General features: G+C 41.1%; 1 protein-coding gene across 5 annotated transcripts; it reads left to right on the top strand.

Annotated features, from left to right (window-relative positions):
- Positions 1-1,302: 1,302 nt before the first annotated feature.
- Positions 1,303-32,640, top strand: usp19 (ubiquitin specific peptidase 19). 5 transcript variants are annotated; one of them, XM_075476026.1, is made up of 26 exons: positions 1,303-1,641; positions 4,187-4,545; positions 8,461-8,589; positions 8,678-8,814; positions 8,996-9,541; positions 11,938-12,307; positions 13,162-13,318; positions 13,407-13,478; positions 14,283-14,398; positions 16,377-16,612; positions 18,700-18,892; positions 19,490-19,623; positions 19,760-19,918; positions 21,632-21,742; positions 21,828-21,938; positions 22,088-22,189; positions 22,306-22,446; positions 23,271-23,389; positions 23,495-23,638; positions 24,421-24,812; positions 24,908-25,018; positions 26,535-26,751; positions 26,842-26,994; positions 27,604-27,770; positions 27,859-28,034; positions 32,067-32,640. In XM_075476026.1, the coding sequence occupies exons 2-26, from the start codon at positions 4,344-4,346 to the stop codon at positions 32,205-32,207; spliced, it is 4,536 nt and encodes a 1,511-aa protein (XP_075332141.1). In that variant the 5' UTR covers positions 1,303-1,641; positions 4,187-4,343; the 3' UTR covers positions 32,208-32,640. The 5 variants fall into 5 exon arrangements, with proteins under 5 accessions (XP_075332141.1, XP_075332140.1, XP_075332138.1 ...); XM_075476025.1 differs by having other exon boundaries at positions 16,371-16,612; XM_075476023.1 differs by lacking the exon at positions 32,067-32,640 and adding an exon at positions 29,668-30,246.
- The last annotated feature ends 25,892 nt before the right edge of the window (positions 32,641-58,532 follow it).

Here is a 58,532-nt window from a genome sequence, read left to right as displayed (position 1 = left end):
ATATATATATATATTAGAAAAGGGTGCTTGAATAGTGTCTTGAACCCTTGATGTGCTTTGACACCCTTTAAGAGTCTGGAGGTTTTATAACTGTGTGTTACAAAAAACATTATTTCCAGTAATGACAGAGCACTGGGAACTACAGCTGAATGACACCAGTGCAGAAGCGAATGCAAAAGTGTCGAACATGCATCAGAATTCAGGCAGGTTTGTGGATTTTAATCCAATATATGTTGCTCTGGCTGGGTGGTTTTTAGCTAATCAAGAAAAAGTTATCTTTTTATATACATTTTTTGACACATTTTAAGTTTAGAGTTATTCCTTTAAATGCATCAAATAGAAACGCGACAGGTCTGCATCATTTTACCCAAGGACAAAGCCCTTTTCTTAAAATAGTAGAGGTCCCTGCGAGTGTAATGGATCTGCCTGCCCATCCCTGCGAGAATACTGGTTCACATAAAGAGTTGACATATGAGCACTGCCGAATGTGAGCTCAAGAGGGATTTGGGGATGCCAGGGCGTTATTTCCCGCGGCTCATTCTGGACACCACTGGGTTCCTTTGCTCCAATGCTATCCTGCCACACGTTTTCTGTGTTTGTCAGTGTGCAATTACTTAAATAAACTCACATTTATTTATGTATGCAACCCAAATAGTCTTATCATCACCTGGAGAGTGGATCGGATTGAACGGACGGACGCATTTGTAGGATGTGGTCTGAACATTTTGGACAAACAAAGGAGCAACTTTCATATTTTAAGGAATTTTTCCTTATGCTGGGAAAATGTTTTATTTTGTTTCTATAGCTTCCCCAGAAAGGATGCTAAATGTTTTTTTTATAATAAACTTGCTTATTCTTTTTCTAAATTTTCTATTCATAAATGCCATATTTTCCCCATTTTATTAAAGATATAGAACTATATTTTAAATCAATAACAGACTCTACTAATGAAAAGGCTCTAAAGACAATTTCTATATGTACATCTTTGCATGTTTTCATCTAACACCCATGGTTGTTTGTTTGTTTACATAACTGTCATGTTATATTGTATACTTCATTCGTTTGTTTGTTGTATACTTATTTCTGTTAAAATAAAGTATTAAAATAAATAAAAATAAAAAATAAAATAAAAAAAACAAAGGAACCACTTTCAGAACTTGCTATTTTTTTTTTAATAACAATATATACCAAATGCATACTCCATCCAAGGCTGTGCTGAAACACAGCACGGAGAGAAATTTGAGTGGGAAAAAAAAAAAAAAAAAGTCCCAGATCATGTGAACGCGTCAGCCAGGAAGTAGCTTAGACGCGCACTCATTTCAGCTCTGGCCGGGCAGCCGTTTATTTTATTCCCAACAAAGTAGGCTCACCCCGCGGAGGCCGAATGACATTAGCGGACTAAACAGGCGCACACTTGATGCATTCTGCTTGAGGACTGGAAATATCTTGCTCATTTACAGAAATGGGTCCTGGTTAGATGTAATTTAATCTAAAAAATACCGTGTACAACGGGGGGGTTTTGAGTCCGGGTTGGAGCACTGCGGCCCGCGGCCGTGAAGGATCACAGTAGCACCCGGACGAAGCACAAGGAGTCGAACGCTATTGTGTTTTCAGACGGGATTATCGCATCACTAAACTTCCGTAAGTCTCCTGTCTTTGTGTCACGATGGTTTTGGGGTTTTTTTTAACAGACGGGCGTTGGTTCCCACGACATGTCACGTTGTGTTTTTTTTTTTTTAGTATAAACACGGCGCCATATCGAACTGTTTCGTTTCAGCTGCAGTTAGCATGTGGCTAATGACATTAGCTGCTCGGAGACAGTGGGGAGCGTTTGATTGGACGACCTGTCCGACGCTCTGCCGGAAGATACAAGCGGAGATCATCTTTAGCGACAATATACATCAACCCATGGCCATTAACTTGCATTATTTTGGAACGATGCGGTAGTAAACGGAGAGCCTAGTGCTTGTTGGAAAGACCTTGACAGTTGATTCAACCGTTAAAGGTTGTGTAGCACGTTGAGTTTAAACCCCGTTTAAAGTGGTAACATTAAACAGATGTACAACAAAACAATCGAACCTCTTCAGTCGCTTGGCTCTCCAGTTGCTAAGCTAGCTCCTCAGAGGAGAGGAAGCCTCGTTAAGCTAGCTAAGCTAGCGGAATAAACACTGCCTACGTCTTATTAAGCAGTTACTGATTAGCTAGTAAAATGGGTCATTTGGCTGTTGTTTATTGTTTGCCAATTGACTGTCCGGACTAGCAAGCTTGGTGTTGCCATGTTAAGAAAATTAAACCAGGCTAATTTTTTTTGTAAGACATAATTTATATATTTTTTTAATAAACTTTATTTATCTTCACAATATCACAGTAACAGTAGTCATGAAATAAATAGTGTACAGTAATGAACAAAGGACATAAAATGAAAGAAAAACATAGTTAAAAAATACGATAGAAAACTGTTTGAACAGAAGAGAGAAAAAAGGAAAAAAAATAATAATTACACAAGTAAATGCGAGTTACAAAAATAAGTTATAGTCTTTCCAAATACTTATTGTTTTTATAGCCTTTTTGTTCATTTAATTCGAGATTGAGTCAAGATACAATTTTACATCTATTACGAAGAGGTCAAAAAGTGGTTTCCTGTGCATTATTTTACTTTTATGAATATGAAATTTAGCAAGCAACAATATTAGATTGATAGGGTATGTGGGAGAGGAATATTTCGCCTTGAAATCTGTGATACCAAACAAAAAAATTTCAAAGAAAAGAAGGAAATCGATATAGTTGGATATCAGAGCAACAATGTCTTTCCAGAACTTCTTCGAGCATCTACAGTTCCTTTGTAAGACATAATGGCCACGTTCCCCTTCAACACAGCATTGTCATTTGATACCTGCTCCTAATTGGCTTAAAGCAGTTAAAGGGATACAAGGTAGTTTAGCGGCAGTATAGCGATCTCTATTGGTCAAACTGAAATTCTACACTGTCGTAAAAATGCCCACCTGTACACACCCACTAACTAACCATGTGGCGAATGCTGCCGTTGTGTTATTCAGTCAGTGCAGTTAGGTCATCTGATTCACAAGTGTAGACTGCCCACGTAAGATACTATAATCAGAGATTTTCTGTAGAGAGAACTCAAGATAATATGCTATAATCCTGTTGCTGGAGGAAGTGGCCGGGGACAGCTCGTCTGGGTTTCTCTGCTCAGGCTGCTGCCCCCGCGACCCGATCCCCGGACAAGCGGCAGATAATGGATGTATGGATGTATGGATGGACTGTTGCTGATCTTGAATGGGATTCTTCCCTCATCATGGTGTATTCGTGGAGGGATTCCTTTGTATTAGCAGACACTTACAAAAGTTACATCTTAGACAGATGCGCGCAGGCACTACCAACATACACGCCGCAATAAACGCAGACTAGCTCTACACTATTCCGATTATAATCACAAATTAATCAATTTTCATTTGTAGATAGCAATTCTTGTTCGGATCAAAACGCTATTCTTATTCTAATCAGGTCAGTCCGTGTATTTCCTGAAGCTAGGCTACGTCTCGAACTCAGGAGGAATTACAGCACCGTCATCACCTGTCTCTTTACAATCTAAAACGCAGGTCACTATGGTAGATGAACAAGATCACGCTTGGAGAAATTTCACAAAGATGGGAAGTACCAACATCGAACGTTTCATATTCAGTCTGTGAAAGGCAGAATATGAAACGCTTGGTGTTGGCTCTTCAACGCAAGTGAACACATAGCTACAACTACAGCTAGCATACAGTACCTAGCCAAGTGCCGTAAACACAAACGACTCTTCTCGCGCATCACAACACTTCAGAAGCGGGTCGCTCCTGCCGAAGTTACATATGGGATTTTCAGCATACAGACCCCTGTTGGGAGCGAGACAGGCTTCATTCGCTTACCTTTGACTTGTTTAACCTTTGTTAAACTCCTGAAGGCTATAATTTTAGGTGAAAATGCTACCTAGTGCCCCTTCAACCTTCCCATTTGTTTGTGTGCATTAGCCTTTAAACTAGGGAAGGTAGATTACAGACTTTAAAGTTGTTTAACTTTGCATTCTGCTGGAGCCTGTGCTGATGACACGTTGCTGCCATATCATTTATTTACATTAATGTTAGATTGACCTCTTGGTTGTTAAATCTATCTCTGCCATCTGCTTTAGGTCCCCCATCCCTTGCTGATTCTGTTGTGGGAGAGTTCAGACCAGTATCATCGCCAAGATAGCTGGGCCAGGCAGGAAGAGGCACACCTCAGATCCAGACCCCAGCAGCGGTAGTGATTCCAGCGACGGGCGGCCTGTTAGTGCCAAGTGCCTGAAGATGGCCAGCAGCGGAGGTAGTGAGTCGGTGGGCCGTCGTGGTGGGGCTCAGCAGAGAGGAGCCAGTGGCAGGGAGAACGGCTCAGAACTGGCCTCCAGTACCAGTAAGAAGAAGCAGAAGGACAGGGCCAACCAGGAGAGCAGAGAGGCCAAGAGAGCAGCTGTCGCAGCAGTGGATGGAGTTCTTGCAGAGGTCAAGAAAGGTAAGATCACATAAAATGTTGAAACTTTTAAATTATTAGTTGATTTGTTTTGTTTTTTTTTACTTAAACTGATAAATTATAAGGGTGTAACGGTATGAAAATTGAACCTCACGGTTATAGTGACCAAAATGATCACGGCTTTCGGTATTATCGCGGTATTTTTAAAAGTTTGTTCAATCTGTTCAGAAAGCACTGATAGGCCTACACAAGCTGGAAAAAAGTGCAACAGTGTTTATTATATTGCAAAATTTTATCAAAAACATCGGCTTTTGAACCATTTCCGAATCTGATATGACTGTGTTCTGCTCCGAGTGGAGTCCTCCGCTATCATGCGTTTTGGCCGCGGCAAGTCTGCACAGTTTCAGACTGCGAATGTTGTTGTGTTTATTTTAAAACGAAATGCAGTGTTACAGAGCGAAATACAGTCTAACGGGTTGAAATACAATCTTACAGGGCAAAACACAGGTAAATTTGGGCGATTTTGAATTATTTTTCCATCTGAAAGTTACAATTCCGTTTCAAAGGGTACATTCCGCGATTTCCATCCGTTTTCCGTTATCTAGGAAAATCGTTGGCTCTACGCATGCAAATAGATACTGTAGCCTACAACTGTATGATAAACGCAACTTAACTGTGCACCCGTCTAGCTCTGAAATGCACGTTGTAGGCTGCCCAGTGAGCATGCGCGACAAATTAAGAACTCAGATGAGGCCGGGAAGGATTAAACTCACGGTTTTCATATTGTGTTATTAACCGTGATATTAATGATATTTGAAATGAACGCGGTAATTGTTATCGTCAACACTTTTTATCGTGGTTTACCGTCATACCGGTAACCGTTACATCCCTAATAAATGATAAGAATAACACATTGTGATCACACACTTTTGTGTTATTAGCGCCTGTAAAACCGACATCTAACCGACTAAAATCATATGTGGGAGTAAGAATGTACTTTGTCTCTAGCTTTAGCAGCACTTCACAGCACTTTAGTGACTACTTTCTCAAAGATCCAGCAACCTTTTGACCAAACTTTAAATAGTTTCCATGAAAAACAGTCTCCAACACTCCCTTTTAATGCGACAGGCTCTGAGGAGAAAGAGTGTTGATTATAGTTTACAGTCATGGTTACAATGCTGCCACAGCTAAGATGTTGGACAGCTGGTCCAGAAATGTTGATCATCAGTCTCGTAGCTTGAAGAGAACCAGAGCACAGCAGCTGCCTTCAGCATCAGTGAGTATGTGAGAGGAAAAATATTCTACCATTTAACCCATTAAGATCCAAAGCGTCATTTTAAAAAGCTGAGCAGCATCTGGAAACATCAGAACAGAAGAAACTATAGATGTGAATTGAAAATGACCTGAGAAACCTTTGGCTTTTCTTTTGAGTTACTCAATTTGCACTAATATTATATTTCAATACCGTTTACATCAAAATGTAAAAGCTTGTAATGCTGGCGTCACCTGCTCGCCCATCCCAAAAAAAATTTAAAATGGTAGAGATGGTGAGATGGGTGTGTGTGTGTGTGTACCGCTGTTTAAATGGCGTCTCCGTCTCCTTGGGGCATTGTTGACGTGTCCTAGCGTATAAATTAGGGCTGGGCGAGTTAACTCGTTATTATCTCGTTAACTCTTTAATTATTTAACGTCAATAAATATTTTAACGCGCATTAACGCAGGTTTTATTATTTATTTTATTATTGTAAAAGTCTGTTGCTGTCTGCTGTGGAACAGGAAAAGAAAGTAATCGGCGGATCCACCAAACATGGAGAAGGGTACGGAACTTTTACTCGGCCATTTTCATTTTAAAGTTCTTCCAGACGTCGGAGTCAACAGAACCAAAGTCATCTGTAAACACTGCCAAGTTGAATTGTCTTCTCAGCGTAGTAGTTCCAGTCTAAAATATCACTTAAAGGCAAAACACACAACTGATAGCAGCAAGTCATTCAAGGAAACAGACAGTGGAGCGAGGCTTCTACATAAAAACTACAGAAAGATGCTGATGTTAAAAGTGTGTTTGCACAACAAATGTTATGGCACTTTCATTCATATGGCAGCACATTTAAAATAAAACTAAATGCTAAAGGCTATACACTACTTTTGGATTCATTTTTGGATTTTGCGTACAAATGTGATTAATCAGGGAAATCATGTGATTAATTAGATTAAACATTTTAATCGTTGCCCAGCCCTAGTATGAATGATGTGTTATGGTTTCCACCATTCTTAGAAAAGCACCGACTTTCCCAGTATCATTTCCCCAATATTTACACCCTCGATTCCTCCTCCTGCTCCTTTATTTGTCTGTGTGTAGAGGCGAGTTGACAGGAATTTTTTTAACATTGAACGCTCTCATTTTAAACAGATGCCAACTAAACATGATGTGTGACAGCTGCATCATCACACAAGGCCACGCCCCCTTCAGGTGTCTCTTGAGGCAACCTCCTAAATGTTTTGCAGGGTGACAGAATAAACAAAGAGGCTAAAATATGACAAAATGCAACATACTTTTTCCTTTTATTGTTTTTCTTTCTCTCTCTGCTGCTTCTCTTTCTGCTGCTCGTTCATTTTGCCGCTTACCGAACAGACGGCAGCTGAGTAGTTTGCCGTCACCACATCTAGTCCTTTCTCCATATTAGCTGCCGCTAAATTTGACGTGATCCCATATTGGGACCGTTACGGTCATGCAGACAGGAGGTGTTCCACTCTGCGTGGGACCGTCTTTTTTTAGAAAGCCATTTAAGTTTGACCAAAAGGTGGTATTTTTAAATTGCTGAAAGGAAAGAAAGAAAAATAAATAAATCAAAGTTGCTTAATGTAGTTGGAAACCGTGTTTGATCTGGTGTGTGTGCTTAAAGAGCCGGTGGTTGTAACACGGCGTGAGGTGGGGGGCTAAAACGAAGCGCCGCATGCTCTGCAATGGTAGATTTTATAGATAGATAGATAGATAGGTAGATAGATAGATAGATACTTTATTAATCCCAATTTGGGAAATTGTTTTGTTGCAGCAGCATACAGTAAAGATATGGAAAAAAAACAATTAAAGTAGTAAAAACAAGCGAATAAAATAAAATAAATAAAAATAGTGCTCGGGTATTAAGCTTGTGTGGGAAGTCCTGTTGTTTTAGCCACTGTGGTGTGGCTCCACTGGGAGCGCGACGGTCACCATCTGGGAGGGATTGAGTGTTGCTCCTGACCTTTCAAGGGTGGTTAAGTCAGAGGGAGAGATAGGAAGGAGTAAGTGTGGGAAAGTTGAAGCCCTCCAGTTGTTGTTGAAGGCTGGAGGATCCATACATGCCCTCTTTATCTTGTCAGAGGAGTCGCTACTTGTCGCGCGGCTTTAAATGTCAATTTTATTCTGAATCGCTGCCACGTGTCCTAGATCACTATGAAAAATGGTAGGTGTTTTTAATTATTTTTGGAAATGTTTGGGCTCTTGAATGCTTTCCAAAGAAATAAGCTGATAATTTGTTTACATGCAGTTGTTGGCTTGGAGTTTTATGGTGTTCAGATCATTTTAGATGTCCTGCCTTCAGTCGCTGCTCCCTGTCTGCCTCGGCGGGCCCGGGCACATGAGTGCACTGGTATGGTCCATCTGAATTTTTAAGCAGGTGTATTTCAGTCTGTCTGTGTGACTACACTGTTAAAGGGCAGAAGCAATGAGACGGTATGTTCTGCTGATGACTGCTTTTGAGTCCGTTTGGTAAACTCTCGTTTTGATCTTTAGATTTTCTTTTCTTTCTTTTTTTCGTAATTCATTGACCCTGTGTCCCGTTTTTGCCGGGTGGTTTCTCCCTTATTTGATCTTGAAAGTATCAGCACCACCATTACTCGGGTTTCTGAAGAAGAGGATGATTTTTAAAGTTCCTCTAACGCTTTAACGTCGGTGCTGCTCCTGCTGTTTTATTTCCTCAGATGTGTTTGTGGACTGGAAGCAGAATGTTAATGAAGTGACTGTCAGGCTGCGCTGTGGGGAGGGCGTGCAGAGGATAGAGGATATCAACACCACGTTCACAGATACACACTGCACTGTGTCCTTCCCAGGTAAGAGGATCAATAAATCAAAGTCAGAACTAGAATAATCTCACAAAAACCAGACTGAAAAGTTTGTGAACCTGTCTTCGTTTCTCAGATGGGCGGCAGTGGAACTGCCAGTTGCAGGAGGAAATTGAAGCCTCATGTAGCAAAGTCCAATACAAGGAAAAGGGTGGTTTCCTGCACCTTATCATGCATAAGAAGATTCCCTTTCACATTTGGCCTTCCCTGAAGGTGAGTCTGTTTTCTCTCCTCGCCTGAATGCGTCTGTGTTCAGACTTTCCGCGGATAATTGACTGAATAATTGCTAAGGATTTAGGGCGTTGTGCGGGGATGTCACAAACTGTTTGTCCTCTGAAGAGTAGGCATGTCAGAAAAGGTTGACTAAACGTCTGTTTGTTCCCGTCTGCTTCAGTCAAACAAGAAGGAGAAGGAGGCGGCACCCAGAGAGACCAAATGTGACACGAAAGCTGTTACACTGGAGTCGTCAGAGAAACCCAAACCATCAACACCGCAGCCACAATGTCATCCCAAGCCTCCCTCTTCTCCGACACACAGCGAGCCGAGACGCAGCAGCGGCAAAGCCGAGCGGGGTGTCAAGCGCTGCTTGAAAAATAAACCCTGCGATAAGGCCGCTACGGACTCTGTAGGGGGGAAAAGCGCAGCTGGAGATGGCTCAAACGCCCCCAGCAAACCTGTTACTGTCACCAAAGGTGAGCAGCAGCAGCCTCAGGAACCCAGTGCAAAGCGCACAACTGTACGGCTGCCCAAAACGACAAAAGAGGCTGAGAGGGACCCGCCCTCTGTTAAGTCTACGGCAGAAAATGGTAAAGCCCTACATGCACACCAGCCCGCCTGTCGGAGTCCTCCGACACAACGCAGGGAGGCAGACAACCGAGCAGAAGGACAGGACAGCGGCCAGGAAGTCGGACTGGACGTGGCTGCTGCCAGCAGAGTTCAGGTGGGATCCGTGCACTGTGTGGGTTTAAAGTAGAGTCATTTGTTGTTTCAGTAATGTACACAAATACTGAAGCAAAGCATCTGAGTGAGCCCATGTTAGTTTGCAGTTGCAGAGCAAAGTCAACAACCATAAAACTTAGGTTAAACACCATATGTCCCAATGTGCTGCTGAGCAGCATATGTGTGCATCTCCCTTTCAGACAGAAACGGCATCAACCTGCTTTCACCTTTCAGGCCTGTCATCATTATTAGACAGGATGGCAATTCTTATTTTGTTTGTTTTTGTTCTTTATTAAAAAGCATAAAGATTAAGTCAGTAAATTACACTAAAAGCTGAAAGTTTAAACTCTCAATTTCGATGCAGAAAAGTTTGTGACTGTACTCAACGGGCCACAGCCTTAAAATCAAAAGTTGTTGGTCAGAGAAATGAACTTGTGGTGTGAGGAGAACCAGTGCAGGAAAACTGAGCACAGTGGCTTCATACATTATAGCTAACATTTACTAATGATTACTAACATTATTTTCATAGTGCTGTAAAGTTTGCCATCACACAACGGAATAGAACATAATAAAGTTGGTAGTTTACTAATGAATCATTAAATAAGACCCAAAAAACAACCTAACACCAGAGGATCAGCTGATATTATTATTATATTATATTATATTATTATTATAGCTGATATAGTTCCTCTGCACACTGTATAACAGCGATGCCGGAGAGGGAGAGCAAATGGAGAACGACATGAGAAATGAAGTATGAAATTAGGACAGCGGACTTGTAGAGCTCAGTTCTTGCATGTGTTGGACGGTTTGCGTGCACTCCGTCACCTTCGGTCTCTCGTACCCCAGCGTCCTGGCAGCCTGATGCCAGTGGAAACCTAAACTCCAGGGGGTTGCACGGAGTGAACAGCTGTCAGCTATTAATCTTACACCATTCTGACGTCCCATTTGGAACCCCCCCGTCAAATAATCATGTGCTTATCCTTTATTATTGGTGTTCTATTCAGCTCAACAAAATGCATCCTGGCAGAAACTTTGGCTGTTTTCCAAACCGCCCATGACACACCAGGTGATCCGTAGTATCGACTGCACACTGCGTACTACCGAACTAAAGTTATCTGATGTATTGTTAGCCATTCAGCTGAAATACAACAACAATAATAACAACGATACTGACTGTAATGAATGATTAAATTTGAAATGTTCTTCTTTTCTGGCATGACCTGCTGTGCAGTAATTTCCTGCCCGGACAAAATTGGAGCAGGAAACACAAAATAAGCATTATATTAATGTGGGAGCGCAGTGCATTGTGGGATATAGTGTCCGACGTAGACTGGTCAGATGCATGCTGGAGAATTTATTCCAAATCAGTGCAGCATCTAGTACTTTTCACATACTGCAGACTCTGCAGCAACAACAACAATTCAATTCAGTTTTATTTATATAGCGCCAAATTACAACAAATGTCATCTCAAGGCACTTAAATAGTATAGTCCAATTCAAGCCAATTGGAATTCAATTCATTGTAATCATAATTATTTTAAGAATAAGGTTGGTAGGGCTAGCATAGTACGCAGCCTTTAAATCGCTGTGAAAACGATGTTAGCAGCCGTCAGCTAACGTTGGGAACACTGGTGGGCTGAGCAGTTGTTTAAGCTCTTATTATAAGCTATTATTCAGCAATAAAGTAGTGGTTTAACATTCAGTCTGTTCAAATGAATTAAAATAACTGGGTTAAAGTTGGGTTTCTCTAGCAAGCTTTATTAATTAATTGTCAAGGAAACGGGACATTTAGTTACTGTAATCTGGTTTTGAGATTAAATGTTGACCAGCCACACAGTAAACTCTTTCAAAAATGGCGGTGTTGTTGTTCTGAGAGGAAGGGGCTAAACTGGAAAAGTGATTCCGGAAATGATGTTGTTAGCCGACCAATCACAACCCTTGCAGTCTCCGCGAGTCTCCGTCTCTTCGACGGATTGATAGATAGGAATGTTGGCCGACGCACGCAAGCGACGGAGAGAGCGTCTCCGGGAGGGTTTCCGTAGCCTTTCCCGGACGACTATAAATCAGGCTTAATTCTTTAAAACAGCTGGTGTGTAATTCAGTCGTTTTGTGGTTCGTTCAGACGGCAGATGGCCAGATAAAAATGAACCAGCTGGGAAAGAGACAACTGTGTGCGATGTCTGTTGTACATCGAACTGTCTTCACAGCTTTTAGTGTCACCTAAGTCCGAACTGCAGATGCTTTGTATCTCTCTGAAGTGTTGAGTCGCATTGTGTTTTACAAAGTCTTGGTTCAAACTAGAGTAAAGTTACCTGTTTTCATGATAACGGAGGAATGAGGGAGCAAGGTCCAATCCATCTTTTCAGCATATTGTTTTTCTCCTTTCTTACTCAGTCGGTAGAGACGAGAAACCATTCCTCAGACACGCCCGGAGCGACGGCACATGTCGGCGACGACCAGCCGGCCGTTCCTGTCAGCACCACTCACTGCTTCAACAGCGAGGTGGACTCGACTTCCCCCCAAAGGCCGAGGGACAGCACAGACTCGGAGCCGGAGAGAAAACCTGCTGAGCACGACTCGGGGCAGGAAACTCTGACCCACCTCCAGCTTGGCTCAACAGAGACGCCGTCGGTGCCGGCTGCTGGCGTGGCTGCCAGACAAGGCCAATCCCCGGGTCTGAGTCAGAAGCAGAACAGCTGCGATGGAGAAGAGAAGCGGGACCAGTCAAAGGAAGAGCCGCCCCTGGAAATGAAGCAACAGGACGGTTAGTTTAGAGGGTTTTGGGGGATGATTGACATGTTTTTACTAACATTTTTGACATTTACCATTAAATGTTCTGCCAAGTCTTTGATTTTATTTTGAGAACTCCATGTCGGCCCTCATTTTAATTGAAAAGCGGTCATCCCAGTAACAGATTAGCACGTTTCAGATCCTTTTTTTCCCCTCCCTGTTCTGTTTGTAGCCCCAGACAGACACAGAATCTATGCAAGGCAAGGCATCTTTATTTATATAGCGCATTTCATACACAGGCAACTCAGTGTGCTTTACATAAAGACGAGGCATTTAAAAGAACAGAAAAACAAGCAATTTAAAGAGAAAAAAAATAGAATAAAAATTAAAACACAGTTAAAAGCAATCAAAGAAGAGGGGGAGAAAGAAAAATATAAACTCAACCATAAGCACACAGAAAGAGAAATGTTTTTACAGTTGGGGCTGATTTCAGTTCTGCTGGTAGTTTGTTCCAGTTGTGTGCAGCATAACAGCTAAAAGCTGCTTCCCAGGGTCCAGTTTGAACTCTGGGCTCCACTATCTGACCTGAGTCAGCAGATCTCAGAGCTCTACTGGGTTTATACTCTACCAGCATGTCATTCATGTGTTCTGTACCTAAACCATAGCAGAACTTTAAAATCTATTCCATATCTGACCGGGAGCCGATGTAAAGACTTTAGAACTGGGGTGATGTGATGGGATCTCTTTGTTCTGGTTAAAACTCGGGCAAAATGTACACAAAATACCGCGTGCACTTAACTCAGACCGGTTGGTTTGACAGCAGCTCAGCAGCGATAGTTTACTCACCATCTAACTGGACTTGTTGACTGTGTCTTTAACTCCTCGCAGCCCCAGAGCCGATGGTCAACCTGCAGCTTGTGAAGAACGACTCGTATGAGAAGGGCACAGATCTGATGGTGGTGAATGTTTATATGAAGGGAATCTGCAGGGACACGGCCAGGGTCATCTTCAGAGAGCAGGACTTCACGCTCATCTTCCAGACCAGGTGGGGAAATCGTTCACGAAATGTTGTTGTAACATCTTCCAAAATTTAAGGACAAGTTGATTAATGATCCCGTTTTATTTTCCTACAGCGACACAAACTTTCTTCGGCTTCATTCGGACTGTGGACCAAACACAGTTTTCAAGTGGCAAGTCAAACTCAGGTAACTAAAACATCTTCTTTAAACGAGCTGCCGGAGGGAGCAGAGTTGACATTTGCTCCAGGCAACGATTTGTGTTGGTGTCAAACTACTTGGAGCCATTATTTGGAGCTAATGAGTCGTGAAGAAACTGTCAAACACATTAAATCACATTACCTGTCATTTCATTTTTTTTTTTGTTTGTTTAATATTTTTATTGGGAGGTAAGGCACATTGGAATATAAATTAAAAGCCACATTTACATTGAGCATTGTATCGCCACTGTCAGTTTGAGCAAACATATTGATACAGTCAAAAATAATGTGCATCTTGATGAGTTAAAAAAACAAAAACGTGCACTTCCTCTAGTGTTTTTGGTTGTTTTTTTACAACAATTACAGAACAATACACAATTGTGAGGGGATACTTAACTAACAGTTAAGGGCATCTATATATAGCAGTTGAATAAGTAGAATACGTGTAATATGTACACGTGTGTGTAAGCTGCTCAGTATAAATAAAAAGGAGGACAAAAGACAGAAAAGGAAAAAGAGAAGGAGAGAGTGAGTGGGGGTCCATCAATCAGGGGGCAGAAGTACCTGTCATTTCAAAGGCTAATATGATCATTTCCTGGCAGAAAATGGAAGACCTAATGATGGCTCTACTTCTGTTTATTTGACATCCTTCATGTCACAAATGTCCCTAAAACATCAGTTGTTTAACATCCTCAAACACGGTGGTGGGAATAATGAGAGCAGTTCCCCCCTCACTGCGCCACACTTTGTCCTTGAATCTGACCTGAATGCATTTCTGCCTCCTGCGTTTCAGGAACCTGATCCAGCCTGAGCAGTGCAGCTACTCCTTCACCCCATCCCGCCTGGACATCACCCTGAAGAAGAGGCACAGCCAGCGCTGGGGGGGTCTGGAGGCCCCAGCCACACAAGGTCTGCTGCCAGGCTTCCACCTGGTGGAATTTTGATTTTCTAACATGTACTCGTCAGTAGGGCCGGCACGGTATATGTATTCGTACCGAACCGTCACGGTTCGGTACGAATACATATACCGTGCGTTATAAGAACGCAGTTATCAGAACTGTCCCATTCGAATTTCGTTCTGATAACTGTCCTTCCCCAGCGGAGCTGTTTCAGTCTGCATTCGCACATGAGTGCCGCGCGCGTCAGTGACGTGTTAGCCGTTAGCCGTTTAGCGCCACATTCAACAACTAAACAGAACAAAACAATACCCGAAAGAAGAAAAAACACCACAAAGAAGCTAATATGGAGAGCGGGGAGGCCACTGTGTTCATGGTCTGCATGATGGTGATATTAATCATGGACGATCACATCAGGTGTCTAACATCGAGGCTGGAAGAGCACACAGAGAGAGTCAGGATCAAGCGCAGGCGATACTTCTTCGTTTCATGAAGGAATGAGAGCAGAGCGCTGCAGACAAAGGAGACAACGTGTAAGTTTAACTTATTAAACACGCGCCGGTTCTGTCTGTGTGGTATAAGTAAACATCTAGCATGACATGGGTCGTAGCTACCGACCACCACACACCTCCGTCAGATGTGTTGCTATAGAACCATGAAAAGACCCGACCAATTACGTCTCCCAAATGTATTACAGCAACCCCTGGATACGAATACATGCAGAGCAAAAAAAATTACCGAAGCAATTGGAATTTACATCGCATCTGCTATGCGCCCATATTCCACTGTAGAAGAGGCAGGATTCAGATATCTATTACATGTGCTCGAACCTCGCTACACGCCTCATTCGGCACTGTACCGAAAATGTACCGAACCGTAGGGTACGTACCGAACCGTGAGTTTTTTGTACCGTTCCACCCCTACTCGTCAGTCACAAACCTAAGCTTTCACGCTCGGATAAATCATGGATTCATTGTTTAAGTGATTCATCGAGGGAGGAGAAAACGTGTTGAAGGCTGTTATGTTCCTACAATGTTTGTTATTGTATGAAATTATTGAGTGAAGTTCCTTAATCAGAACAACGGTAATAAATTAATACATCTCTTTGTCATTAATTAGATATCGGTGACTGTCTGTGTAGCCTTAAGGTTTTGTGAGAATATTTATAGAATTTAAGATGATTCTTTAAATTAATGCAATTTGATTGAGTCAGAATGTCAACAATCAAGAACTCATTCCATTTAACAGCAGTTAAAGTGTAACAACTTGTTTTTAATGTTTTTCTGGTAGAAAATGACAATTATTGTGTTTTCCAAAAACTTCTTCAGAACTGTTGTTTAGCCCCGTCCTGTGTGTTACTCAGTGGGGTCACACGGCACTGAAAGGATCAGACTATTGGCTAAATTACAATCAGAACGAGTTATTAAGTTCATGTAGACACCTTAATCTACAAGAAATTGGATCGGATCGGATTAAGACCCCGAGATTACTCGGTTTTGTGGACGGTTCATGCTCGAGATTTTTTCCCGGGGTCGTGAGTCAAAGGAGACGATATTCCTGTTGTTGTCGCCGTCAGAAAGAAACAAACAACGCGATGGAGAATGCTCCGTTGGGCATCGAGTTTGTGCAACAAGCAGCTCATCACAGAGCAAATGTAGAGGGACGTAGCTTCATCTTGCTCTGCGTTCTCCATCTTTCTCCAATGCCTGAGTTTGTTGTTGTTGTTGTTGGTGGTGAAGAGGTCAACAGGAAGTGGCTCTATTAGCAACAGTTGGAATGGGTACAGCGCCACCTATCATACCGGGGTATGACACGCTTTGTGCCTCTGATCCCATTCATTCACCGCCATATATCCAAGGAGAATTACCCTTGCTCAACTCATTCTCATTGTAATTTAGCCAATAATCTGATCCTTTCAGTGCCATGTGACCCCACTGACTGCAGAGCTTCAGCTTCTAACCACAAGCTCCGTTGTCCTGTTTAAGGTGCAGTGGGCGGTGCTAAAGTTGCTGTGCCCTCCAGCCCTACCTGCATGGAGAAGAGCCAGCCAGGCAGCAGCCAGCACAGCCTCCCAACTAAGGAGGAGCCTCCCCGGGTGGGGGAGGACACACCCAAAGCCCCCAAGGCCTCGCCCCGAGGAGTGGAGGACGGCGGTCTGGATACTGTTGCTCCTCGCACCGTCTCTGAGCACGTTGCCATCACCAAGCCAGAGCCCACCGTTACCACAGTGAGTGGAGAAACGAGTACCCACGCAAACTTTAGGGACTCGAGCACCATTGTTTAAGCAGGATCTCTTTGGCCACATCATGTTACCCATCTGCTTTGCTGAAAGATGAGGGCAGAGGAGATATTAACAAACGTGTGGATAGCCACTCGGGATGTAAACAGTTAATCGACTATCGATTAATTGTCGATAAGAATTTTCTCGACTAAATTAAATTAATTGTCAACTAATTGAACATTGTAATCTAAGACCGTTTCCCACAGGACGTACTTGAACGTGACCCGAAATTCTCGCGAGCCGCGAGAGCTCGACCTGACACAAACTTGAGGCGACAAACAGAAACATTAGGCGGTCAAAACGGAGTGTGGGAGCATTTTAGAATAATGCTGTATTCATTATAATGGATGTCTATGGGAACCGTTTCTGTAATCTCCCATTGCAGAAAAACTAAAAAGCTGTAAAAACTGATGTTGTAGCTCATCAATGACATATCCCAGACCTAATAATCCCCCATAGAATATTTCACTTTGCACTGCATACATTGAAAATTTAGCAGTTTTTGTGTGTGTTTTTAAACAGAAATTGGTTTTTACCTCATATACACTGGTATTTAAAGGGTTCATTTTTTTAAAATAATTGAAAACTTGGTGGTTATGACCAGAACTGAAGGGGAAGAAAAGATTTCTGGGGAAAAAAGTGGAAAAAAATATTAACATATGGTATTTGGGGGATCATTTTAGAAGGGGACAAAAATGTCCCTTTTCAGAAATTAAGGAGTTTTTTTTTTTTTTTTTAAATAAGGCATAACAAAAATATTAAAAATGACTAGAAAATCAATGTTGTTGCTAATCATTGACATATCCCAGACCATAATTATCCCTACTCAATAATTCCACTTTGCATTCCATATTTTGAAAATACTGGCACCTAAAGGCTTAAAATTTGGGCTAAAAAGTTCAAATTGACATCTAAAGGGTTAATTTTTTGAAAATAATTGAAAACTTGGTAGTTATGATCAGAACTGAAGTGGAATAAAATATTTATGGAAAAAAAAGTGGGAAAAAATATTAATATATGATGTTTTTAGGTCGTTTTAAAAGGGACAAAAATGTGCCTTTTCAGAAATTAAGGAGTTTTTTTTTTTTTTCTTTACACAATGAAAAATTGCATTTTGTATGATGTGTGTTTGAAATTCGAAAACAATAGTCAAAAATGCACAACTGGACCAAATATGATGAGTATCACTATCTACAGTGTGAAATTAGAGGAGAAAGTACACCCCAAGTGGACAAAAATGTCCCCTAAAAATGTCACCGTCCTCAGGGATGATTTAAGTTGTGTTCAGAATATATTTGAAGTTTCCTGGGCTAGTAATCTTACTGTTACCTTTCTCAGACCAAGGGGGATTATAAATGCTGCTGCTAATGTTTTAAGTTTTACATATGTAGTTTACCAGATTATTATATGTGGGCTACCCATATTGTTTAGATTTCTATTTAAAATTGATTTTATTTTCTTAATGTTTCACATTCAACAGGTGAGCCAGTGCAATTATTTTTTATGTATTTTAATTTAATGTGCATAATTTATTTTGTTAAAACTACATAAATGCCATTATCTGCACAGTATCCTAACTGATACAACAAAACATCAATTGTGCAATATAACATGCATTTTTATTCAGTAAATAAACTATATTTTGCTTTTTATGTTAAAGACACTGTTGATACCGTGAGAAATTTACATTCTCAGGAAAAAAGCCGCTTATCAGTTAATCGTTAATCGATCGATAAAGTCAATCAACTAATGATTAATGAGTTAATCGATAATTTGCATTCCTAATAGCCACAGAATGGAATCAGAATCAGAAAAGGTTTTATTGCCAAGCAATTTTTACATCACTAGGAATTTGGCCTGGTCTGTTTGGTGCCATAAAAACAAAAAATATAATAATAATAAAATAAAGTAATAAATAAAAAATTAAAAAAAATATATATATGTACAAAGTATTTGTAAGTTGAGTGTAAATGAGAAAAACTGATGTGAAAAAAGGTAAATTGGTGTGTGTGTGCCTGTGTTTCCTGCCTCAGCCGAAGCCTACCTGCATGGTGCAGCCTATGACGCACGCTCCTCCTGCCAGTAATGAGCGCCATGAGGAAGAGGAGGAGAAGAAGGTGTGCCTGCCTGGTTTTACAGGGCTGGTCAACCTTGGCAACACCTGCTTTATGAACAGTGTCATTCAGTCCCTGTCCAACACCAGAGAACTCAGGGATTACTTTCATGGTAACGTGGGAATTTATCTACTTTGTTTATCCCGTTGAACACAGACAGAAAAGTGTATTATTTCAGGACTCAGAGGACAGATGGCTCGATTTATCTCTCACACCGCTGCCAAAAAATGCTAATCTGCCTCAAAGCTACGAAACGCAGCATGTTTTATTTTAGTTTTTGCTCGGGTTCAAGCATGAATTGGGTCCACAGGGGCAGGTTTAATGAGGACTCTGTAAATTTAACAGGCTTTATCTGCATAATCCAGATGTAATGTGGTTTAAACTCTAAACTCAGAGTTTAAAACCCTGAAATGATTGCAGCTAAATGTGGGTCACTGTGTTCTTGGAGGTGAAGCTGGCAATGTAACAGAAGTTTGATAAATCCTGTCATCACATAGAAGCACAAAGGGCTCCAGCATGTAAATGTTTGTATTTATTAGCCTGTAAATGCACAGCCCAAAGTTTAATGAGTATTTAAGAGGTTTTGAGGATGCTGGTCTCGTTTCAGTGTTCATCCATATGAAGTAATTCCAACATATTGCAGGTTATATTGTGTCTAAGCTCCCAATTTGGTTTCTTTTTCTGACGCCTGTATTTGCTTCATCCTCAGACCGAGGATTTGAGGCTGAAATCAACTGCAGTAATCCGCTGGGAACGGGAGGCAGGCTTGCTATTGGCTTTGCTGTGCTGCTCAGGGCCCTTTGGAAGGGGACACATCACGCCTTCCAACCATCAAAACTGAAGGTAAACGAGCAGGATTTATTTTTCAGGATTTATTAGGATACATGTCTTTCCTTCTAAGACTCATTACATTCTATATCAGCGTATCATTTCCTGCTTTCCCCTAATTTTTTTCCTGCTTTTGCTTGTTACCACGCAGGCGATTGTGGCCAGCAAAGCCAGTCAGTTCACAGGTTACGCTCAGCATGACGCACAGGAGTTCATGGCGTTCTTATTGGACGGACTCCACGAGGACTTGAACCGCATCCAGAACAAACCGTACACGGAGACGGTCGACTCTGATGGACGGCTCGATGAGGTCGGTCAGATGGAAATTCAAACTTCCGTAAATTCCGGACTATAAGCCGCTTCTTCTTTCCCAGGCTCTGAGCACCACGGCTTATAATACGGTGCGGCTAAAATATGTTTGTTTTTCATGCCAAAAAAGTTTTAGCGAATAGTTCACAGGGGTCCAATGAAATTTTAGGATAAATCAAACACACTTACACGCCTAAATTATTGTAAATCGGTCATTTGTACTCGCCTTCAACATGGAAAACAAACGAAGAAATGCACGTGATGCAGCTTTTAAATTAAAGGCAATTTTATTTTTAATAATTTTTTTATTATTTTTCTTTAAATTTATTTCTTTATTTTTTTTATATAGGCATACTTATTTTTTATTACTATTATTTCTTTATTTTTTCTATTATCATTATTTCTCTTGTATGTCCTACACGACTTGAAAAAGACCTAATAAATACTGTGCAAAAAAATAAAAAATTAAAGGCGATCGATCTGGCTGCCGAAGAAGCAAACGGATTTGCTGCACGTAATCTTGGCAAGAGTCTGAAGTGAGTGACGGACTTCTGAGGCTGTTCAATTCGGACACCGAAGAAGACGACTATGATGGTTTTAGTGCGCAGCAGGAAGATGAATAAGGCGATCGATGACTTTTCCTGGTAGGCCATGAAGCATTTCCGCCCCGTATTTGTGCGTTACCGAACCGACAGGTATTTAAGTTAAAACCAGCTGTGTTACAGGCGCTGTTCGGGGGGAAAAAAGCATTTCCAGTTTGTATTTGTTTATGTTACCAAACGCATTTAATTAAAAGTTTAAAAATCCTCACCTGGAACACCTTTCTGTGTAAATATCTCATATTACAATGTGGACACCCTACACAAGAAACAAAATGGATTTTCTTTTTAAAATCAGAGGGATTATATTCAGGTGCTCTTTGTAGTGCGAAATTTACGGTAACGTCAATTCTGGACTACAGAGCGCACCTGAATATAAGCCGCACCCTCTCATGTTAAAAAGAAAATCCATTTTGTATTTGTTTAGGCCGCACCGGATTATAAACCGCGGGTGGCCACATAGTAATATGAGATATTTACACAGAAAGATGTGACACGTGAGGATTTTTAAACTTTTAATTAAATGCATATGGTAACAGAAACAAATACATACTGCAAATGCTTTTTTTTCCAAACAGTGCCTGTAACACGGCTCATTTTAACTTAAATACCTATCGGTAACGCACAAATACATGGTGTAAATGCTTCTTTTTTTTTTCGAACAGTGCCTGTAACACGGCTGGTTAAAAAAAAAAAAAAAAGAAAAGACAGAATCCTACCAGGAAAAGTCATTGATCGCCTTCAATTTAAAAGCTGCATCATACGCATTTCTTCGTTTGTTTTCCATGTTGAGAGTGAGTACAAATGACCGATTTACAATCATTTAGAAGTGTAAGTGTGTTTGATTTATCGTACAATTTCAGTGGACCACTGTGAGCTATTCCTTAATTGTATCGGTCTAATGTTACGAGGCAAAATGTTTTTGGCGGCATGAAAACAAAAGAAAAAAAGCATATATTAGTCGCACCGTATTATAAGCCGCGGTGCTCAAAGCCTGGGAAAAAGTAGCGGCTTATAGTCCGGAGTTTACGGTACTTTGGGGGAAATTTGAATAGAATTAACCATCTCCGATGACTCCTGGCCTGCGAGAACTTAACCAAGCTTTGGCTCGACAGGTGGTGGCAGAGGAGGCGTGGCAGAGGCACAAGATGAGAAATGACTCCTTCATCGTGGACCTCTTCCAAGGCCAGTTTAAATCCAAGCTCGTGTGCCCCACCTGCTCTAAGGTAACATCCTACAAAAAAGAAGTCATGTTGCAGTGATGAAGCGCGTTCTTTGGCTTTGCCTTCAGCTCTTTGTGTTGGTTTTCAGGTGTCCATCACCTTTGATCCCTTCCTCTATCTGCCCGTCCCGTTGCCTCAGAAACAAAAGGTGCTCTCTGTGTTCTACTTTGCTAAGGAGCCTCATAAAAAACCCATCAAGGTAAGATGATATCTGTGGCGTCTGTGTCCGCTGAAACAAATACCACACCGACGTAGTCAAATAATGTAATTAACTGATAAAATGTGTATCTATCCTTCATATCAGATCATATCCTCTTTAACCTAAGTTTTTGTTTATGCGTTTCATAGTTTTTGGTGAGTGTGAGCAAAGAGAACTCCAGCACAGCCGAGGTCCTCGAGTCCATCTCCAGGAGTGTGAGGGTCAAACCCGAGAACCTCAGACTGGCAGAGGTGGGATATTTAAACCAGTCGGGGGTTTTATACCGGGACAGAAAACCTTAGAGCAACACACAGCAGTTGTTCAGCTTTTATGTTGTCAGTAAATCATTTTTTTTTCCACCTCACAGGTGGGGAAGAACCACTTTCAGCGCGTGTTTCTGCCGTCCCATTCCCTGGACACGCTGTCCCCCTCAGACATGTTGTTCTGCTTTGAGGTGCTTTCCAAAGAACTGGCCAAAGAGAGGGTGGTATTGCTCAGAGTGCAACAGGTAAAAAAAAAACAAAAACTTTTCCACAGTTTGCTTCATACTTTGGATCAAACCAAATTTATTTGTAGCACATTTCATGTACAGAACAATTAAAAGAAGGAAAAAGATGCACCTTATCAGGAGGAACCACGCTGCTGAACGCAAAATCTGCTGATGAACAAGCTGATATTGAGCTGAAATCTGCTTTTCTGATGAAAGTATTAAAGTAAATCAAATCAAATTTATTTGTGTAGCACATTTCATGTACAAAACAATTCAAAGAGCTTCACATAAAATAAAAGCATTGCAGCAGGGAGTGGAAGAAGCATTAAACATACATAAAAGAATATAAAGAGAAACAAATAAAATCATTTAAATGAATTTAAAAACAAGCAACAGTCTAGATAAGTTCAAAGATATCGTGCAGATTTCATGCATAGACACATGAGAACAGAAATGTCTTTAACCTGGATTTAAAAATGTCTCCATTTGGTGAAAGTTTAATCTCCACTGGCAGTTTGTTCCACTTGTTTGCAGCATAACAGCTAAATGCTGCTTCTCCATGTTTAGTCTGGACTCTGGACTGGACCAGCTGACCTGAGTCCTTGGATCTCAGAGCTCTGCTGGCTTTATATTCTCTGAACATATCACAGATTGTAAACCATCAGCGGGCTTTTAAAATCTATTCTGTGACTGACTGGAAGCCAGAGTAAAGATTTTAAAGCTGCTGTGATGTGTTCAGATCTCTTAGTCCGGGTTAAAACTCCAGCAGCAGCGTTCTGGATGAGCTGCAGATGTTTGTTTGTTTGTTGGATATTAAAAGCGCCCTCCGTTTGTTTTTCCAGAAACTCCAGGTGCCCAATATCCCGATCTCAAAGTGCGCTGCCTGCCTAAAGCCGCCGGTGTCTGAGGAAGACAAGCTGAAGCGGTGCACTCGCTGCTATCGAGTGGGTTACTGCAATCAGTGAGTGTCCTTTGGAAAAAAACAGCTTTGAGAGGAAAACTAATCATCCAGGATGCAGTGAGTCGTCCACTGATGTGTACTTTTGTGCTGTTTCCTCCCTCCCAGGGTGTGCCAGAGGACCCACTGGCCCAGTCACAAAGGCCTGTGTCGACCCAACTCGGAGAACGTGGGTCTGCCCTTCCTGGTTAGCGTGCCCGAGTCTCGGCTCTCCTACAGCCGCCTCGCCCAGCTGCTAGAGGGTTACTCCAGGTAGGGCCACACTGGTTCGCTAAAAGAAACTTCCTTCTGCCACATCTGTCCCGTCTCACTCCAATAAAGTCATGAGAATCTGCACAAACGTGCATCCTTTTTGTTTAACCCTCCTGTTGTCTTGCGGGTCAAAAGTGACCCACTACCATGCTTAGCTGTAGAAAAAATACCGTAAACTATCTTTTTCCAACTTGAAATGTTATGACTTTTCCTAAAGGGACCCCATCATTAGAAAAAGTCACACTTTATTTTTATGTTTCCATGTGGGCTGTACACCACTAGCGTACAAAGATTGTCTTATGGGTCATTTTTGACCCGTGAATTATAAAAACATTTAAACACCAGAAAAAAGTTCACTGTTTTTTTACCTTTCAATATAATTAATTCAGAAGTAATTACTTCACATTTATATAATAGCAATAATAAACTTTTATTATGTAAAAGAAAACTGAGAAAACAAGAAAACTGTGGTAAAAAAAAAAGTGTAATCCTGAAAACTGGTGATTGTCTTTTTGTATTGTGTAACAAAAAATACATGATAAAAAAATGTATTGAATTGAGTTGAATAGATAAATAACAGGTGGTTTCATCATACAAAACAGATTTTGGATTTATAATTAAATTAAGTTGCTTTATTTTGGGGCTTTGGTAGGGCGGATCATTTTTGACCCGCAGGACAAGGGGAGTAAACACAATGTTAAGACCGCACAAAGGTTAAAAGAATGGCCGTAAAGAAGAGGGGAACAAACCCGTACAGTGATCCCTCCAATCTCTCCCCGCAGGTTTTCTGTCAACGTGTTCCAGCCTCCTTTCCAGTCGGGCAGGACGTCTCCCGAAGCGTCCCAGTCTCGGGTGGACCTCCCACCAATGCCTGCAGGCTCTCCTGAGGTTCCCTGCTCTGGGGATGAGGCCACGGGTGGAAGCGGCGCCGTAGGAGCCGGTGATCAGGAGCCAGAGGGCCCCTCCCTGCTGCCTGAATCCCAGGCAGAATGCGCCCAGGCCTCAGCCATCCTCTCAGAGCCTTCGGATTCCCGCTCCTCCTCCCAGACTTCGCTCTCAACCACCCGGACTAAAGATTCGGGGTTCTCTGAGTCGATCTCCTCCACTTCCTGCTGTTCCCTGGACCCTCATGCTGAGAAGGAGACCACCTGTGAGAAACAAGTGCGACCAGAAGGTAAAAAAACAACAGCAGACTAACGCTTCAGTTCTTCTGCCATTGTTGTTGTCTGCTTCTACACCTTGTTGTTTCTCTCTTCCTACTTTCTGAAGCTGCAGTAACGGGGTATCAGCAGCCAAGTGAATCAGCATCTAGTCATGCCTGTCAGTTCTACATCGCCCTGCTGGATTCTAACAACAAGGAGCAACGGCTGGATGAGAGGGGTATGACCGCAGTTAGCTTCAGTTGCTTTGATGGATTTTGCATAATTGTACACTCATTTAGAATATTCCGTCTTTAAGACTGTCGGTGAAGTTAAATGTATTTTATTTATACAGCCCTTTACAGACAATCCTTACGGTGTACCAAAGTGCTTTACAGCAGATAATAAATAAAGAAAAGAATAAGTAAAAACAATAAAAGAACAGTGAAAGCAATAAAATGCAACAAAATCGAATAAGATAAGTGTCATCATACTACTGGGTATTAAAAGCAATCCTAAATAAGTAGGTTTTTAGCCTAGATTTGAAGAGGCCCAGATGTGTAGATGTGAACGACAGTGATGCTGAAAGGGATAGTTCGCCTCTTTTGACATGAAGCTGTAAGACATCCCATATTAGCATTATCATTTATGAACATCTTCTTACCCCCTGCTGCGTCCTGTGAGCAGAGTTCCAGCCTCGTTTTGGTGTTGATGAAGGTAGTCCGGCTAGTTGGCTGGGGTTTAAAAAATAAAGCGTTTTGCTTCTCAAAACAATATGCGTTCAACAGAGTAATACATTTGCATCACAAAATCGTTCTCCAGGAAAAAGTCAGACCTCACAATCGCTTGGCCCTATTTTCTCTTCCTTCGTATCACTGCCTGCTGTGCAAACCGAGCAGGAAACACCGTAACAGGTGCGGCTGTCGGCAGGCGGCAACACACAGTGATATGAAGGGAGAGAAAATAGCGCCAAGCGATTGTGAGCTCTGACTTTCTGGATGAACTTTTTCTGGATATTGCTAATATGGAATGTCATACAGCTTCATGTCCAGAGGCGAACTATCCCTTTAAGACTGTCAGTGAGGTGTAGTTGTGAACGACAGTGATGCTGAAGACTCCTTTAGGATGTTTCAGTGAGTGTAACGACGCACTCGCCGTTACCTCCGTATTCAATCGCGGATTGAAATGAACTGTAACAAAACAAAGGCGAAACTTACCTCAACCGGCTGCTCTGTCCTCCCGGGGTGTCGCATCTAAAGAGGTCCCAGGGGACATGACCCCTTAAATATGGTTCCGGAGGACAGTAGCAAGTAGGAGGGGGGAGTAGTGGAGTGTGTAAATATGTAAAGATGTTTATTCATGTGTAAGTGTTTTGGGTGTTAAGTAATGGTTTAGGGGTTTGTAAATAGGTGATTATATTGTGTATATATTGCAATTTTGGATGTATGTACATATTTATGATTTATTATATTATTATTATTATTATTATGTAAATATTTGAACCTACCTGTTAATGGTTTGGTCTAATTGGTCATGTGACAAAGGGTAGGGTTTTAAAAGGGAGGCAAAAATAGTTTGTTGGGGCAGAGTGTTGGAGATTTGGATTGAGACTGGAGAGTATTGTTATTGTAAAGAGTTTGGATTTTGCCTGTGTTTCATTAAACACACCTTCATTGCCACTTAAAGGATTATTCCTTGGTTTTTGCCTCCGGACCGCTCGACAAGTTGACAGTGAGATTTGTCCAACCTCTCTGCAGAGGATGCACTCGCAGACCTTCCCGAGGATGCGACCCTGGAGCTGGTGTGGAAGAACAATGAGCGCCTAAAGGAGTATGTGCTGGTGAGCTCTAAGGAACTGGAGTATGAGGAGGACCCTGGTTCTCTGAGTGAGACTGTAAGAGCGGGACACTTCACCCTGGAGCAGTGCCTGAATCTCTTCACCAAGCCTGAGGTGCTGGCACCAGAGGAGGCCTGGTAGGATCCTTTGATTCTGTGTTGCATTGGACCCTGGAATACGCTCAGGTTGTTATATATCCAAATGCTGTTGTTTTTTTTTTTTTTAAGGTACTGTCCGAAGTGCCAGCAGCACCGTGAGGCCTCGAAGCAGCTGTTGCTGTGGCGTCTGCCCAACGTCTTGATCATCCAGCTCAAGCGCTTCTCCTTCAGAAGCTTCATCTGGAGGGACAAGATCAACGACATGGTTGACTTTCCCGTCAGGTAATCGCAGCTTAGGCATTTTTGTTTTTGCACACCTCAGTTCTTAGGCAAGACGAGTTTATCTGTACGGCACAATTCAACAACAAGGTGATTCAAAGTGCTTTACAGACGCATTAAAACAGTAGAAATAAAAAGCATGATTTAAATTTTAACCAAAAAAGAAAGAAATAAGAACAATAGATAAAATCAGGAGTTAAATTGTGATTAAGTTTTGAAACTCAAGCTTCAGATTTGGAGCTTTATCCAAACGCAGCTGAAAATAGGTGTGTCTTCAGCCCGGACTTAAACACACTGAGTGTTTCAGCTGATCTGAGGCTTTCTGGGAGTTTGTTCCAGACATGTGAAGCATAGAAGCTGAATGCAGCTCCTCCATGTCTGGTTCTGACTCTGGGAACTGATAGAAGACCGGATCCAGATGAGCTGAGGGGTCTGGAAGGTTCATCCTGGGTCACTGATGTATTCTGGTCCTGGACCATTCAGAGCTTTATAGAGCAGCATCAGAACTTTAAAGTGGCCGTAAAGAAGAATTATTAATCTATTAATTATTAATCTCATAATAATCTTGTATTTTACACAAACAAAATGTGCTAAAACGATGGTTTTTTTCAGGAATCTGGATCTCAGTAAGTTCTGCATCGGCCAGAGGGACGAGATGCAACAGCCTCCCATTTACGACTTGTACGCAGTCATCAACCACTACGGAGGAATGATAGGAGGCCACTACACGGCTTACGCTCGCCTGCCGAACGATAAGAACAGCCAGCGCAGCGACGTCGGTGAGGCTCCCGTCTGAGGCTCATCCCTCCTGTTCTTCCTTTGTTTTCCGATAAGAGCCCCGTTCTCACCTCTCCTCCCCGTTTTAAGGCTGGCGACTGTTCGATGACAGCACCGTGACGATGGTGGAGGAGAGTCAAGTCGTGACGCGGTACGCGTACGTCCTGTTCTACCGCCGGCGGAATTCGCCCGTGGAGAGGCCACCGCGCTTCCTCCGACCGGTTGGAGCCGAGTCGTCCACGTCCGTGGGCGCCACAGCGAGCCAGGTGAGGGTGCTGCCACGGTAACACACAGAGGACCGGCGGTCATGAGGGGCTGTTTTCTTTTCAGAGCTGCTCACCGGGCTTTGGCTGTGTTGGTTGTTTGCAGATCATTATCAGGTGTTGTATGTGTTGTGAATGCCTGAATCTGTGGATTGTTTGTTCAAAACCACTTATGATGTTTAAAGATTTGAGAAATGTGTCAGACTATTAAAAAAGAAAAAGGTCAGTTTTTATTAGGCCATAAAAAAGAGGCATGTGTGTTGTTCTGTACAGCCCTGTGAGTTCATGATGGAGAGATTAGCCTCTGAGGGAGTCTGTCTTCTCCATATTATTGATTTATGATTAAAGATGTTTATCAGTCTGTTTAACCGGTGTTATTTAGTATAAAGCAACTTGAACTTTATCAATAGTTTAAATGCAGTTTATTTGTTATTACCTACCGTAAATTCCGGACTACAGAGCGCACCTGAATATAAGCCGCACCCTCTCATTTTAAAAAGAAAATCCATTTTGTACTTGTATAGGCCACATGGTAATATGAGATATTTACACAGAAAGATGAGACATGAGGATTTTTAAACCTTTAATTAAATGCATATGGTAACAGAAACAAATACAAACTGCAAAGGCTTTTTTTTCCAAACAGTGCCTGTAACACGGCTGCTTTAAAAAAGGAAAAAAGAGAGAGTAGCCTACCAGGAAAAGTCAATGATCGCCTTCCTTCAATTTAAAAGCTGCATCATACGCATTTTTTCGTTTGTTTTCCATGTTGAGAGTGAGTACAAATGACCGATTTACAATCATTTAGTAGTGTAAGTGTGTTTGATTTATCGTACAATTTCAGTGGACCACTGTGACCTATTCCTTAATTGTGTTGGTCTAATGTTACGAGGCAAAATGTTTTTGGCGGCATGAAAACAAAAGAAAAAAAGCATATATTAGCCGCACCGTATTATAAGCCGCGGTGCTGAAAGCCTGGGAAAAAGTAGCGGCTTATAGTCCGGAGTTTACGGTAGCCAGATTTTATTGTATTTGTTTCTTCTGGTTTCCACCTTTCTGACGTACAAAAACGTCCTCTGAGATTTCCTTTTAAATATCAACCATTCTGCCTGTGTGTTTTCATGCTGCGCAGCAGGTGTTTTTAACAGGAAAAACGGTTCCATTAAATGTTCTGATGGTTGTTCATCGCTGCCTCCACTTTCTGATTGATCCCTGCTGGGAAAAGTCACCGAGCAAAAGACAAAAAGGGTCGTTTCAAAGCATTTGGGGTAACTTTTCTTTTAAAAAAGAAGTGCTGTTTTGTGCTCAGTTGTATTTCTTTCTTTTTTTTTTAATCACACAAGCTGTGACCTCTAATGTGGGGTAAAAGGGTCGAATCGTTACCAAATTTTTTTAATTTTTTTGTCAAACTCGCTCTCCGTTTGTCAGAAAATTCCTATTTTCAGATCATTTTATTGACGTTTATGCGATGGTCCTTAAAGCCAATGACATGACTTTCCCTGCATGTCATTGGCTTCTTACGAATCTCCCAAAAAACTCGGCAGGTAAGATCTGTGTGAAGTGTCAAATTGTGATGGTAGTGCTTGTTAGACCACGCCTTTTCCCAGAAGCTGACACCGGTTTCCGCCAATCGCAGGCCTCTCTAATATGGCGGGAATTGGAGGAGGAAGAGGAGGGGCTCGGCGTAGGGCCCCGCGGGCTGTTCCGCTCTGCGCTGCGGCGGCGACAGAGGAACAGGGACCAGGGAGACCAATCAGAGGGGTCGGTGCGGCGGCACCGCAGGCAGAGGATGTCGGACTATCCCGACGACGACTGTGTGCGATACTTTATTCTGGGCACGCTGACCGCGGTGCTCGCTCTCTTTGTTAACTTGGTCTACCCTCTGTACAAGGCCAGGTGGACCTGAGGGTCAGGTCGGGTCAGGGGGTTAAAAAACCCGACGAAGGACGGGTTTTTATCACCTTTTCAGATGTTTTTGGCACTACTTCATGTTATAAGACTTGAACGTCCGCGTAGAATGTTAAAGTTACGATGAAACCTTCACTGGAAAAAATGCCCCTCCAAAAATAAGTAAAAGAACAACAAATACAAGATGTTTTTACTTGAAATAAGCAAAAAAAATCTGCCAATGGAACTAGTGAAAATCGGCTTGTCAAGATTTCTTGAAATAAAATGTGATATTTAGGACTTTTGAGATAAAAGTGATCTTGAAATTAGCTTCAAAACCTCTTAAAGTGGAAAAAAAAAGCTTGTTTCATGTGATATGTGACTCAAAACAATTTGTTTTCAAGACTTTTTCACTTATATATTCCAGATGTATTGTCTTCAAACAAGTCCCTATATCTGGCTGAAATGGTACTTGTTAGGCAGTTGTGTCTGATATTAAGTGTAATGAGATATGGTATTACTTGGTAAGACTTTGATTTTTTCCAGTGTTTAAGCTGTGGGAGACGGTACCGATCTAATGGTCTCCTCACTACACCTTTCCAGGCTTTTACAATCATTTCTACATAGAAATATTTGTTTTTTGGATTCACTACGACAGCCTTAAAAGGCTGTGTTGCACATCTGGAACTGTTAGATCAAGCCCTGAAGGTTTATTCTGGACCTCAGAAATAAATACTTATTCCTCTGCACTAAGGCGGAGAACACCTGGTCCGGGTCTCCACATGAACGCCACCTCAGAAATCAGAATCAGAAAAGGTTTTTTTTATTTTTTATTGCCAAGTAATTTTTACATCACAAGGAATTTGGCCTGGTCTATTTGGTGCCATAAAAACAAAAACATATATAATAATAATAATAATAAAATAAAGTAATAAAATTTTAAAATAGTAAAAATATATGTACAAAGTATTTGTAAGTATATCTACCTGCAGTAGAAATGTGAGATAAGCCGATTAATTGTTCGAAGTTTAACGGCTTTAACAGTGAAAAGTTTCAGTAAAAAAACACAGGGACAAAGGTCGGCTTCATTGTGGACCCTTAGAAGTGCCTTTTCTGTTGTTTTTTATAGATGTATTCGCTTCATCTTCTTCATTTTTATTATTATTCTGAATTATTTCTCATTTATTTGATCTGTCGTGTGCTGAAAGCCATATGCAAAGGAAGGACTCCATGTTCTCAGGATGAAATATGGTCACCAATGACACAGGAAGTTTGGAATCATTGTCCACTTTTAAATGTTCGATTTATTTTTGTAGAAAGCTCAGATGTATGATTTTAATATTTAACTGAAGACTTTTACTCCTGTTGTTTTTTTTTTTTTTAATAACCTTTTTAAAAGATATAAAATCTGAATAAATAAACATTAAAAGGTAAATATTAATAAATAGAATGCATATGAGTATGTTTTAGATTGTGATTCTATCTTTTTCTTTTCACACCTCCTTTGTTGTGCTGCAGCTGTGTAACTGTAACTGAGTGTTTGGGTCTCAGGGAAAATCTCGGTGCTTTTCTGGTACCAAGGCGGCATCCAGCGACCTGTGTCTGCCTTAAAATGCTTTTATTATAACCGAGAAGCATGCCATTCTCTGTACTTGATTCAGATTTATGCAATGCTGAAGTCCACCTGGGTTTAAAAGTTGGCTCTCACGTGCGCGTCACATGCGTCTTTACTCTGTGTGTTGGTCGACAAACATCTGTGCTGCTGGGTTTTTTTTTTTTTTAAGTCCACTCGATCTGAAGGATGAAATCATGAGTGTGTGTGGTCTGCTGTATCATGTAAATTGCAAAGAATAATCACGTGTAATATTTTAAGGTTGTCTGTGTAATATATTTGGAATTATTGAGCTCGTAAAAAGTACTGTGTTTAAAAGATGATCTATTTAAATTCCCTTGCAATAATGTATGTTTTACCTCCATCTAAATGCTGCTTTCTAATATATATAAAGGGTTGAAATAAAATCATGTTTATTGTCTTTATCCAGTTACGTCACACTCATTATTGTGACTTTTCTTCCCCCTCCAGACAGTTGAAGCCTCCCGGTAACCCGATCCAGCCCGATTTACAGTCAACACTGGTTTATTTTACAGGCCTCTAGCCAGTCACTGTTCGGGACAGACCTGGACCCCGAAGGACCGCCCACGCTGACCCCCGAGGTGCCGTCCGACCTCTTCGCCCACTCCACGGACTGCGCAGCGCCGTCCTACAGCAACATGGAGGAGGTGGACTAGTGACCGCGAGGGCCGAGGAGCGAAACGCCCTGGAGAGCCGGACACCCGGGGACGCCATAAGTGGGAGCTGGAAACGTCCGCATTCATCTTCAGTGTTTGAATCGGACGTCCAAAACAAAAAGGTGCAATGTTAGATCTGGATGATGATCCCCACTCATCAGTTAAATACATTAATAAACTTACTCATTAAGGCTTAACCAGCTGCTTTTGTAGGTCTATTCATCCAGAGCGTATAACGACACACACACACAAGCTTACACACTCGTATCATCTCAGAACTCCTGTTAGTTGCTCCTGACACAGTGAAGCTGCTGCTGGAGGGCTCCACCCGCCGGGGCCTCCACGCACCAACGCACCTTCAGGTCTGGACTCCAGCCAAAAACCTTGACCAGACCTGAGAATCCCTGGCTGAGGCTGTGGTTGATTTCTTTTTTTTTTTTTTTTTTTTTTTTTTTTTTTTTTTTTTTTTTTTTTTTGGGGGGGGGGGGGGGGGGTAAATGTGGGGTTGTGGTTGTTTAAGTGTGTATAAATCTTCATTATTATAATTATTTTTAAGGCTGGTTTGACCTGTGAGTGATCGGAGAAAAAAAGAGGGGTGGTGACTTTAATTTCTTATTCTCAGAAATGTAGAGGGCACATGCTTTTTTTTTTTTTCTCTTCTTCTGTTGTCGCTTTCTAAAATTCAGTTGGCTTTTTTTTTCTTTTTTTTTCTATTTTCTACTTGTTTAGATATTTGATCCTGTGGATGCAATTGTCGGAAGGCTTCAGTAGAAACTGAAATGTGCATGGCTGCATGTTCCTACAGGCCGTAACCCCCCCAACCCCCAGTTAAACTATCCTACGGTTAATCGTTTCTGTTTCGTGAGTGGTCCAGTCTCACCCCCTCCCTCCTTTGTCATGGACTGCGTATACAAAGTGGGAATAATTGAGAATGCTGCTGTGGATACTATAAATGGTTAATATAAATAAAAAAAAGTTGAATTGCTGATGGAAAAGCCTGCAACCTTTCCTGTTTTGTCTCTACACTTCACATGTAGGAAACAACTCTTTAGATTTCTCCTGCCTGTTGACGGCTTTCAGCTCTAATTCATAAACGCAGCAGAGCGTCACTTTCAATTTTAGTTGAGATGCTGGCCGTCTGTGCCTAAAGACTCGTGTGAATAAAAGCTCTCAAACATAACCGAAGAGTTGGAAAATAAACGATAATAAAGGGCCTCGTGCAACAACCACTCGCACAAACAGATTTGTTCTAAAGTCGTGCGTACGAGTGATTTAAGAGAAATAGTCCGCTGTTATTTCAATAAAGTTTGCTTCACTTATGGATTGTACATAATATATACATTATACCCCATAATGACGCTGACATTATTCTGTTTGACTTAAATTCTGCACTAATTGAAGGTTAATTTTACTCTGGATATAACGAGTTCAATGGGAAGCGTAACCAGCGGCTGACTTTGTATTTTTGGATGCCTTAGCGCGTCAGGCTTTTAGAAGAGAGCGTGTGTTCCGAGAACGTGGAGACGGACGAATGGCTGACTTCGCGATTTAGATTGCCGAGGACTGTGCTGATGCAAATATGCAGCTTGCTGGAGCCACAACTCCAGAGAAAAACCCGAGGATCAAACCCAGTTCCACCACACGTCCAGGTCCTCGCCACGCTTGGATTTTTGGCCACGGAAACCTTTCAGAGGCAGATTGGAGACGGATCGGCTGTTGAAAGGGATCAGCTTGGTAAAGTCGGTCACAGTGAAGTCATTGATCGTTTTGCCTCGAGATGAAGACCAGGTGGTACAGTTTGATGCTTAAAAAGTAAACTTATATAAGTTAGAGCAAGATAAATGGGTAGGCTAGTTTAAAAGGCTACTCAATCAGGGGGATAACTTATCAGACCATATCATCTACTCTTAATTTAAGTTTTTGACTTTGACTATTCCCTCTTGTAGAAGTATTTATTGACTGCTACAGTAAGATTAAAACATGTACAGTGCCTGGACTGAAATATTGTTAATTATTTAGTATCTGTTGTAACACTGTGTTTTTTAGTAATATTGCTTCTTGTAAAAGGCTGACTTGAGTATGTTTGATGATCTACAGTGTTTTTATTTGCTTAGATAGCCTGTAGCGCCTGTTGAGGTTCATGCAAATTTGAATAAATGTTCTTATACATCCAGCACAGGCAGCGGCGTCAATTCAGCCAAAGCTAAGGTATGGCAAGGTCACTATGGTCACAATGGGCTACAGTATCAATCAATAAATATACATGCCCAGCAAATAATCACCACAAAAGTCTGCTATATAGCTTATCTGTGTGTAAATGCAGTCTCACTCACATAGCCGCTAACATAGCAATTGACTCTTCTCCGTCTCCCTGTTAGCATTAGCATTAGCCTCGTTAACAGCCTGAATCCCGCCTTTACTACCTGGTCCTCCTTCCTCCGCTGCTGGGGCAACATTGGACCCATCATCACCTGCCCGTTTTCTGGTGATAAGTAAATTTAAAGTTTTCTGTTTCCTTTTCATATTTTACATTAATTAGCAAACAACAAATCCCGCTAATAACATCAGCTTTGACCTCCAGGCTCCGTCATCTCGTGGAAGGGGGGCGCTGGGAGATACCACCTTTCAAAGGGGATACAATTCAATTCATTTTCTTTCTTTTTTTTCAGTTCATTTTTATTTATATAGCGCCAAATACAACAAATGTCATCTCAAGGCACTTAGATAATAAAGTCCAATTCAAGCCAATTGGAATTCAATTAATTGTAATCATAATTATTTATAAAATAATCCAATTCGTTCATATAGAGCCAATTCAAAAACAATTTCCCAGCTAAGGAAACCAACAGATTGCACCAAATTGTCTTCAGTCCAATCTCCCGTCCTGAGCGTGCCTGAGGCGACTGTGGAGAGGAACGACTCCCTTTGAACAGGAAGAAACCTCTGGCAGAACCAGAACCAGGAAGGGTGGCCATCCGCCTCCACCAGCTGGGGTTTGAGAAGACAGAAAAGAGGGAAAAAACACTGTAACACCATTCAAAGGATACCTGTTGGAACAGGGAAACACGAGTTAATGACCACAATAATGTCACACATTCGTAAAGTGAGGAAAGGTGTGACAGATGAGCTCCCCCAGCAGGCTGGGCCTATAGCAGCTTAACTATGGGATGTTTCAGGATCACCTGAGCCATCCCTAACTATAAGCTTTATAAAAAAGGAAAGTTTTAAGCCTGGTCTTAAAAGTGGAAAGGGTGTCTGCTTCCCGGACATTTACTGGCAGCTTATTCCACAAGAGAGGGGCCTGATAACTGAAGGCTCTGCCTCCCAAACTGACAGCTGGTTCCATGGAGAGGGGCCTGATAACTGAAGGCTCTGCCTCCCAAACTGGCAGCTGGTTCCACAGAGAGGGGCCTGATAACTGAAGGCTCTGCCTCCCAAACTGGCAGCTGGTTCCATGGAGAGGGGCCTGATAACTGAAGGCTCTGCCTCCCAAACTGGCAGCTGGTTCCATGGAGAGGGGCCTGATAACCGAAGGCTCTGCCTCCTATTCTACTTTTAGAAACTCTGGGAACCTCAAGTAAACCTGCAGTCTGGGAACGAAGTGCTCTGTTAGGAAAATATCTTACAATGAGATCTTTAAGATATGATGGAGCTCGGTCATTAAGAGCTTTATATGTTAGGAGAAGAATCTTAAATTCTATTCTGAATTTAACAGGGAGCCAATGAAGAGAAGCTAAAACTGGAGAAATATGATCTCTGCTGTTAGTTCTCATCAGAACTCTGGCTGCAGCATTTTGGATCAGCTGGAGGCTTTTCAGAGAATATGTGGGACAGCCCAATCATAAAGAATTACAGTAGTCCAATCCTGAAGTAACAAATGCATGAATTAGTTTTTCTGCATCACTCTGAGACAAGATGTTCCTGATTTTAACAATATTACGAAGATGAAAGAAGGCAGTCCTAGAAACCTGTTTTATATGCGAGTCAAATGATAAGTTCTGGTCAAAAATAACTCCAAGGTTCCTCACTGTAGAACTAGAAGCTGAGGAAATATCATCTAGAGTAACTATATAGCTAGATACAAGTGTTGGGGAAGATGATACATAGATAAATTGATTGTGTTGTTCAGAATTTCATTTGTAGTTCATTTATATGTATTAAATAATAGAATAATCAATACAAATTGACACAGAGTAATTCCATAAATTAATTTAAAAAAAACAAGAAACGAACATTTACATTTTCCCCTGGAGCCACGGTGTGGCAGCTGCCATACCCGATTGACGCCCATGAGTAGAGGCTCATTTTCTGTATACAGTAAGGCGGTGTTGGTGGTGTTCTGGCTGGGGGGCCTGGGCCCCTGTACAGCTGTATGCCCAGCAACGTCCCTGGGTGGGTGTGTCTCCATGGCTACGTTCAGACTGCAGGCCTTGATGCTCAATTCCGATTTTTTTTGTGAGGTCGTTCACATTGCAATTAAATGCGACCTGTAGGTGGCCTGCTGTGTGTACGGCTTACCGCCCCATACTATCCCGCATGCGCAGAAGAGCGTACAAAGACGTCATACGCAGCGAGCGTGCCCAGTGTTAGTTAGATAGATAGATAGTACAGCCCTTTTACCTCTCATAATAGAGACTCTCTGTAGATACTTTATTCATCCCAATTTGGGAAATTGTTTTGTTTCAGCAGCAAACACTAAAACATATGAAAACAATTAAAGTAAAAACAAGCAAATAAAATAGAATAAAATAAAAATAGTGAATAAACATTCACTATATACAAATCTACAGTATCTTTTTTTTCTTTTCTTTGTTATTGTTTTTTAGGAGAGACTTCAAGCCTGTTGAGCTTGAAGTTCTCTTCCAGCCAGAGGAGAGGTGTTGTAGATGGTGATGGCTGCTGGTAGGAAGCAGTTCAGGAACTGCAGTTCCTGAATCGTTCCTTGTGACAGCGGAGCTGGAGGAGCCTTTTGGAAAAGGAGCTCCGCTGTCCAACCAGCAGCTGGTGGAGAGGATGGGTGGGGTTATCCATGATGGATAACAGTTTGTTCAGTGTCCTGCTCTCCACCACAGATTTTTTAAGTTGTTGTCCAGCCGGAGCCAGCACATTAATCACGGAAGAGGATATTAAAAAGAAAAAGAGCAAGGCTTTTGGCCCTGGCCTTTTGTGGGGCAGTGGCATCATCTATCAAAAGACACGTTTGGGTGCGTCGTCGTAGCCAGGAGTGGTGGGACTGATGTGAGCGGCTTTTCAGACGCGTAGGTCGGATAAATGCGCTCTGGGCGTTCAGACTGCAGTCGCATGGCAAAAGATCAGATGCGTATCGGAATTAGGACCACATATCCAAGTGGCCTGGATCGGATCCGATCTGTGCTGTTCAGACTGTTATGAAAAGATCAGATACAGGTCGGATAGGGCCAAAAAAATCGGATTTGGGTCACTTCAGTGTCTGTCTGAACGTAGCCCATGTGGCATGGGGCAAACTGCTCCATAGCCCAGAGAAGGCATGTCAGATTATTCTGGCACGGAATTAACAGCGCTAATTTCTTCCCATGTCTGTGCTTTAGCAGGTTCTGTAATTCCACTGCTGACATGGTAAAAATGACAGATTTCCCTTTTGGGATCTCTGAAAGCAGAACTTAAATCTCAGAGCCCCTAAAGTTGTTCTTTTTGCGCCTTGATGCCGTTTTCATGACTCAACACTTCCTGACACAGGATAGTGGAAGCAAGCCCGGCCTAATATGGTATTTTTTTTATCCTTGTGCACGCGCACTTAAATACACACGGGTGGCATCCATCATTTACGCAGGTCGTTTACACACTTTAACGAAGTTAAGAGTGTTTGTTGAATCTGGCGTGTTCGTACGAGACCTACATACAAAATAATGAGAGAAATTTAGAATAAAAGTTCGAAAATGTTCTTGCATGAGGCCATATGTTTCCAAAAAGTTCAGCAATAATTGAGACTGAGAGTCTGAAATGTGTTTATGTCTTAAGATATTATTAAAGCATTTAGTTTTGTGAATGTGTTCTTGTAGATAAAATAACTATAATGTTGTGTTTAATGTCAAATGATGCTGAAAGAAGAAGAAATAGCTTTCATTCCGGGGTGTGTCCTTCCTCTGACTGTACAGCAGCTGCGGGAGTTTTACATTCTTTCAGCACTATGTGGCCAGATCTCATGTCGCTCCCTGTTTAAAAGAAAGAAAGAAAGAAAGAAGAAAATTATGGATTAAAAAGCTCAATCTTATTTCCGTTCCACGCAGCGGATCTGGCAACCCTTCACCTGAGCGTGTGACTGAGATTCACCTGAGAGCTTCACAGCGACGGTAAGAGCTCTGAACGGTCGGTTCGTTGAAGGCTTTAAACTTTCAGCTTCATCAAACAGCCTGTTCAGCCCCAGTAAGATAACCAGCAGGATGTTATGAACTCGGTCAAAGTTATTCACTGTTCCAGCAGCAACACAGAAGTGTGAACATTACATGGAAGTTAAATTGAATCTGTTGAATCTGAGGGGAAGATACATTTAAGGTTGATTTAATAATGTTTTCTGAATGAGGGAGCTTTTTCATTTGTGTGAAACGTCCAGGAAAGGAAGTGGTTTATTTATTTAAAGGCACAATGTGCGATTTTTACGTCATGAGGTGGCGATATAGAGTAAAATCAGTCACCCTCCGTTCAACCCCAGGCAGTAGAAGAAATCGCTGGTCTGGCGCTGGCTCCGCCCCCGCCGGCCCACCCCACCAGAGAATGGCTGTGTTCGAAACCGCCTACTTTTCCTACTATTCCTACTAGTCATACTTTTTTAAGTTCCCGGATGTACACTAGATGCATACTAGATTCGCCGAAATGTTGAGTATTCACACAGCCATTATAACGAACAGCCTTGCCACTCTCTATTAAGCCCCATTGTACCGGCTTTTTGGCTGCAGTTCCACCAGAATTCCACTGGGGGCGTCGGTGGAGACCAGAATGAATGGGGCCCAATGGAGCTAGATGCTACAAATGGTCAGTTTCACCTAAGTCTCCTCAAGAGCGCTCAGATTTGAATGTAGTTTCTGAGAGCTCAACATGGGTTTCAAGTCAAAAATCTACTGAACGAGTACATATATCCCTTTGATTTCTTACAGGTTGGCTTCTTGTTGTCCACCACGCGCTAGCATTGTGCTAATGACAGCGCTCGACCAGAATTACGACCAGAGGCACCGCTTGACGGCTGGCTCCATACCAAGCGACAACAGAATTAAGATGGACTTTTTCCGCTTATGTTACCACAGCCTAAGAATCTGTGATGTTACCACACATTCTCTCTTACTACAGCTCTTCCTTGAAAACGCTGCTGCCTTTAAGACCAACAACAAGCAGGATTGTTGCCGTAAAGCGGCATCTCCGGTCGTAAGCTATGTATGACGTCATATAAACTTCAAATCCTTTTTTTAAGCAAATGAGTGGCTCTAAAAATCTAAAACTCAGCCATGGGTATTTTCTAAACATCCTCTTTCGAAAACAACATTCGAATTACTAGAGAAAAAATTATATCTTGAGATAAGGGCACGAAAGGGCGTATAGCTCCATAGGACTCCATTCATTCTGGTCTCCAAAATTGAGCGCCCCACGTGGAAAAAGGGTGGAACTGCAACCAAAATCGCCTCGTTGGAAACCGGAAATGCACCGTGAGTGGCGTATCTGTCCTATTATAGAATCTGTGGTATTCATCATGAGGTTACTTGTCACACTCAAACTACCTAAGATGCAACGTAACGTGACGTCGCCCATCACCATTTGAACGGTCAAATTCCGTTAACGGGACGAGAGCAGTCAAAACGGCGAAACCGGAAGTGCGTTGCTCACAGCGGCTAGCTTTACTAGCGACAAATTCGTGGGAACAAAATTTTAAACAGCCGGTATTTTGTCAGATTTTCAACACCTTGGGGGTCTAAATGACTACTTTCTCGCCTGAAAATGTTTCAAATGTTGCTAAAGTTATATATTTACAGAGTTTATAGCTTAAGCGAAATCAGCTTTTCAGGCTGGCTGATTTCGGCTTGGGCAGGAGTGAAGTGCACTGTGTGTAAACGCTCTGCATACTGTCAGATCGATGAGTATGCCGTTTTCAAGTATGTAGTAGGCGGTTTCGAACACAGCCACTGTCTAATGGAAGAGAACTGCCACTCTCGGTAACTTCCGGTTTCTGGTGTCTGTCCATGTGAGGGCGCTCGCGGGCGAGTCCAGAATGAATGGGGGTCTATGGGGGTTGCACCCTAAAAATCCACTTTTCTCAGGATATAATTTTTTGTCAAGTAATTTGAAAGTTGCATTCAAAAGGGGGGACTAAAAAAATACACTCGGCTGAATATTGCATTTTTGAAGTTCACTTATCTGTTCTAAAAAGCCGTTCAAAAATGGTGATGACGTCACAGATTGCGTACGTTCTGCTTTACGGCAAGTTCTGAGTCACTGCAGAGCCCGTCTGGCAATTCAGCACGGTCGCTATGTACCCTAGCCCAGAGCTATATATAGATACTTCTTTCCATAGCTCTGCCCTAGCCAACTTACGGTGGGAATAGCGAAAATTAAAACAAAGTTTAGACAAAGTTTATACCAACAGAGCTCAGTTTGAATGCATGGACACGTTCAGTGAGTTTGATTTTCTTAATAAAACAAAGGACTAATGAATACATTGACTAAATAAGTAACACTTGTTGCATGTAGTATGCAAAATAATAACACAAACTTAAGCAAAGATTCCAAAAGTAGGCCCTTGTTGTTAAACATATATTTATTAATGTCCTAAAATAACCTATTTTACCTAACCTAATCTAACAAACCTAACTAACCCCCTAATCTATCTACTAAACCCCCCCTACTGCCACTGCAATTTACAGTCAAGCTGCAGAATTCAGGCCGTGAAGGAATGGCGGAATAAAAACGATTGTTTAATATTATTGAGCGGGACATTTACTGTACTTTTTAAGGTCGTAATACTAAACCATGTATATTGACACGTTGAACACACGAATAAGAGACTCAAATTCCATTTATACCCATGTACTTTCACAATACATATATAACGATCTGAAAACAAAAGTGCCCGCAGGAAGAAATAAGTTACTATACACAAATATTAACTTAAATATTAATAGCGGGAAGGTCCTCCTTAAGATTCTGTTTCATATTCCATTCTGGACATCCACTGCTTTGGCTTCAGCTGCCATCAAGCGGGGTCTCTGGTCGTAATCAGTCGCATGTCCGTCACTGACCAATCAGCATTCATTAGCAGAATGCTAGCGTTTTATGGCCAACAACGACCCAAACTGAAAGAAATTGAAAGGACATAAATACTCATTAATTCGACTTTCGACCTATAATCTATATTGAACTTGCCGAATCTAGAATAAAATATGCGATGTTTCAACGACAAGCAGGTGAAATAAATATATTTAGCCGTTTAGCCCCATAGACCTTCTGGACTCGCCCGCGATCACCCCCAGTGGAATTCTGGTGGGACTGCATACAATGGGGCTTACGGAGAGTGGCGAGGCTCTCCGTAGACGGGCTCTGACCCCACTCACTCCTCCTCAGAGCAGGTGCTAGTGGCTTCAGAGAGGCTAACGAGATGGCAGATGCTAGCGGAAAACCCGAAAGAAGTTTGTCTAAAAGAATATCAGACAAAAAAAGGGGGCAAGCCCGCGTTAATATAGGGAATGCTTTCATCAGATGGAGGCAACTAATGGAGACCATGGAAATGCGCTTTGACCAGCGATTTCTTCTACTGCCTGGGGTTGAATGGAGGTTGATTTTACTCTATATCGCCACCTCCTGGCCAGAAAAACTGCCGGTCCGGCGCTATCAGTTTAGCCTGCTAATTCTGCTGTAAAACTCAGCTATGCTGCGTATAAACTTTGGTTAGGACATGCCAGTAGGATTATTTCTGCACACTCTTATGGTTTGTATAGGTGTTTTTTGTATGCAATACACTTCAAAATGACATAAAAATCGCACATTGTGCCTTTAAGAAAGTAATAAAATAAATCTCTTCATGTCATATTGAAACCAGTTAAAAACCAGTACTCAGCAATGTGCTGTAAGAAGAAAGAAAGAGACATTTAACTCAAAGTGAGCTCTGAAAACTTCAGACTGTGGCAGGAAAGAAACAGATAAAGTAAAACTAATCTGAACTATGAGCAGAACTTTGAGCTGAAAAAGCAGATTTATTTTCTCTTCGTGTCGAGTCCCTGTGGGTTCATGCAGCTTATGTGTGATTTCCTTTTTCCTTTGCAGATTGTCCGACTAATTTCATCCCAAATCTCAGTGAGGTGGTGTCTCCAGCTGCAGGAAACTTTAAACCTGCATCATAAAATGACTTTAAGAGGAAAAGCTTTGACAGCAGCTGCATCTGTGCTGGTAACGTTCCCTGTTACAGAAAGTAGACAGCAGACACTCTGATATGTCACAGCAGGAAGTGTGGAGGTGTTCTGATAATGGATGCATTTAACTTTAATTTAATTAAAGAAAGCATCTATCTAAACAAATATTATTAGAATAGAATATAAAAAATATTTATTCATCCCCCAATGGGGGAAATTCAAATTAGTCAAGAAGCTCAAATTTTTTTAAATATTTATAATGATTGTATATTAACAACAACAACAATATTAATGAAAATACTACTAATGATAGTAATAAATGACTAAATAAATAAAATTTGAGAAGAGCATGTCAGCAGTGTTAAAAAGCCTCATGGGTGCGGGGACAAAGGACCTCCTGAACCTCTCAGTCCTGCAGCTGCTCCTCTGTCCTGCCAGGATGCTGCGGAGAGGATGTTTATTGTTCTCCAAAACAGAATCTAACTTCCTCCTCATCTGTTGCTCCACCACAGCACTGAGAGGGTCCAGCCTTCTGCCTACAACAGAACCAGCCTTTTTCAGCAGTTTGTCCAGGCGCCTACAGTTTGTGTCTGTAGTGCCACTCCCCCAGCAGACAGCATAGAACAGTGCACTCTCAATGATAGTGTGATAAAACATGCACATCATGTCACTGCAGACACTGAAGGACCTGAGCCAGGGTGTTCGCCTTAAAACCAAACGCAGGTTTACTTTCATTCTATCGCAAAAAGTTCGGAAAAAAAATAGGAGCCATTTTTTATTCTGGTTTACAAAACAAATAAGACAGACGAGGGGACATATCTGGTGTCTTCTAGTCTTTATTTCTCCATCACTGCTTTAAAACAGAATAATTATGGTGTCAGTAAAAGAAAACTTCCATCATAATGAAAAACTGTGTTCTTCCTCCTCACAGATGGTTGTGATGAGCGCGTTCTCTGTGCATGCTCTCACATGTCATCCATCAGAGTATGAAATACGGGACGAATGCTGTCCCATGTGTCCTCCTGGTAAGAGACTAACTCGTCATCTCTTTGGTTTTTACTCGTGTTCTGCTCCTGTTTTCTTTCTGCTGTTTGTTCACAAATGTAAACTTTTTCCTCAGAAACATCTCAGCTGCAGCTGAAGAAATAATTAAGGGTTAAACACAAGACTAATTTAGTAAAGTATTTTTATTAACAGAAAGCTAAAAGGCCGGCTATAACAATACTAAAAGCCGAATGACTAATAGAATTAAAATCAGTGCCTCAGTGGAAGGCATACTACTGGATGTGTGTCTCTTTCTTTAGCTGAGGTGCAACACTACGATTGAAAAGCCACCACAAACACGCTAAAAGTGCCCCAGTTTACTTGCATGCCAAAACAGGAAGTGAGGTCCTCAGCACAGTGCCGAGCCTCCCACCTGATGACACCCAGGCCACACTGAAACTCAAAAAAAGGAATGACGAAAGGTTAACAAACCTAATAATCAAATCAATAATCAAACTAAAAGACAACAAAACTGTAGTGGCTATTCGTCCTCTTGTGTCGATAATCAAACCAAAAAAAGACGTCAAAACCATAATAAGCTAAATGAAATCAAACGGCCACTGAGACACCTAAGGAGTGAATTTACGCAGGTAAATTGAGTCCATTGTCCAGGCAAAAAATTACCTTTCTTTCGGTTTATTTCTCCAACCACAAAAAAACAAATGACAATGGCCTTTGCCGCCTCTCTTGCCCTGGTAAAAACCTATTTGCCCTCCCAGGTGCCTGCTCACCCGTGCTTTCAAAATAAAAGCATAATTAAATACCCAAATTGAAAAAAAAATACTAAATATCATAAACAACCAAAAAAGGAGTATTCCCCAAACTAAACCCACAAAAGATAACTAAATAATAAGTGAGCCAAATATACAAAATAATAAATAGCTCCTACAAAAACTGTACAAACAAATTAACAAAACAGCACAGCAGCAACTAAACCTAAAAAAGACAAAAACACATGTTAGCAGGAACCAAAGATTGCATGACACATGCAGGATGAAACGGGGACCCTGCTCACCACCTGGATTAGCTAACCACACCAGCTCATTTGGAGGCTTTATATACAGCATGGGGAGGAGCTTACGGGTTGACTGCCTGGGTTGTGTTCAAGACCTACAGGTCCACTACATGTGCAAGGTACGCTTTGCCTTAAAATCTTTTGCTTTCCAACAGGAAGTCGAGTCAAAACCGACTGCACAGCTTTCAGGAGCACGTCGTGTCTTCCCTGCACAGATGGAACATACATGGACAAACCGAATGGACTGAAGAACTGTGTTCTGTGTACTACTTGTGATTCAGGTGGATTTCTGCTGATGTATTTTTTTGTTTTCGCAGGGAAATCTAACATTTACTTTGGGGAAAAGTGCAGGCTGGTCAAAGCATCAAAGCGTTTGTTATTGAGATTTTGTTAACTGCACTTTGTTTGGTGTTTAGGGCACTTAAAATTTTAAAGAAATTATGATGTTATCTATTGTGTATCTTCATAATTTAAACCATTTGATGCATTTAAGGTGGGTAAAGGACCAGCATGCATCTGGGTGGGCATGTGTTTTTTTTTTTTTTTAACCAGAGCAAGAAAAGCTTTGTTGGCTTGAAATGGAAAAATAAACCAACGAAACGGACAATGGACTTCATGTGCAGCGACTCTTTCCTGAACAGCATGTATCATAACCTGTGCTTGTGTTCACGGGTTCAGGGCTGAAGGTAAAGCAGAGCTGTGCACCAACATCAGATACAGTTTGTGGAACAATGGAGGGATTCTTCTGTGTTGACCCTACAAAAAGTGGCTGTGCAGAAGCTCAGAAACACAAGAGTTGTGACCCGGGACAATACATCAGCAGCAGAGGTGTGTTTTCTAACGTTCACATTAAAGGTCACATGAGTTCAGGATCAGAGCTGAGTTTTAAACAGTGTGCTGAACTGTTTTCCACATATGATCTGTGATTGTTCAGGAACAGCCTCCACAGACTCTGAGTGCTCTGCCTGCAGCAGTGGAACATTTTCAGATGGAACATTAACATCTTGTCAGCCACACACTCAGTAAGTAGTTCCTCATCACAGGCGTGAACACCTTTAAAGGGATAGTTTGCCTCTTTTGACATGAAGCTGTGTGACATCCCATATCAGCAACATCATTTATGAACATCTTCTTACCCCCTGCTGCGTCCTGTGAGCAGACTTCCAGCCTCGTTTTGGTGTTGATGAAAGTAGTCCGGCTAGTTGGCTGGGGTTTAAAAAATAAAGCGTCTTGCTTCTCAAAACAATATGCGTTCAACAGAGTAATACATTTGCATCACAAAATCGTTCTCCAGGAAAAAGTCAGACCTCACATCGCTTGGCCCTATTTTCTCTCCCTTGGTATCACTGCCTGCTGTGTAGGCCGAGCAGACCGAAGTGCAGGCTGAGCAGTAAACACTGTAACATGTGCAGCTAACGCTAGGTGGCTGAACGCAGTGATATGAAGGGAGAGAAAATAGGGCCAAGCGATTGTGAGCTCTGACTTTTTCCTGGAGAACGATTTTGTGATGCAAATGTATTACTCTGTTGAACGCATATTGTTTTGAGAAGCAAAACGCTTTATTTTTTAAACCCCAGCCAACTAGCCGGACTACCTTCATCAACACCAGAACGAGGCTGGAACTCTGCTCACAGGACGCAGCAGGGGGTAAGAAGATGTTCATAAATGATGTTGCTAACATGGGATGTCATACAGCTTCATGTCAAAAGAGGCGAACTGTCTCTTTAATCTCCTGGAACAGCAGGGAATCGGTTGCATCTGAACATCATCTTTAAATAACGTCCCTCTGTCATTCCAGATGTGAATCAGAAAACCTTCAGCTGATAAAAGCAGGAACTTCTTCATCTGATGCAGAATGTGGAGAAAATAGTTCCAGAGTGACAGAAATTGCTGTCGGTGTTTCGGCTGTTCTGTTATTATTTCTAATATCTCTGGGTCTATGTGTACTTTACCGCAACGAGAAGATAAAATGTAAAAAGAAAAAGGTGAGGACAACAGAAACGTTTTTGCTGAATGATGCAGTGTTTTGCAGCTGTGAGAGTGTAAAAAGTTTTTCTTTCTGTTTTCTTGTTAGTTTTGTACGGCTGAAGAAGAGAGAAGAAGAAAAGTCAGCGACTCCAACAGCAGATCTGACAGAATCCGAGTATTTTCCACTCAGATGTTGAAAGATTGACAGTTTTCTGAGTGAGGTCTGCTCTGATGTCTGTAAATCCCCAAATTAGTTCTGTTTTAAGTCGATTTATTTCCCACCAAACCACCTCCCCTTGCATGACCCATTAATGTTTATATTTATGACATATTTACTGTTATTAATGAGTGTAATATTGCTGCCAGAGATGTGTTTGTAGTTCCAGTTTCTCACAGTTCCTTCCAGAGCCCATTGTAACTGAAGCATGGATCCGCGGTCGTGTGTCGTTAAATAGCCTTCTTCTGGCTTCTGGGTCATCTAACTAATCAACTAGTGTTGTGTTGTTCGCGAACGATTCGTTGTGTTCTTCACCTACAACAGTGAGTGTATGGATGTGTCTATTTTAGTTTCTTGACTTTTTGTTTTGCACTACAGTTAAGCTATTTATTTTCTTTTTGATTGCACATTTAAGTTGATATTTTCTCCTCAATGTACAGTTTTTATCTTCATTTTTGTCTTGATTTGATATTTATTTTTCAATTAAAATTATAGGTTAGTTCATACTTATTTTTTGTATAATGTTATTTGTAATGTGATTTATATTTCATATAATAAACCCAACATTTAGTTGCATACTTGAATACTTTTTATTTATTAATTTTAGTACTAATTTATTTTTACAAACGGGTTTGTCAAGGCAACACAGCCACGACACTCTCGTCTCCCGGTCCCGGAAGCCGTGAATCAGTGAGGTGGGTCGGAGTCTCAGGCTCCTCCCGCCAAGCACTGAACGATTCGGTGAACAAATCTTTTTAGTGAACTGATTCTAATGTTTCAGTTCATCTAAAAGAGCTGCTGTTGCCCATCAATCAACCCCAGTATGTGAGGACTCAGAGCACTGTGTCAGGCAGGGTGGTCTGCAGCACAGGGGTCCCACAGGGAAAGCTTCTGGCTCCGTTCCTTCTCACATCGCACACTGCAGACTTCTCCGACAGCTCGGTGACGACATGTTGGTTGGTTAGTTAGTTATTTGTTTATTTGTGACAGGACTCTTCATATTAATAAACATACAATGTAAATATGCCAGATTTAGCTCCAAGGCTAATTTCCATCTGCAGTCCTACTGTTCACTAGCCTGGGAATTCCCATGCTGCTTTGCACGTGATTTCATTCACACTGCAAAGGCAGCCTGGAAACCACCATCTCATCGAGATGTGGACGCATCAGCCAGGCTAGCTGTTCACACTAAAATCAAGACAAGACAAAGACAAAAACAGGAAACAAGAAAACAAAGCGTACAACATTCCATATCACTTAACCACATCACAAGATATACAACAAATTACTTGTTATGGTACGATTACCATACCGAAAAACCATATCAACACAATTTTGTCGCACAGTAGTTTCAGACATTAAAATGGTAGGGTGTAATAGAAACTATCCAGAGAGGATACCATTTCTGGCAGCCTCGCATCAGTATATTTACTCAAACATTGCACTGGAAAAAATGCCCCTCCAAAAATAAGTAAAAAAACCAACAAATAAAAGACGTTTTTGCTTGAAATAAGCAAAAAAATCTGCCAACAGAACTGGTGAAAATCGGCTTGTCAAGATTTATTGAAATAAGATGTGATATTTAGGACTTTTGAGATAAAAGTGATCTTGAAATTAGCTTAAAAATCTCTTCAAATCATGTAAAAAAAAAAAAGCTTGTTTCCTATGATATGGGACTCAAAACAATTTGTTTTCAAGACTTTTTCATTTAACAAGATATTCCAGATGTGTTGTCTTCAAACAAGTCCCTATGTCACGCCCATGGGATTTTCCCCATGTTTTTAGTTATGTTTTATCATGTTTTAGGTTATGTTTTGGACAAACCTCGAACTGAATTATTGATGCTAAGTTGCATCAACAACCGCAATACTTGAATCTAACTCAATCTGGAATATCAAATCTGGAAGTCAAATCATGAAGAGTATTTAAGTTAAAATCAACTTGAAGTCAATATTCTGCACCGTAAAAAAATAAAGCATGGGTTCAACTTAAAAAAGTCAGAGTCCGGGCTGCCTTACTTTAGTTAGTTAACCAAACTTCAAAGAAAAAGTTGTGATGACTTCTTCAGTATTTCAAACAATCCGTCTTTCCCAGTTAAATGAACTAGATAGGAATTCAAGTGAACTTAAAGCCTTTAGTGTTGATGGCTACAGAAACCAAGTCAAATTGACTTTACCCATCGTGTTGATGACTGAAGAAAATAAGTTCCTGTGACTTTTCATGATTCAAAACAAATTCATTCCTTTAGTGTTAATGACTTGAGAACAAGTTAAAGTTACTTTTTCATGTTTCAAAACAAATTAGTTTCAGTCAAGAAACACGGATTAATTCAGGTGAATTGAGAACCTTAATCTGTTTCAATTTGGTCTCAGATGTTTTTGTAGTAGCAAACGTTAGGGTGGTGCAGCTAATGCCACTATTGTAGGGATTTTTTGTTTTTGTTTATTTTTACTGGATTGTCTAAGAAGCATATTCATTGCTTATACATTAATTACCAATGCCCAATTTATTTAAAGGGCATTGGAGATATGCACAGGGCCTGTACTCAGTTAGAAACGAAAAAGTTTGGCAAATTCCAACAAATCTATAAAATCCTTCTTCAAATCAATTCTAGGTGGTTGAAAAAACAGCTCAATAAAACAGGAATAGAAGCAGTTATGGTATAAGTGTAACAAAATCAGTCTGGTTGTAGCATTACTACAAGTCTTCAGCACAAAAGAAAAACCCTTGGAGGAAAACAGACTTGACTATTGACAATTATATGGAAGCATTGTACAGCCAGGTTAGTGATATTTATAGTAGGGAAGGCTTAGTTTTGGAAAAAAAACAACAAAAAAACCTTTGAAACAGCCTTGCGTATTACCTACTCATATTTTACAGAAACATTTTTTCCCCCTTGGTCTGTGAAGCAATATTCTGCCCTCTAGTGTTCATCCGCTTTAGAACACCAACACTACAAAGATTTCTGGCATCACTAGCCTAGAACTTGCACAACATGGGCAAATATGCACAGGGCTTTTATGAGGGCCAATTCCAACATCCATAAATTCCCTCTTAGCACCACTTCGTGGCGATTAAAAAAAATAAATAAATAAATAAAATAAATAAATAAATAGCTCACACCCATTAAAAAAGCTGTTATGTACAGAAACAGAACTCAGATGTGCCACATACTGTAGCATTACTACTACAATTTAACACATTGAATACCGGCGGTTTTTACGGAATTATGTCGTAGACTCCCAGCGTTCTAAACCATTTTTTGACGTTTTTTGTACAGTAACAGCATATTATGCGATTGGGCCACTGAAACATGTTATGGCTCGTTTGAAAGCTGAGACTTTAAACTCTTTGTGGGTCAAAACTGCGTGTCTCTAGGTGCCGCCATTAGCGAGCTATCCTTAGCTAAACCAAGGCGGGTATCCACCAAAATCAACAACAAACTGAGATATCGGGGCTTTTGTGAAACGTGCGCTCTTTCAGCCTGTCGCACTTTAGATACTTACATATCCGGGTCAGAGGATTTGCGTCGTGTCCTTGTGTCAAAGGAGTTTACATGTTCATAAAACCACCAAGTAGGTTGGTGTCTTGGTGTCTAGATTCAGAATCCATAAAAAAACCGTAAAAACGTATTTTTACCATTTGGGAGCCAACGCATTGGCAGTAAAAACGTAGTTTTACGTGACTTGGGAGTCAATGTGTTAAAAAAACAAACAAAAAAAAACACACCTTTGAAACAGTCTTGTGTATTACCTACTCATTTTATACAGAAACTTTTTTTTTCCCCCTTGGTCTGTGAACCAATAGTCTGCCCCAGTTGTATACCTTAGAACACCAACACTACAAAGGTTTCTGGTATCACTAGCCTAGAACTTGCACGACAGCACAGTATGGGCAAATATGCACAGGGCTTATATGACAAAAAAGGACCAATTCCAACATAGATAAATTCCCTCTTAGCACCACTTCTTGGCGATAAAAAAAGAAAATAAACAGCTCACACCCATTACAAAAAGCTGTTATGTACAGAAACAGAACCAAGATGTGCCACATACTGTAGCATTACTACTACAATAAAAAAAAAAAACCTTGGACTCAATCAGACTTGACTGGCAATAATGTGGGAACACTGCAAAGACTTGTTAATACTAGGAAAGCTGGATTGCCCACAGCTTGTGAATGACCTACTCTGTTCTACGGAAAAGTTTGTTCTGCAGCCCATGGATCTTTGCGGAGCAATGCTCCGCACAAATTTAATACAGCCAGTGTTTGAGACCAAAAATTGAGTGACACCCAGCCCACTGATCTGACTTGAGAAACTTGCTGGAGTATTAATTGTTTCCATAATGGCAGCTCGCATTAGATTGATTCTTTATAGATGAACAGAGAATGTTTTTGAAAGAATTTGTTGGTGGCACGGGCGGACAAATGACAGATAAAGCCATGCCTTCTGAAGGCGAATCCAACATGCCAGCCTGGTGTGTTAACGTGGCTCTAGCCAGGTCCATGCGATTCCGCTCAACTTCGTGAGCCACTTGCGGATTGGGTGGATTTTCAGTTTTGTCCAGCTTAACAACTCCCAGGCAGCCGGACCAATCATAGCGTGAGCTGGTTACTGGTGTGTACTTGTGCGTTATAATACTACAGGTAATGAAGCCAGACTTACTTCTGCGGTCTTGAAAAAGCCTGAGGGGTCTTCATTGAGGAAGTATGGCAATCCTCTTAATGTCACAGCCCTTTTCATTGTGGTGGAATTCTACAAAGACAGAGCACATCAATTAGGACAACATTCCTCTAACCATTTTGTCATCTCATATCATGTGTGCCCCCATCTCACGTTCTACATCTCTTCCACTAATCTAGTGTTCCTTAACAGGGGCTCTAGAGCGGCGGCGATTTGATGTGGAGTAAGTGCAAAACTTACATATCCATCTCATTCGGCAATGCAACTGAAGAGGATCTGAAAATGAAAAATAATGAAAAATTAGTGCTATCCTGGCTACTTACAGTTAACACAAGTACCAAGACACCATCCTATTTAGCCACCTGACTGAATGCACAGTATACATGCTCAATAGTCAATAGTCGAGATGACCACTTAACGCTTTGTGGCGTCTTTGTTTTTCTTAGCAATTTATTCAATTAAGTCCTAAAACATATCCAATCATAGAAACCAGGGGCGCCGCTAGGGATTTTGGGCCCCATTAAAATCATTTTTACTGGGCCCCCAAAACAGCCGGCCAGGAGGTTGGCGAAAATTTGTGATGCTATTTTACATAAAACTATGCATTTTAATGGTATTTCTGACTATCGTTCCCATATTTGTGAAGAAAGAAAAACATGACAGTTGAGGTAGGTAAACACTGAGCACAAGGAATCCAATGGAATTCATTTATTTGCTGCAACACTGATACTTAGGCTACCTGAAAAATACAAAACATAAACGTAATGTTTCCAAAACAAATAAAGTTATTGTCACCAGTAAATTGTAAATAAAATATATTTGTGATTATAAGTTAGTTAATAACTTAGTGTCATATTATTTTTTGTCAGTATTATAATTTTATTAGGGCCTCTCTAGGCCCCTAGAATCCTTCTCCTTTTACCCCCCTTTTCGGCGCCCCTGATAGAAACACACAAAACGGCGCACCTCTTCAAAGCGTGAACTAGTTAGCTTAGCAATTCCCATGACACGAACTTGACTAGCATGTTTCCAAAAAGCCACGCAACTCCATTCTTATTTTTTACAGTGTGGGTGCTTTATCCGTGTGAAGGCAGTCACAGCACAGTCATGATAACTAAAAGCCCTAAAAAAAAAAACTGAATAAATTGTTCAACATGCGTTTTATTTAGCCTTTGTGTTCATTTTTGTGAGCGTCAAGAAGTTACTAATTTATTTAATACTTCTTTACTAAACCCCGTATTTCCAGTTCAGACACTTTCACTCTCAAACAGTCATCCTGGGAGTTGATTTTGAGTCATGTGAAGCCACCTTTGGCTTTGATGAGCACAAGATAACCACAAACACAGCTGCGGTCATTTAGCAGAAGTAGTGACGAAATGCAGACATTTCAAGTCAGTTTTTCTTGTCAATGCTGCCATATGTGCAGAACACACACAGAATTGTATTGTCACAACGTCCACATTGAATCACTTCACCTCCTTGTTGAAGTTCTGACTACCTGCATGTACGGCTCCAAGTTAAGTCCTTCACCCGCACACTATTTCAATGTTGTGCCACATGAACACACCCACAGATTGCACATAGAGTGGAACATATAGAGTGGAACATTAACCCACAGATTGCACATAGAGTGGAACATATAGAGTGGAACATTCACCCACAGATTGCACATAGAGTGGAACATTCACCCACAGATTGCACATAGAGTGGAACATTAACCCACAGATTGCACATAGAGTGGAACATTAAACCCTAACCACGCCGCTGACCAGAGGGATGAAATGTGAAACGAGATGCAAAGCTTTGTCAGTTGAGCTGGCAGCCAGTTTAACCTGCTGGATCACCATGGTAACTTATGTTAAGCTTTGTTTCAGACCGAAACAGCATTTAAATGCTGTCCAGCTCTGAAAGTTGATGTTTAACATGGAAACAACATCTAAAGTAAAATAATCGATGTTTCACAAACTTTAATGATTTTAAAAGTCAGTCAGGGGATCACAATTAGATGTTTATAAAACTCTGGCATTTCAAAAGTTAAATTTGATCATGAGAAAAGACAATATTCAGTGACCTTTCACTCAGTGGGGTTACACAGCACTGTAAAAATCAACATCCTGAAATATTTGCAGATGTATTAGTTAGCAACAAAACTTTGCTGTAGTGATCCTAAATATGAGAAATGGCTCATCTTACCAAAAGCCGCTTTCGGACTGTAGGAACCTTTGGCAGTTCTAATAACCTTTTAATTCGCGGGGCCGTTTTCTCCCGTGTTCGGACATACAGGAACTCGGGGCTTTCTCCCTTAGTTCCTATAACTATTTAGCTCCTTCTCCAAGGTCGGGTCTTTTGATAGTTCTTATAGAAGGAATCTAACGGAGGTGTGTGGTGGTCGGTAGCTACGCCCCATGTCATGTGATCACGGCTGAAATGTTTCCTCATACGACACAGACACAACCGGTGGGTGTTTAATAAGTTAAACTTACACTGGACAGTAAATTTAATCCTCTTCTCCCACACTAATGCATAATAGCTGATCTCTTACTTCTTTTTCAATAAGTTGTTCAGAATCACCAAATGTTTGTAGTTTGTAAACAGACTTTACTTTAACAAAAAGATAAAGAATCATATAATGCTTAGTATGATATGATACTATGATATGAATCCTGAATAGCATTGAGCTTGCTTACGTGACAAACAAGTTCAGTAACTGCGGTCAAAGTCCGCTTTTTATATCCTTTGCTGTGCGCATATATTTAGTATTACGGTCCAAACACTTAAAGGGGAAGTTCGTTTTTTTAAAGCTGGACCTTATTCGCTCTGTGCTCTGTGACGGTCGGCTAACTTCACACAGAGTTTGCTGCTGCTCGTTTTGTGCAACATGGCAGAATATTTATCAGATTTCGACGACGTGGACGACGACTTTGAGTACGATGGACGTGCTTACCGGAGTGAATGATGAACGTATTTTATGCCAGAGATGAGGTTAAAGAAAACAAACTTCCCCTTTAATTACAGTTCACACAACAAGTACATTTTATCGGCGAATTGAAAGCAACTGCTAATATAACACTTTGAAATAATTCGCCAGATAAAGATGATATTGTGTACAGAAGAGTATTAGGGCCAGACATAAGAAAAAATATTTATATTTTGCCTGTCGAGATTAAAGTCAACATGACACTGAAAATGACTTTATTCTCGACAGGCAAAATATAAATATTTTTTCTTATGCCTGGCCCTAATACTCTTCCGTATATTGTGTGGTTGACTCTGAGGATGACATTAAACTGATATGAAGAAGCAGCATTAAATGATACTGGAGATTTTAACTCCTGTATGAAACGTAACCATTTTGAAATTTGTAACCATAAATATATTGTGGGAATGATACGACGTATTGTTTTATTTCTTATAACTATTTCTGGGATCTTTAGAGTGGAAATGACTGGATAAATATAAAATACCATCCAGAGGAATCGTACTTTCACTTTGCGCGCACAGCAAAAGAAAAGAAACAACAACGAGGGTTTTGATCGTGTTTGCATGTTTTCTGGGGGAGAGACCAAGCTGTCAACAAATGATTTCAACTCAATAGGTTATTTTCGAGTAATTTGGGTATTAACGGGCGCTCAAGTAGTTACTTTTGTAATACAAAAGTTTTTTTTCTTCCACGATTTGGAAAGTCAACAGGCAACAAAAACGCTGTGATTGTCTTTAAATGCTTTTCAGGATCAACTGATATTACTCATCATAGGATTCTTTATCATGACATCATGGTAACTATAGTTCTTTTGTTGTGCGTCCTGGAGTCTAATCTTGGTCATTTACAGAAAAAAGAAAGTAGCTCCAAAGAATTACATGTTCTCTCAATAATATTTCCATTTTCAGAACAATGTGTGATTTGTTTGTGCAGCTGGACACGGCCATGAATGAAATGAAAGTTAAAAAAAGAAAAATGTTTTGATCTCATTTTGAAATTCGAAGCCATGATTCCCGAGTTTGTTTTATATTGTTTTGTGTAAATAATATATATAACCTTCTTAAACGTGGAATTTTATGGCCACTTTTATCAGAATTTTATCAGAAAAAATGTGTGGGCTCAAATGTTAATACCGTAATACTGAAAGTATGCGCGCACAGCACAGAAAGTAGGGCTGGCTTTACTGTATGAAACTGTGAGGGCGGGTTTGATCGCTGTCAGTTACACAAGAGGAGCAGAGCTGGACTTGCTTCGTTCTCAGATGAAAAGAAAATGAATGAAATGCCCACTTTTTTTTCAGGACTATTCCTCACAGAGGGTTACGTTTCCAACTGAACATGTGACGCAGTAAAGTTCTGTTTGCACCATCCACGGTAAGAGTTCTGCATCACTCTGTGTTTTTAAGGCTTATTAAACAGTCTGTTCTGAATCAGCAACAGTTCGGTCATCAGCTCGATGTTATGAAGCCAGTAAAAATGATTTAATGCTCCAGCAGCAACACAAAACTGCGACGCAGGAAGTGTTCGTAACCCAGCGTTTTAGAGAAGAAAGAACTGCAACTGTGGTTGAAATCAAGGGCGTAACTTTGGGTCTACCATTGGGGGGGTTAAACTCGCAGCATATTTATGTATTTATTTAATCATTTTCTTGCTCGCTAATTTGCCATTCCTGTGTTAGATATACATTGTGATACTTTTACTGATTTAGGCTACTTAACGTAAATGCAGCAGTTCACTTCACTATTTATGCCATAACCAGGGCTCTCAAGTTTTCAAGATTGCTTGGAGTGAGATTCGGGCGGGGCAGGGGCCGGGCCATGTGCGTGGGGGCATTTCTTTCGGGTTTTTTTGAGGGGGGGGGGGGGGTCCCTTGCAGTATCCCATCGCCATAAACTAGCTACTTAAAGAAAGAAATTGTTTTATTTATACAAAAATCACAAATCTTCACTTTTACACTAAATTCTGCTATATTTGAAAATAAATTGTTTTAGGTATGCAAAGTCTTAACAAACAAAAACATTTTATGAGTGTTGTTGTAAGTGTTTGTGGCAGATTTTGATGCTTGATGACTGACATTGGGGGCTCCCATTTAAAGCACTGTGGCTCAATGTCAGCCATTTTCACAGTCATGATGGATGACAGAGTTCCATTCAGAAACAAAGTGTTCCTGGTCTTGGTTTTATTGAGCCCCACCATGGAAAAAACCCTCTCTGCATCAGCATTTCAGTGCGGCAGAACTAATACCAGTTTGGCAATTGTAGATAGCCTTGGGAATCTGCTCATACCAGTCACCTTTGAAAAAAATGAACCACGGAAGCCTAATTACACTCCTACATATTTTTCATTTTTCATTAAGTTGCTCATGTCAAAGGGTGTGTGCTGAATATTTAGGCCTACTACTCCAACGAACACTTTAATCGGCAGGTATTGGTCTTTTACAAGGAGTAGGAAAACTATAGTAACTAACAAAAGATTCAAATAAATGAAGATATGACCTGCTGATGATCCTGACGGTTCTCTTCCACCTCCAGCTCGTCTACAACTTCTGCAGGCATTCAGAGCATAAAGATTATGTCCGCCGTGCATTCATGGGACGCGTGCTTTCAGCTGAAAGCTATTTCAGACCTCACCCGGCAACAAGAAATTCTGTTTTCTGATTGGCTGAGAAATTCTATTTTGTGATTTGCCGATGGGTTGCTAAATCAAGAAATCTGTACCAGAGCTATAGTTCTGAGCTGTACGAGCGCACAGTAACCTGCCATTGACTCGTTTATAGTATCGGCCATTAGAATTTCTGTGCGACGGAGTTGATCATTTCTCAGCGTGAGAAATGGCATGTGTGGCGTGTGAGCGTGTGAACTTGTTGAAATGCGTGTGTTTCACGCTCATTGCGTGAGACTCGAGAGCCCTGCCATAACGACACAGTAGTTAAATTCAGTGTTTAAGCACTAGCCAACATTGGCAGATGACAAGAACTTAAAGATTAATCAATTTCATCACTGTATTGGCACCTACATGCAGCAAATGTATTATGCACAATGCAACTCTCGATACATCACACAATACAGGGTGGCACACTGGAGAGCAGCTTCATAAAGATACCCCCTTGACTCTGAACGGAAGTCAGAGTCAAGGGGGTTAATCGTACCATTAACCCTTGTACTAAACTATTCGGGATAACTCAGTAACTCAGCTGATGTTCAGCCAATATCGAAAAAACTGCGGGTGGGCTACTTGGCTGGATATCACGGTTCAAATTAACCCCAGGTTGAATCTACTCCGGAGTATCACTACGGTGCTCTTTAAGCACCGTACTTAAGTGGAAGTATTAAAGTATTAAACATGTTGTGTACTTAAGTATTGCAAGTAGTTTATTTTTAAAATTACTACTCAAGTACTAAAAGTATTGTGTAGTGTAGTTATTAAAGAAATCAGTCGAAAGTTTGAAAATCAAATTGTATATATTATTCAAAATGTTTGGCTGTAACAGCAGTACAGCGGAATGTACAAGAGCACCTTACAACATTGAGCTTAACTCTTTGTGAACAAACAGATCAAGCATGTCCCCTCTCCATTTAAAGCATCCCTCCCCTCTCTTCCCTGCTTGTGCTTTTTTTCTCTACAACATTTCCCCTTAAACTATGTGCATGCTTGTGTGTCTCTCTGTGTGTTTTTATATGTAGGCTATGTTTGTGTGTTTGTATGCGTGTGGGTGTGTTTGTGCATGAATGAGTGTACGTTTTTATGTGTGTGTGTGTGTTTAGAATAACGAGTAACGATGCAGCACATAAACAAAGTATCGGAGTAAAAGTACTAAACTCGTTGAAAATATGTACTGAAGTAAAAGTGGAAGAAGGAGAAAAAAATAATACTCCAGTAGAGTACAGATACAGCATTTTAGTACTTAAGTAGAGTAGTGAAGTAGTTCTACTTCGTTACTGTACATCTCTGCATTTCCGATCGCCCGATCTTGAATTCCGAATGCTCGTGCTTCGGAATTCAAACATGGCGGACGTAAAGGAGTTGGCAGACGTAGAAGAGGATACAGGAG

Source organism: Odontesthes bonariensis, chromosome 10, assembly GCF_027942865.1.
Source record: "Odontesthes bonariensis isolate fOdoBon6 chromosome 10, fOdoBon6.hap1, whole genome shotgun sequence".
Classification (NCBI taxonomy): domain Eukaryota; kingdom Metazoa; phylum Chordata; class Actinopteri; order Atheriniformes; family Atherinopsidae; genus Odontesthes; species Odontesthes bonariensis.
The sequence above is the reverse complement of the archived record's forward strand: the minus strand, read 5'-3'. Positions and strand labels throughout refer to the sequence as shown.

Bases quoted from the DNA above. Each gene is read 5' to 3' on its own strand.
- usp19 (XM_075476022.1), top strand. From the start codon at position 4,344: ATGGCCAGCAGCGGAGGTAGTGAGTCGGTGGGCCGTCGTGGTGGGGCT. The intron at 19,919-21,631 runs GTCGGTCAGATG...TTGGCTCGACAG, and splicing joins CTGATGGACGGCTCGATGAG to GTGGTGGCAGAGGAGGCGTG. The intron at 21,743-21,827 runs GTAACATCCTAC...GTTGGTTTTCAG, and splicing joins TGTGCCCCACCTGCTCTAAG to GTGTCCATCACCTTTGATCC.